This window comes from Astyanax mexicanus, chromosome 14 (genome assembly GCF_023375975.1).
Source record: "Astyanax mexicanus isolate ESR-SI-001 chromosome 14, AstMex3_surface, whole genome shotgun sequence".
Lineage (NCBI taxonomy): Eukaryota > Metazoa > Chordata > Actinopteri > Characiformes > Acestrorhamphidae > Astyanax > Astyanax mexicanus.
In genome coordinates, this window is record NC_064421.1 from 40,706,985 (window position 1) to 40,767,932 (window position 60,948).

At 38.6% G+C, this 60,948-nt stretch overlaps 1 protein-coding gene across 1 annotated transcript; it reads right to left on the reverse strand.

Moving 5' to 3' along the window:
* Positions 1-8,974: 8,974 nt before the first annotated feature.
* chst15 (carbohydrate (N-acetylgalactosamine 4-sulfate 6-O) sulfotransferase 15) lies at positions 8,975-58,656 on the reverse strand. The gene is made up of 8 exons (XM_007257556.4): positions 58,177-58,656; positions 21,952-22,759; positions 20,052-20,391; positions 17,142-17,282; positions 16,536-16,692; positions 14,893-15,049; positions 10,941-11,088; positions 8,975-10,218 (listed from the first exon to the last, which is right to left on the reverse strand). Exons 2-8 carry the CDS (start codon positions 22,381-22,383, stop codon positions 10,028-10,030), a joined length of 1,566 nt encoding a protein of 521 aa, XP_007257618.3. The 5' UTR covers positions 22,384-22,759; positions 58,177-58,656; the 3' UTR covers positions 8,975-10,027.
* Positions 58,657-60,948: the final 2,292 nt, after the last annotated feature.

Here is a 60,948-nt window from a genome sequence, read left to right on the forward strand (position 1 = left end):
GATGATGGATGGACTGTAAGAAATTAAAAGAGTGTGTTAATGTAGATGGATGGATGGATGGATGGATTAATGGATGAACTGTAAGAAATGAAAAGATTGTTAATATAGATGGATTGATGGATGGATATGTGAATAGATTGATAGAAATATTATGTTCTGTCTGAGAATTAATGAATTAATGAATGAATTAATGGATAGATGGATGGATAGATGATGGATGGACTGTAAGAAATTAAAAGAGTATGGTAATGTAGATGGATGGATGGATGTCTGGGAATGCAGAGATGGATGGATGGATGGATGGATGGATTGATGGATGAATTGTAAAAAATGAGAAGATTGTTAATATAGATGGATTGATGGATGCATATGTGAATAGATTGATTGAAATATTATGTGCTGTCTGGAAATGCATGGATGGATGAATAAATGGATGGATGAACTGTTAGAAGTGAAAGACTGTCTTAATTTAGACAGATGAATGGATAAAAATGTTTAGAACAGACAGACAGATATATAGATAGATAAATAGATAGATAGATAGTGAAGGTTCTCTCCTTTTCTGACTGATGCTCTGTAGAAGTATATAGCGGTGTGATAATTCACTGTGGAGTCTGTGGATTTCCCCCAGCCCCACACCGCCCACGCTCAGGGTTTAATTCAGGCCACAAGACATCCAATCCCAGAACACCCTGCACCCTCTCCTCCCTCTCTCACGCTCCGAGCTACAGCTGATTACTGCTGATCTCAGAACATCAGCAAGACACACTCCTGTCCTTCAGCCTGACTCTCCTCGCACACTGTGAATACTGAGAGATCTGGAGGAAAAAACAGAGAGAGAGAGGGATGAGCGCTTAGGGGCACAACATATGATATTATCATAATCTAACTTTATTTTACTTGCTAATGTAAAGTAGATGTATTTATATATTATATTTATAAATATCACTGCCAGAGAGTTAGGCAAGGTATGTGTATATATATATATATATATATATATATATATATATATTGTGTATATCATATTTATTTATTCTTTGTATGATAGTTCACTCATAAATGCGTTTAAGAGTGCTGCCTTTAATAAAACTCTGCTGACACCTAGTGGTGGAGGAGAATTGTCATTATTTAACCCTTGTGTGGTGTTCGGGTCGTTTTCAAACTCATTGGCATTGGCTAATTTTTTTGTGAAAAACATATATCAAAACACATTTTCAGTAAACACACACTGTACAACACCCCCCCCCCCCCCCCCTACACATTTAGATCAATACAGTATGTTTGGCCAAGTCAAGTCAAGTAGTTTTATTGTCAATACTGCATATGTACAGGACATACAGAGAATTGAAATTACGTTACTCTCCTTCCCAATTTTACAGCAAGTACAGATAATAGATATAATAAAGGAGAATGGGAGACACTATGTGTACAATACAGCAGGGACACAAATAGACATACATGAGACAAAAACAAGGTGCAGTGGTGTGGGGGAGGAATAGATATATAAATATAAGTAAATAAGTAAAAAATAGATATATAATTATAATATAAAAGAGTGGGAGACACTATATGTTCAATACAGCAAGACACAATAAACATACGTAAGACAATAGTGCAATATACACTATTGTGATCGAGATGGAATGACAGTAAAAATAGTAAATAACAGTAGTGCAAATACGGTATATGGTATATAGCTTAAGGCTGGTAAAGTGAATGGGTGCGTAAGTCCTTAAAGTTCACAGTTTAATTAAGTGGAATTAAAGTGTGTATAGACAGTGCAAGTATATCAGTAGTGCAGGTGTTGTGTAGTGCAAGTCCGTTTGGAAGGGACCAGTACTTTGTGCATTGTAGTGCAGAGTTTCAGTACTTTATTAGTGGGGGGGTCAGGATGCTGAGTGAGTGTGTGCTGGGGGCAGGATTGGGATGGGGGGTAGAGCAGGAAGAGAGTTCAGCATCCTCACAGCCTGATGGATGGGGCTGTCTCGCAGTCTGCTGGTCCTCGCCCCGAGACTCCGCAGTCTCCTCCCTGATGGCAGCAGGCTGAAGAAGCTGTGTAGTGGGTGAGAGGGATCTCCTGCCAGACGGAGGGCTTTCCGTGTGAGGCGGGAGCTGTACAAGTCCTGAAGGGAGGGGAGAGAGGTGCCAACAATCTTCTCAGCTGCTCTCACGATGCGCTGGAGGGTCCTGCGGCAGGATGCTGTGCAGGCCCAGTACCACACGGTGACACAGCTGGTCAGTATGCTCTCGATGGCCCCTCTGTAGAAGGTGGTCATGATGGGGGTGGGGGCTCCAGCTCTTCTCAGCTTGCGGAGAAAGTAGAGACGCTGATTTGCCTTCCTGGCCAGTGACGCTGAGTTGGTGCTCCAGGAGAGGTCCTCTGTGACGTGCACACCCAGGAACTTGGTGCTGCTCACCCTCTCCACAGCAGTTCTGTTGATGAACAGAGGGGTGTGCAGTGTGTGAGTTCTCCTGAAGTCCACAACAATCTCCTTGGTCTTCTCTGTGTTCAGAGAGAGATTGTTGTGTTTGCACCAGGAGGCCAGGCGGCTCACCTCGCTCCTGTAGTGTGACTCATCGTTGTTGCTGATGAGACCCACCACCGTCGTGTCATCCGCAAACTTGACGAAGAGGTTGGAGGTGTGTGCTGGTGTGCAATCGTGGGTCAGCAGAGTGAACAGAAGGGGGCTCAGCACACATCCTTGGGGAGCCCCTGTGTTCAGTGTGGTGATGCTGGATGTGCTGCTGCCAACCCGCACTGCCTGTGGTCTTCCAGTCAGGAAGTCTAACAGCCAGTTGCACAGTGAAGTGCTCAGCCCCAGACTGTCCAGTTTGTGGGCTAATAAACATTGCTTCATTTGTAAATTTGAAACTAAACAAATTTCCTACTCATATCTTGAGTTTAATTCATTTTCTTTTACATTTTATTAAAAAAAACTAATAAAAAAAAGAGTAGCACTTTTTGAGAGAAATGTAAAATAAGAAAGGTAAAGGGCAAATATTAACCATGTAAGCTGTTTACATTGCTTGCAATTTAGGTGAAGTGAGTATGTGTAAAGCATTTTAATGTAGAATTGCTCAATTTTGCTGAATTAAATACAAGTAACAAAGTAAACGAGTAACAAAAATATGAACACCACACGAGGGTTAAACAGAATGGGTTGCCTTTACCTGAGATTTCACTCCAGTGGCAGCATGTCAGTACTCTGCAGTATATCTGCAGAAATAGGGAGATTCAATTTATTTACAATTTAAGACTTTTTTTAGGTTTGATTCCTGCATTTCTGTATAGCAGTAGCTAACAGAGAGTGTTAATAATAAGGTTTAGCAATGTTTTAATGTTTGGTTCTAGGAAGGTTAGCCTGTTCCAACAACGATGTAAAAACAAGTAACCTAAAAACAGTTTTCATAACATTATCACAACTTTTCTCATGTAAATTTCCCAGCTAGACAAACACTAACACTATGAAAATGTTAAAAGCAGTGGTGTCAATTGATTAAAAATGTAATCAGATTAATCATAATATTCTGTGATTAACTAAAATTGTTAAATATATATAATTCTGAAATATTTTAGAAACAACAGTAAAGAACAAACACCCTGTACTATTCTGCCTCACTTTCAAGATATAGAAAAAAAGTAAAGACACAACCTGAAAATAATGTGACCTTTATTTAATAAAGTTTACAACTGTAAGAAAAACAATATATCCGCACCATCTTCCGCATCACACAGAGCAAACAGCAAAATATATATCTGCACTGTCTAAAATACGTTTTTTAAAGCATTTATTTAAATTATAAAAGTTGAAAGTGCATCCTGAATAGAGGTGTGCCATATCGTATCGTACGTAACAATATCGCCAACATTTTTTATATCGTAAGCGATGTTATACCCAGAAATATCGTGCCATATCACCCACCCCTAATTATCACATCAGGGTGCTACTTTTTTGCTTTTTTTTAGCAAAATAAAAATGCACACTGGTCTCATTTCCTATTATATATCTACTAAAGACAGATCGTATTTGTCCGGTATCTTTTTTTTTTTTAATACTGGATATATGGAGATATGTAGAGCGAATTATTAGTGCCATGACATTCTTGATTATTGACTTCTGTTACAAATCTGATAAATTTCTTAATTTTTTAATTTTTTTTAATTTTTTAATATCTCAGGTAGGGGTGTGCCTTTATCATATCATATGCAATAAGAAAATTTTATATTAATTTTGGTGCACAAGTTTACTCTTTATATCATTTTTTAAATTCAATATTTCGTCATATCGTCAAGAGTATCGCGATCATACCATGAAATATCGTGATATTATTTTAGGGCCATATCACCCACCCCTAATCCTGAACCAGTCTAAATTGAGTTTACAACCTGAGGCTGCATGCTGGTAGGGCTGACATAGATTATAGTAATCATCAGATCATCTACTGGTTATTTTATAATATATTTTATATATTATTTTAGAAAAAAAAATCCAAAATACTGTTATGATAATGTTACATCTTTTTAATTTGTAGATATAATGAGAGTAATAGTTAAGTTTGTACTGTGATGTTTTTTTTTTTTTCCTGTTTCCTGTCATTATAAAGCTATAAACTACAAACTGGGGCTGAGATTAGTTTGATTGGTCCAACCCTTAATATTTTAATAGGGCTCCATTAAATATCAAACTAGGCTACCAGCACAAGTTACATTCAGCTGGTGAAACTGTCTATACGGCTCTTCTACTGGGTTTTCTACCAAGTTAAAGTATTATAAAACAAATTGCCAACTTATCCTTCTAAATTAAATATTTGGCAACCTATATTATTTGGCAAAAAAAGGCAAAAAAAAAAAAAAACACTTCTAGTGTTTGGCAAAGACCAAATAATTTATACTGAACAAAGATGTATCTTTAAAAAGCAGAAAATTAAAAAATTAAGAATTATGAAAACCCTTGAATAACTGTGTTTCTTTATTCTCCATTCTGCTTAATGTTAAAAGTGCCATTTTGTTTGTTTTAACAAATTCTTACCCATCATTAACCTATTATTATTATAGGTACCACTTTAAAATAAGACTACCTTTATAAAGGGCTTATAAATCATTTACAATACGTTTATTAATAGTTACTATTTAGGTTATAAATGCCTTAAAAACATTAATTATCATTTATAACACATACGTAGAAAGGGCAACAGTGATGTGTTGTTTGCCAAATAGTGAACTATATTACACAGCCATCTATACTGTTGCCCGTTCTATGTATGTGTTATAACTGATTATTAATTAATTAATTTTTAAGGCATTTACAACCTAATTAGTAGCTATTAATAAACTAATTGTAAACCATTTATAACCCCTTTATAAAGGTAGTCTTATTTTAAAGTGTTACCTCATTATATTTATTCAGTTATTTATTTATAGTAATAATGACAGCCCTACACTGTTTTACAGTCTTAATTTGTATTTCTACTTCCCTTCAAAATGAATTCTCTCGCAAACACACACATCCTTCAGTTCCCCTTCTTCCATCGCCTGTACACGTTTGCTGAGGCGGATTTTGGCAGTTTGCTAATCAGATAACAGACTAGTCCCCGACGGCTCATACGATGTATGAGAGGCTGTTTTTCCTGAGAATTCAGCTCTGCTCTCTCATTTTCTTCATCCCTCAGGATTTTGCCACAACCCAGCTGCTCGCTGACTGAACCTTCCAAAGAACTGAACTCCCCAGTGATGACAGTGTCTCATCCTCATGTATTTTGTCACTTCTTGCACAGACATGAACATTCAGAGGGTAAAAGTGCAATACAATGTCACTCTCTGGACCAGCCAAGACACAATTCCAGAGGACCAAACATTTCTTGTTACAGAGAAAGAAAAACTATCCACCAGTGATGATTCTTCACACATTTGGCAGTTGCTGCCCAATCAGATCAGTCTAGGCAACAGTCTAATGTAGGCTAATAGCCACTGCTTTAATGTAGCTAATAGTTCTAAATGACTAGCAAGAATGACCGGTAACAAAGATGGCCGTGTAAGAGTCGTAAGAGTGTAATGTTTGGTGGCAGATTTAATTGAGTTTTGTGTTAAGCTCTGCTTCGTTGAGGAGCTAACTTAGCAATTAACATGTCAGCTAATTGCTAGCAGGTACACATAGAAAACTGAATTGAGCAGAATTATACTACTTAATTATCTATTTATACTAATAGATACTTACATACTGGCTACAGTACAGTGCAGTGCAGTGTATTGAGTTTTACTATAAAATGTTTCACATCTGCTGTGGTCATGGCAGTGGGTGATTTGTGATCCAGCTCCTCTTGGCTCAGAGGAAACTTGGTGATTAGCACAGTGGCTAATTCACATACGATAAACAGTAAAAAAACAGAAAATGTATAATGTGCTCACATTTTCTCTCTCTTTTTTTTATTTATGGCTGGTTTATACATCTGCATCGAGTCAACATATTGTCTACAGCAGGGGTGTCCAAACTACGGAGGTATTTTAGAAATAAAATGAAAGTTGGCCTGCTGTTATGCAAGTTTTTATAATGTGAGATTTAAAGTAGTATCGCTAGGTGTCAGAAACGGGCCAAACAATCTAAAAGCGGAGAGAGTGAAGTTGTAGCGCAGAAAAAGAGGCCAAAGGGTCTAAAAGCTGAGAAAGTGCGCAGTTGTAGCAGAGAAACGTGGGTCAAAGAGTCTAAAAGTGGAGAGGGTGCACAGTTGTAGCGCAGAAAAACGGGCCAAAGAGTCTAAAAGTGGAGAGGGTGCACAGTTGTAGCGCAGAAAAATGGGCCAAAGAGTCTAAAAGCGGAGAGGGTGAAGTTGTAGCACAGAAAAAACGGTCAAAGAGTCTAAAAGCAACGAGAGTGAAGTTGTAGCGCAGAAACACGGGCCAAAGAGTCTAAAAGCGGAGAGGGTGCGCAGTTGTAGCGCAGAAAAACAGGCCAAAGAGTCTAAAAGTTGCTGTAATTAAGGAGTTTAATATCAAGAGACATCATGAAATGAAACATCAATTTGAAAAATGGCCCGTGACTTCAAATATATTCTTCCTTCCCCAACAAAAAAGTTTGGACACCCCTGGTCTACAGCATAGCCTAGTGTTTATATCTCTGCGTCATTATGTAGTGTGGTCGGGACACGTCTGCGACACCTAGTTACATTTCTGGGGACCCAGCTTACACTTTTTGGTTAGTAGTGTCACACCTGTAGCCTGTGTCTGTCTTCTGCTCCTGTCCTCAGTTCTCTTGTTTTGTTTACCTCCTCATGTGCTCACTGAGCATTGCTTTGTTGTGTTATAGGTCCTGTTTGTAACGCCATGCCCCCTTGACTCCTGCCCCAGGTGTTCCTCACCCTCTTTGTGTGTATATACAGTGGGGAGAACAAGTATTTGATACACTGCTGATTTTTCAGGTTTTCCCACTTGCAAAGCATGTGGAAGACTGTAATTTTTATCATAGGTACTCTTCAACTGTGCGTGATGGAATCTAAAACAAAAATCCAGAAAAATACATTGTATGATTTTTCAATTATTAATTTCCATTTTATTGTGGGAAATAAGTATTTGATACACCAGAAAAAGAAACTTAATATTTGGTACAGAAACCTTTGTTTGCAATTACAGAGATGAGACGTTTCCTGTAGTTCTTGACAAGGTTTGCACACACTGCAGCAGGGATTTTGGCCCACTCCTCCATACAGATCTCCTCCAGAGCCTTCAGGTTTCGTGGCTGTCGCTGGGCCACACGGACTTTAAGCTCCCTCCAAAGATTTTCTATTGGATTCAGGTCTGGAGACTGGCTAGGCCACTCCAGGACCTTAAGATGTTTCCTACGGAGCCACTCTTTAGTTGCCCTGGCTGTGTGTTTTGGGTCGTTATCATGCTGGAAGACCCAGCCACGATCCATCTTCAGTGCTCTTACTGAGGGAAGGAGGTTGTTGGCCAAAATCTCACGATACATGGCCCCATCCATCCTTCCCACAATACGGTGCAGTCGTCCTGTCCCCTTTGCAGAAAAGCATCCCCAAAGAATGATGTTTCCACCGCCATGCTTCACGTTGGGATGGTGTTCTTGGGGTTGTACTCATCATTCTTCTTCCTCCAAACATGACGAGTGGAGTTTAAACCAAAAAGTTCTATTTTTGTCTTATCAGACCACATGACCTTCTCCCATTCCTCCTCTGGATCAATCAGATGGTCATTTGCAAACTTCAGACGGGCTTTGACATGCGTTGGCTTGAGGAAGGGCACCTTGCGTGCACTGCAGGATTTTAATCCTTGACGGCGTAGAGTGTTACTGATTGTTTTCTTTGAGACTGTGGTCCCAGCTCTATTCAGGTCATTGACCAGGTCCTGCCGTGTAATTCTGGGCTCATTCCTAACCTTCCTCAAGATCATTGATGCTCCACGAGGTGAGATCTTGCATGGCGCCCCAGACCGAGGGAGATTATCCGTTATTTTGCATTTCTTCCATTTTCTAATAATTGCACCAACAGTTGTTGCCTTCTCACCAAGCTGCTTGCCTATTGTCCTGTAGCCCATCCCAGCCTTGTGCAGGTCTACAATTTTATCCCTGATGTCCTTACACAGCTCTCTGGTCTTGGGCATTGTGGAGATGCTGGAGTCTGACTGATTGAGTGTGTGGACGGGTGTCTTTTATACAGGTAACGAGTTCAAACAGGTGCAGTTAATACAGGTAATGAGTGGAGAACAGGAGGGCTTCTCAAAGAAGAAGTAACATGTCTGTGAGAGCCAAAATTCTTACTGGTTGATAGATGATTAAATACTTATTTCCCACAATAAAGTGGAAATTATTTATTTAAAAATCATCAATGTATTTTTCTGGATTTTTGTTTTAGATTCCATCACTCACAGTTGAAGAGTACCTATGATAAAAATTACAGTCTTCCACATGCTTTGCAAGTGGGGAAAACCTGAAAAATCAGCAGTGTATCAAATACTTGTTCTCCCCACTGTATATGCTGTAGTGAGTGTTTCCTTGTCAAGTATTTTTTGTGTACCACTGAATCTCTGTGTTTCCTGCATCCAGGTCTGTTGTTTTGGGTGCTTAGTGTGAGTTTAGTCTTAGATCTCAGTGTTGTTCCTTATATATAGTTTCTTAGCTTAGTTTTCTTAGCTTAGTCTAGTCTTAGTTCATTTAGTTAATTTAGTATCCCAGTCTTGTTTCTTAGTTTTTGTGCTACCCGTGTTTGCTTTCAGTTTTGCTTTTGTATATCCTGTTTGTTTAAAAAAAATCTCAAATCTGCATATATCTTACATATATCCTACACATCCGTGACAAGTAGAATGTTTTCTGAACGATACAGTTAAGGTTCTTAGAATGTTTAATCTGTCAAGTTTTCTGGATGCTCTTGGAACTTTTATTTATTATTTTTATACATTCTAGTAAGGTTGTTGCGAGGTTTAAATTTTTAGTTTTGGGAATGTTACTTTTAATGGTTCCATTTCAATGCTAGTGTTCGCCTAGCTGGGAACGCTGTGTGAGAAACATTCTAGTAACGTTGTGATGCAAACCATTATTATGTTCCTAATAATTATTTCTGTAACATTACAGGCTGCTTCCTTAACTGCTTTCTTAAAACATTGCTAAACATTCTTATAACATTCAAGGTTATCTGGGAAGGTCCTCATTATTCTACAGTATAGGCTATGGCGTAGGTTTGACGAAAAGAAGTATAAATTGGCTTTTAGAATCAGTGTGGAGGAAATGGTTGCGCTTAGACATAGTTAACATTAGCATTTCCCTTTTTTTGGTTCTTCAGAACTGGGCTTCCACTTCAGTGGCCAGAGCCGCCATTTTAATCGCTCATGATGCACTTTATCAAAGACTAGTGCACAAGAAGCTTTGCCTGTTGCATAATCCTGCTGCTGGGGTGTCAATCTCTGGACCAGCCACAACACCGTCACACAGAAGAACATTTCCCCCTGATTTAGTCTGTCCACAGATGGACCAGACATAGTCCTAGAAAAGTAAAAAGTGGCTTTAAAAAAAAAAAGTGTTGACCGCTATGACTGTGTCCACAGAAAAGCTGTGTCACGAAGAACTTGTGCCAGTCTTTTGTTGAACGGTCTATAGAAACTCTGCAGAATGTCTTTGGTGATGGGCAGCATGGGCCCCAGATTCCGGTTGGCCGGTTTCCTGGTGTTGGACGCTGGACTTTTAGTGATGTCTGCTTCTTTCTGCTGAGTGAGTGGCCCTGTGGAGTCAAAGATAATAAATCATACCATTAGCTCATTAACCCAAAATACAATTAAACTCACCAAATTCTCGATTCTTTCGGTGTTGAGTACTGATTAGTGCTGACTTTTAATATTTATAGCAAACTCATAGAAATAGAATCACACAGTCTGGTCTGTCTGACTCCTGATAGTTACCCTGGCCTTGGGTCCTTTGTGTCTTCACTGACTAGCACATGCCTTGATCTTGAAGTGATCTATGTTGGTCGACCAACAAGAAACAACAATCTTGATTTACACAATCTGTCTGACTGTGGATTGGTGGATTTCAAACTCTTTTCCAGGTTACAAATGGAGAAGGGTTAACGTGGTGCTAGCAGGGAGTTCACCACATCAGTCAACTGTGGAGCTTCAAAAGTGGCAAGGAAAATTAGGAAACTGTGCAACTTGCACGTTTAAAAAGTGCCAGAAGGCAAAAAATAAATGAAACACTGATAATAGCAAGCAAAAAATAAATAAATAAGGTTTCTGAGACGGTTGGGAAAAAAAGTTAGTCTAAAGCTCTTTGACACTATTACATTTTTTTAATTACACTTCTGATTACACCCAATAGCTAATTTAAAGTCCCACATAGTCTGGATCACAAAAAACATAATATGCCAAACATATTGTTCCAATAACTGTGAATTTTAGATTTTAGATTACTGAATGGGCATTATCTAAAAAGGAATAAATAACAAACCTAAATGTAGGAAGTCGAAAACTCTGTGCATGGTGCGTTTCCTATTCGTGGCATGATCCTCCAGTCGCAGGACCAGGATCTGCTCTCGGCTAAACACACTGAGCCAGTCGAGCAGATAGACCACGTACAGCCCCACCTGCAGCCTCACCTGCACAGAAAACAGAGAGAGGACTGCAAACATTAGACATCCAGGAGTAAATGTGCTGGGATAGACTTGTTTAAAGTGTTTCGGGTTTTTCTGTCCCTTTATTGAGATGAGAAAACCTTTCTTTAGGAATATTATGCACAATATGTAATTCAAACATTCAAAGGAACATTAAGTCCTTATTCTGGTCTCAGATCCACATTTCACATTCATTCAGCTATGTCAACAAAAAATGATACAAAAAATATATGACTTGAGCTGAGAACATACAATATATTGCCAAACGTACTCTTGCCCAATCCAAATAATTAAATTCAAGTATTCTACTCCCTTTTATGGCCAGGGGTGTAAAAAGGGTGTCCATGGTCAAAAAGCTGCATCAAAGCCTCACATCACCAAATGCAATGCAATGTGCCAATTATAACGATTGGTGGAGGGGGAAGTATGGGTTGGGTTTGCTTTTCAGAAGTTGGGCTCGACCCCTTAGTTCCAGTAAAAGAACTTCTAATACTTCAGCAAACCAAGAGTTATTTGACAATTTTCCCAACTTTGCAGGAACAGTTTAAGGATGTCCCTTTCCTGCTTCAACATGAAGAAGGTCTTTAAAGACATGGAAGAGCAAGTTTGGTATGAAAGAACTTGACTGACCTCAACCTGGCAGAACACCTTACACCTTATCTTACACTTACTTTTTTTTTAAGTAAGTTTAATTTCAGATAAATTTAAGGAACTTCAACTCGGTTTAGGACTTAAATGTTACATCTAAACTTCAGTCAATCTTTTCTTTTAGTAAACTTTACTTCATTTCTGCATAAAATATTACCTGATTACAATTACTTAATTTATACAATATTAATGAATTATTTTATGATACATCATATATTATAATTCCTGAAATTTAAATATTTTTAGTTAAAATACACATATTACACTGTCTCAACACATGGATGGCATGTAATACTTTCTTTTTAGTATACTAAAAGCCATCCATGTGTTGAGACAGTTAGACTTGGTCTGTTTACAAAATAAATCTTTGAGATTATTAATTATGTAAATATTTACATAATTTCAGTTATATTGTATAAATTAAGTAATTGTAATTAGGTAATATTGTATGCAGACATTAAGTAAAGGTTACTGAAAGAAAGGATTGATTTAGCAAAAATAAATGAAGTAAAGTTTACTAAAAGAAAGGATTGACTGCAGTTCAGTTCACTTATTTACTCTATGTAACATTTAAGTCTTGAAACCGAGTTGAAGTTACTTACATTTATTTGAAATTAAATTTACTTTAAAAAAGCAAATGCAGAAAGTTTACACAGATTTTTTTTTTTTTTATCAAACATCATCAGTTAGTGTTTTACCTTACAAATACTTTACTGTAAGAATGGTTAAAACATTCGAAAAAAACACTTGTGAAAGCCTTGCCAGAAGGGATGAAGCTGTTATAGATGTAAAGGCTGGATCGACATCATATAAAACCTTGCTAATAAAGACTGGGATATCACTCAATGCCATCTGCATGTGAATGCAGATAAGCGCATACTTTTGCAGATATAGTGTGTACACATACAGCATATACATAAACAGCAGTATGCCTTATTATTTTAACAACACAATCATTTTTTTACTTGAGTACTTTCAGTGCACTGTCATTTAATGACATTCAGAAACCTCAGTTAATTAAATGACCAGTAGAGGGACCTGACCACTCGTGTATGAAAATGCACTTTACCCAGAAGTCTATCTGCTATGAGTGTGCTTTAAAGTGTTTAAGGAATATGGCTGTGGATCACTAGCCATTAGACTATAAATCTAAATCCAAAAAGGTCTCATATACCTCATTTTATAGTTTATCACACAAGATGGTTAGCTTGTGATAAAGCCCTTTTTCCCCACAAATGGAAAGTGAATAACAAACTCATTTAAACAAAAGTCAAGCATGACTAATCCTGGGTGTAGCCCTCAGCACTCGCAGCTGTTTCTCCCCAAGATAGAGGCTCCTGATCTGGAGAAAAACCCTCATCCACCCTGCAGAAATATCTAATCTACCATCCGGCACCTGGTAGCTCTGTATGTAGATACAGACACCTCGTGCCAGTCTGGCTTATGCTGAATAATACCAGGCTTCAGCATAAAAGTGGCTTTAACTATTGTGGTGATTATAGACTAGAATACCAAATGTCATAGGACAGAAACTAGTTTCGCGTCCCATGACTTTTGGAACATCAAATGGAAGTTAAGCACACTGTACTGACCTGTGGTATATCTTGTAGGTGGAGACAATGGGCTCTATTTTAGCAATCTGTAGGCAAGCACAGCTTTATTCATTTAGAGCATGTCAGTGAGTCTTTGCTATCGTAACAATGGGAAAAGTATGCCTTGTGCAGCTCGAAAGCAACATGTAGGATTGCTGGAACCTGGAACACCAGGTTTGCTATATGATGTTCACTGTGGGTGGTAATGTTTTTTTATTATGTGTGTTGATGGTACACACATGACACTGGGGATCATGAAATGTTAAATGCCTCCATAGCTTCAGAAATGGTATGTCTCATCCACTATCAAGCTTGGCTAAAACTCCAATAATTTACATGAACTTGCCATGACCATGCTGACTAGTGTTTAACCTTACTCACAAGATAACTAGGGCCAGGTATCGAAATTAAATACCAAAACGGAACCGGCCAAATGTTTCAGTACTACCGAGTACCGAAAGGTCTAAAAAAATTGGGTGCTGGTTTTCAATACTTTGCATAAAACCTGCATAAACACGCCAAACGCGAGGTTAAAACAACTCTCTATCTCTCTCTATCCTCTCTATCTAGTCTGCTAGACCTAAAGCAGACTACACTCTGCAATCTAATCTAATGCTGATAATGCTTAAAAAGAACCCTTAAATACAGTGTTGGAATCGATTTTTTTTAAATGATACCCAGCCCTAAAGATAACTTTCATTCCCAAGCCTTCTCCTTAAAGGTGCATTTTGTAAGACCTGAGAGCGAGTGTGTGAAATGGCTACAGCAGTCCAATCTCAAAACACCACAGAGAGTAGTCTGCTCCGCCCACCCCTCCCCAGTCTCGAAGGTTACTCGGGTTGCCAAATTCAGCAGGCTGAATCTACACAATCTACATAAAGTTAAGAGAAGGAGAGGCAGAGAACTTAGATAACGAGGAAGAGGAGAATTACAGCAATTCTAAACTCTTCTATCACCCGTGAGCCCCCCGAGGCCCCTGCTCGGCGAGTGAGCCCCGTGCCCGGTGAGTGAGCCCTGCACTCTGCGAGTTAGTGTTGGGGAACGAGCAGCAGGAGGAGTCAGAGGACAAAACTGACACAAAACTCCAGGACGCCTGCACACTTAAAATAGGAACGTACTGCTGAAGCCCTGCTGACAAGAGCTGCCAGTACTTTCACTCTTGATCTTAATTCACATACTGCGCTACCATGACTTATGTCATATCAGTGTATTATTATTCCAAACAGTCCAGTCAGAATGTTATGACACTCACTGTTTATCTTATCAGCTCCACTGAGCATATAGGACTCTTTGTAGTTCTATAACTACAGAGTCGTAGATGTAAAGTTACAGGCAGAAGAAAAAAATAGTATGTGTTGAAACAAGAAGGAATATATATTAAAATAAGGTTAAAATAAGGTTTTGAGCCAAAGTTATTTTGGTGTATATCAAATTGTGTCCTCATTGGACGTAAAATTCTGTTTTTTTAAGATTCACAGCACCCTTACCGACCAAAACACAAGTAAATGGATCCTTTCATTATGAAAGCACCTTGAAGTTGCTTACTCACAGGCATGGCGTTGTTGAGGGTGGTGTTGTAAACACAGGAACGCATGGACCTCTCAGCCAGGCAGACTTCAAAAAGCTGCAAGGACTCTGATACACGCTCATGAAAGTCCTCCACTGTCTTATTTGCCAAGCCGAAGTACAGATAGTCTGAATATAGCCTAAACACACACACATACGCAAATACAAAGAATAAAATATTTAATAGGCTCTTACAGGTATTTTATAGTCTGACACTACAAGCATTGAAGTTTCGGTAACACTTTCTATAAATGTCATCTCTATAAGACATAAACATACCCATAACATATTATAATGTATTTATAAGGCATTATAAACATGATTATACATATTTATGAAAAATAATATATAACCCTTCATAGCCTTGTTTATCATGCATTAATTATTGTGAACATAATGCATCTTTAGCTGTGTTTATAGCATGTTTATAGCATGTAAGTCAATACTAAGAAATTCAGTCCTAGCCTGCAGAATGCACTATGACTAAAAAAGCTGCCGACTTATAAACGCACTCTGAAAAATACTCTAATTTTTTTGAGATGATCATAAATTATCTGGAATATACCTTGTGTTGAATATAATATTAGTTGTAGTCACTTATAATGTATTATAACAGCTCCAAGTATTTGTGAGCTCCAAGTAAAGTCATCATTTCATTGTGGGACAAGATTATTAGTAATAGATATATACTATTTTAATATACATATTATAAGCACAGCTTTTATTATAATGTATTATGTGTTATAAGCCATGTTCATAATGCCTTGTGAATGCATTATAATATGTTATGAATGTGGTTATAGAGTCTAGTAAAGATGACATTCATAGAAAGTGTTACCAAAGTTTCTTGTCTGTTCTACAGTCAGATCTGAGCATACGGTTAGAAGAATTGTAAATGATAGGTGTAAGGCAGTGGTGTCCAAACTACGGCCCGCGGGCCATTTGCGGCCCGTTTCCTTTTTTGGAGCAGCCCGTGAGGTATTTTAGAAATAGAATGAAAGTTGGCCCGCTGTTAAGCAGGTTTTTATAATATGAGATTCAACGTTTGAACGGTAGGTGTCAGAAACGGGCCAAAGAGTCTAAAAGCGGAGCGGGTGTGCATTTCTAGTGCAGAAAATCGGGCCAAAGAGTCTAAAAGCGGAGAGAGTGTGCATTTCTAGCGCAGAAAAACGGGCCAAAGAGTCTAAAAGTTGTCGTAATTAAGGAGTTTAATATTAAGAGACATCATGAAATTAAACATCAATTTGAAAAATCTTAGTTTACACAACACTGTCAAAGATAAAGATAGTAAGTCAAGTAAAATGGTGTGTAAATGAAATAATCAGGAAAAAAGTATTATTTAAAGTGGTATATTTCATTATTTGTTTTATTACAGAGTCTGTGGCCCGTGACTTCAAATATATTTCTCCTTCTGGCCCCCATCAAAAAAAGTTTGGACACCCCTGGTATAAGGCATTTATTGTCAAATGCTTGGTTTGGGTTTCAGTACATTAAGCATATCACCAACTTAAGCTTCTAGCTGACTGCATGGTTTATAATAACACCTGCAGACCTATGTAATTCCAGATATTTATAATCTGTCATAATAAACAGAAGCACAGGATGAGTGAATGTTTCTTTTACTACCTTTCTACAGGATCTCGCAGCATCACTATGAACTTGGCTTGTGGTTGGACTGCATGGATAAAGTCCTGCACCAAAAAAGGAGGCTCCATTCCTGTTCCATTGTCATAGAAGTAAACCCACGCGTTGTTGTCCCACATAGTGGATGCACTGGCCTCTCCTGTCAATCAAACACATATACCAAGTTATGTAGCCAATGTTGAAACTTCTTTTAAGAGTCTTATCACTGCTACAAGCTTTGATTCCATTTGATTGAAACAGATATGGTAATTTGTTTGATGATCTTGAGCGTATGAAGTTGAGGACTACCACAGATTGTCTTTGAAAAGAGCTGTTCGATGCTCTTTTCATTTTCAAAGCGTCATTTAAACAAAATGGACTTTTTCTATGATGACTCATAGCAGGAATGACCGAAGGGTAAGAAAAATCTAATGAGCAAATGCTGACTTTCCTCTGACCAGAACATCCTTTGATTCTCCTAAAAGCTATAAAAGAAAGAAAAAACAGCAAAGTCTACAGAAATGTTCTCTAATGACTAGCTTTATTCCGCAGTGACAGACACTGACATGGCAAAAGTTCAATCAAGACCAAGTTGAGATATAACTTTACCAATTATAAGGTCCAGCTGGGTGTTTTCTCTGGAAAAGTTGCCCAGTAGGTCTTGTATCTCATAAGCAGCCAGATCGAATAGGTCCAGGTAGTCTTTCAGGGGATATGGGTTACGGAAACCTTCACTTAGCCTGATGATACCTACAAAAAGGAAACAGATAACTCAGAAGAATGCAAAATAATAAAATAGTAATTTTCATTTACTGGACTGCATTATCTTAGCAAAATCATAAAAATAAACTTTAATTTAATTTACTCCACAGTAGGGGTGGAACAATAAATCAATGTGTAATATATCATAGCGTATTGTTTCAATTGTATCTCACAAATATTGATACGGTCATTAAAACATAAGGATCAATATCCCCAATCTGACTTACTAAAGTTACTGCTTCATTACTCCACATGGTGGCGCTATAATCAAATTAATACGGTAAACCTGCGGTGAAGAATACTGGTTGTTAAATTCAGTAAAACAGACACCAGTTAATCTTTAATTCCTGGTATTTACCTTTTTAGGAGTATTTTATCCTCTTCAGTAACACAGATGCTTTGAGGTATTGTAGAGTATTGTCCTGTGATATATCACATATCTAATAATAATCGCATTGTGAGGTGTCCTGTGATTTACACCCCTACTCCACAGTGTCTCATATGTAGTGAGAATGTGTCACCAAAGTCTAATTTTTACACCCACAGTGGACAGTATTCCCTGAAATGGGGAAATGATGGTAACCGGTGGCATTTGGGCTAACAGGAGTCACAGGCAAGCGCTCACAGGAGACAGGAAACACTTAATGATGATGAAAATCAAGAGGAAGATGGATGATCACAACAATCAAACCAAGCAGAATTTAATTGAATTTTTGCACCAGGAGTGGCAAAAAGTTATCCAAAAGCAGTGTGTAAGACTGGGGGAGGAAAACATTACAATATGCATGAAAACTGTGATTAACAAACCAAATGGGTTATTCCACCAAATATTGATTTCTGAACTCTTAAAACTTTAAGAATATGAACGTGTTTTTCTTTTGTTTTTTTAGAAACATGTTCATTGTTCAGATTTTCTTGCATTTGTATTTTGTGTATTTAGACTTTGTATATTTTTTGTATATTTCTGCACACCTCTCTTTTGACCTGTGCTGCTGCAATTTGCACTGCAACAATTAATTAATTAAATCGATTCAAATCGATTATTAAAACAGTTGGCAAATAATTTTATAATGCATTAGTTGGGTCTACATTATTATACACATACGTACAGTTGCAACCCTTTAATTTGGGGGATTAAGCCAACAACAATTCGTGGCAATAAAGCATCATTTAGCTGGAACCATGCTGAAGCTAATGTTCCTAGAGCCTGCTAGAGTAGTTAAACATGATTCTCATTCTTAGTTAAGTTATATTTCAGTTATGTTTAGTGAACAATTCCTGTGCTTTTAGTAAGTTGTCCATTCCACCTTAAATGCTGCTGTTACTGTCTTTTTTAGGGTCTTTTGATTCTGAAGTTCTGCAGACGTGTTTGAGAATCTCAGCCGAGTCTATATTTACATTATATTTACTTTTGTTGTGTAATTAAATTATTATAATACTTAAATTAATGTAATTGCCGGGTTAATTATTTATGTAAACATTAATATATTTAATAATGGTAGCTTGTTTATTATACAATTAATGTCACACCTTACACCATGTCTGTCTTGTTAGTTAGTCATTAGTGTTCCCGCCCCCTTGTTACTGGTCCCAGGTGTTCCTTACCCTCATAGTGTATATCGTCGCTGTCCAATGAAAAACACTTATGTCCATTTTTGTCGATTTTTAGTTTACTACATCATTTGAACAGACAGACTGTCCCTTACACTGTGCCAAAATTTCTTTATAAACGGACCAATCAAAACTCTTCAAAATTAAAATTTGAGATAAGTGTTTTTCATTGGACAGCGACGATATAAGTCCTTTTGTTTCATTGTCCTGGTTGAGTCTTTTGTGTGCTCCGTGTCTGGTTTGTGGGCTTTGTATTTTTGTATGCTCTGTGTTTTGTGATTTCAAGTGTGGCAGTTTTTGTCTGTTCTTAATTGTTCTGTTTTGTTTTCTTAGTCATATACATTCAGTCTAGTTTTTATAGTCTTTTTTTTTGGTCTTGTATTTGTAGTTTAGTTTTCTTAGCCTTGTTTATTTGTTTTTACATTCCTTTACTCATGTTTGTGTTTGCTGTCTGTTTTGCTTTTGATTATCTTGTTTGTTTAATGAATAATTTATCTTGATTTATGTTCACAATCTTCTTCCTCCTCCAATGTGACAATTACAACATTAGTACATATAAGACATATAAGACTAAATAAAGTACATATAAGTTTTTTTATCAATTGATTAATTGCATAAAAATAATTCAACAGATTTATCAACTACCATAATAATAATTAGTTGCATACCTAGCTGTATTTTGACAATTAATAAAGCATTAATAAAAGATAAATATATTTCTACTTGTCAAGATATCAACTTGGAAAACTGAACATTCTCAGAACATTAACTGTAACGTCCAAAAAATGTTCTACTAACCAAAAATTGTCAGCGAGGCTAGAATTATCAACAAACATTGCACATAAGTTTACATTACATTACATTACATTACATTACATTACATTTGGCAGATGCTTTTGTCCAAAGCGACTTACAATAATCAAGTACAAAAGTAATAGAAATTAAGATAAACCATTTTTAGATAGGGCTTAAAGGAGGTCGAAGGGAAAAAAGGGATAGAGGAGTGCAGGAGGGGAAGAAGGAAATGAGGTTAGAAGTAGTTAGTTAGTTAGAGGTGTTAGGAGAGTAAGTGCTCTTTGAAGAGCTCTGTCTTCAGGAGTCTCTTAAAGATAGAAGTTCAAAGACTTCAAAGCTCACAAAACTCACCAAACCTCTTTCGTGTCCACCAGTGCGGCTCCTTCATGGTGGTGAACTGGACCTGCGGGTGCAGCCGAAGGCGATCGTAGAGATCTGTGGTGCCACACTTGGGCTGACCGATGATGTAGAAATAGGGCAGACAGCGGAGGCGGTAGCTTCTTCCCGCGTGATGGTGGAGGTGCTCCTGAAAAGCACTGCGCAGGTGATCATACACTGCCTGGAAGCGTTTGGAGTAAAGGGCATACGAGTTCCTCCTGTATGGGTCTACTGTGCTGTTCCCAGTGTGTTCCTCATACCAGCAGGGGTTTTTGAGGTAGGGAAGAAATTTACGAGGGATTACGGAGAAAATCTGCAAGGGAAGAAATAATTTCCATAAATCCTTTTAAAGAAGGTTTCAGCCCATAATCACACGTGAACATTTTCTCATTTCCCCAAACACAGCTCATTATCCCACAGATGCTTGGTTTATAAAATCTGTAGCTAAGAGGCCTTATGAAGCTGAAAACTAATATTGTGGTAACCTGTGGTAGTGTAAGTAATGGCAGTTTCATGTAAGCTAATACTTGTGTACTGACATGCCAAAATGAATGGGAAGCTGTATGTACAGTATCAGTCAAAAGTTTGGACACAACTTTTCATTCAATGTTTTTATTTTTTTTCAGACTATGAAGAAACACACAAGGAATCATGTATTAAGCATAACATGTGAAAAGAAATTTAGAAAAAAAAATACTTTGTGGAGCATCATCTGGGGTGCTGTTAACGTGTGGTTTCTGAGGCTGGTAACTCTGATGAACTTATCCTATGTAACAGAGGAAACTATTGGTCTTCTTTTTCTGGGGTGGTCCTGATAAGAGCCAGTTTCATCATATTGTTTTTGATGGTCTTTGCAACATCACTTGAGGACACTTTCAAAATTGACTAACCTTATTTCTTAGTAATTGTAATGAACAGTAATAAACAGTGCAACCTGCAGTGAGTGGTTATGATGAAAACTGGTTGCATCTGGCTAGAATTTTAATGAAGGAGACCCCACACACATATCCCACAAATCAGAGAAGCGTTATTTAGTTTGTATTGGACATGGAAAAATCCTCACTGCAGCAGAGATGTCTGTTAATGGCACCTAGTAGACGGCATAGTGGGCTCTGCTAACTAGTTAACTAGTGAATCCTGCAGTTTCACTGAATTGTCCAGACTTGGCCTGTGAGAAAATTCAGACTTTTCTTTAAAATAATTAAAAAATATATTTTAGCATCAATACACTGTGTATGCCATAGGTTTTAAAAAAGCAGAAGAAGCTTTCTTTATATGTACAGTCCCCTCCAAAAGTATTCTTCTTTTTAATCATGGTTTTATCTTCTGGTGAGGCCTCTGTACTTTTGTTTATGAAGTCTTCTGTGAACAGTAGATTGTGATACATTCACTCCTGCCCTCTGGAGATTGTTGCTGATGCCACTAACAGTTGTTTTAGGGTCTTTCTTTACACCACTCACAATGTTTTGCAAAGTGTTTTTCTTTGGTCTACCTGTTCGACATCTGTTACTTAGTACACCAGTGACGGCTTTCTACTTCAGGGCATTCTAAACGTAACATAAATGTAAACTGAACATAGACATTCAGCGCTATTTATTGTTTGAATAATCTATGTATAGTCAAAACATACCTGACAGTCACATGTTTCAATACTTTTGCACACAAGAAAAATGTCTTTCTTGAGTTCTTCTGAACTGTGCATCAAGTGTCCAGCTGTCAATACCAGGAAATAAAAGCTGAAATGTTGATCTTTTGTAACTCAAATATTTTCAGTCTACAGCAGAAATAAAATAATTGGCCTCACTGTTCCAATACTTTTGGAGGAGACTGAATGTTATGTTTTTTTTACCCAAACACTGAAGAAAAGACTTACATGAGGTTCTCTCTCCCTCAGCTCCATTAGGCCAGGCACTTTTCTTTGCTGGAACTCCACTTTGGCTACAATATTCCTGACCACCTCCTTTACTCCAGCATTGTCTTTTCCTGAGGACAGGTTTATGGGCTGAGACGTTACCCTGAACTGGGACGGGGACGGTGTAAGTAATAGTCCGTTCTGGTCTCTTGTCAGGATATAGGAAGCCATGATGAGGAACGTGGCTAGAAGACCAAACACGAAGCTGAAGACCTTGACTTTGCGTACGGATCCAAGACCCCAGGGACCCCATGACTGGCATTGAGCCCTGCTCTCATCCACTGGGGTCAAAAAGGCAGACCATCCATCTCCCAAGCTCAGCAGCACAGGCCGTCTTTTGTAGTCCCCCATTTCATCCACAGTGCCAGTAAGGAGGCCATATTTGTAGTCCATTGCGGTCTCTCCTTATGGCTAACATATGCTATTTGATTGTCAAGAAGGTTCCATTGAGATATTAAATTATGGAAACAGGATTAATCCAACACCGGGAGCTCCTGGAAAAAGCAGCAGTAAATTACAGTCTCGTGATATTAACGTTGCTCTTTCAGCAGGGGCTGTCCCTGCGGCTCTGAGCCATTGTTTGTGATGGGATGCCTGTGGGCTGTGGAGACGCTTTGAGAAATGAGTGGGCAGGTTGGTGAGGGCAAAATCACCTCAGACTTCAGTCAGATCCCAATCTTTGAAGCATTTGAGCATTTCTCCACACACACAGCAGATATTGTTGTTGAGGTCACACTTATGGCAGCTCAGATGACAGTGGGGTGTGTTCCTGTAATACAGAGAGAGAGCATTACTGTAAACCGAGCTATAAATACATCAAGTAGGCTTTTAACACACGATTATTGATTTGACCAAAGTCTCGTCTGGGTTTCTCAGTCAATAGAGCATCACTATTGCTCAGATTCCTGTCTCTGTCTCATTTGAAGGATATGGAGACACTGGTTTAATGGTTGTTTAAATAGTAGATATTACCACCACAGTAGAGAGTTAAGGATAACATTAGTGTCAGCATCAAAGTGTTATAAATAACACTTCCACTGTTGGTACTCTGCAAGGGCTGAACAATACTCATTTTAATTGATGTTAAAATTTTATTATTTGGCAAATTTTAAAATGTCATTAATTAATAATTATTATGAAATAAGTATAATCAAGTTGCATATCCAGTATGTTATATTCAACAAATAAACTAAATTTGTTCTCATTATGAAACTTTATGAAACTTTTTTCAAATTAGTCAATATTAGGGCTGTGTATTGGTGGCAATGATTGAGCGACATGTATAAAAGTATCACGATACAAGGGTTGCAGTTCATTATATTAATTGGCCTTGCTCTCTCTGGGTGGATACTGAATAGATGGCGCTCTTTCTCTCCAAAGGGTGATGTCACTCAGCATAAGGCGTCTGTGAGCTGATATATCATAACCAAGTCGCTGCGCTTTCCTCCGAGTGCGCTGTGATGCTACTCGGCAATGCTGCATCAGCAGCAGTTCGAAAAGAGGCGGTGGCAGAGTAGGAATGTGCTAGTGATGCCACAACCCTCCTTGTGTTTTGGCATTACTAGTGACGTGGAATATAAAGCTAACAAGCTGCTGAATGGGTGGGACAATCGGCCTAGGTAAATTTGGGGATTTTCTTTTTTTCTAGTTGTATGACTAATTAATACTTTTAAAGTAAAGTATCTGTAATGGATCTAGGTTTTATTACTGTATAGTATCTGTAATGTTTCTTGGATTGATGATGATGAGTCTAGGATTAATGGTATTAGGGTAATATTAACACCAGCTACAAGGAAACCAGAAATAAAAAGGTTTTATAAAATTTTATAAATGAATGTTATGGCATTTTCAATGATTGTTTAATGAGAACATTATAATGTGTTGAGTTACTGAGTTTAACGGGGAGATTTAATGGAGGAAATAAACTAAATAAAGTATAGCTGCATAGTCTATTCTACCTTAGCCGAACATAAGATTTAAAAGGCATTTAAGTGTCTGGATGTTGTTAAAATGTGTGAAGTACTGATATTTAGTGAGTAAATATGTAATCTGTTGTGTTTGGGCACTTTTGGAGACACAGACTAAGTTGAATGCAAATTGTGTGAGTGAGTCATTTACCCGTCTTCCATTGTGCTTCTGTCCCAAGCACTAAATGACGATTGGTCGACAATGCAATTTGTAGTAGACAAATTTAATTAACTGACATTGTCGATTATACTGATTAATTATTGCAGCCCTAGCATGTGAGTATGTGTGTATGTGAGAGGCAGAGAGAGAGAGAGAGAGAACCTTAGAGTCTTTAGCACAGCGGCACTGTTTTGACAGTTTCGAGGAAAATGAAGCAAAGAAAGTAGTGGATGCCTTAATAGGTTATATTAATAGTCATATTAAGCCTATGGTTTGTGTTTTTTTTCTCCTAATTCTCTTGTAATTTAACCATAGCCATAACCAGTCATATTAAGACTATGCTTGAAGTGCAAACAGAGACAGAACATTTTTTAAATACAGTACAGAGCTATGGGATTAGTACAACTGCCTATGAAACAGTCACGTGTAGGATTTACTTACAGTATTTATATATGGTTTGTGTCTTGTTGGTCACTCTGTTACCGTTTATTGTTTCTACTGTATACCTGTAAGCAGGTGTGAATAGAATTTTGACATTTGGGAATAAAGTCAAAATTGTCTAGATTCGAAAAAAGATGCATCTAAGAATAAACATTTTCTCCACCTCTTGTTCACAATCTAGTAATTACATTAAATATCATATGTTCTTTATGATGCACTGCACTTAAATGCACAACAGTTTCACATCAGTCAAGCCAGGCTACACTTTGACAGAAGCAGTGAATATTGTGTGTGTGTCTGCATGCATGGGGCATGTGTGTGTTTGTGTGCGTGCGTGCGTGTGTGTGTATTAAGGGCCGATAACATAATCTGTAAGATACGACACCCTGAGGATACACATAATTAAGAACAGAGGAGAGCAGCTGCTAGATACCAGATACTCTTAGCTTCATCACTCCAGCTCTCTGCCAGTCTTTCCAATTATCTTTCACTGACAGTTATCCACACACACCATTAGACCGAGATAGGGTAAGGAGTGTATGACATGACAATATATTATTGCAATAAATTACATTATTAAAGTTCCTATAAGGTTAGATTTCAGGCTGAGTCTGAGACGAATTTTCAGGTAAACAATGTAGTGGATTTTTTACTTTCTGAATATCCGGTTAGTTTATATTAGATGGTTTATGGTTGTATCGTATTTAAAGTAAATGAGAGAGCTTATGTCTTAAGTATTACAATATTACGTTTCTGCCATACTGTCCATCTGGGCATATTACAATCCAATAAGAAATTCATCCTAAAATCTGTATCTAATAATAAGTGAAATTGTGTACAAGAAAGCAGGCATACATAGAGAAAAAGGACATAGAAAGAGATATATTTGCCTCTGAAAGGTCAGTAACTCCTTAATCATTCATGCAAAAACCACTTCCAGAGCTACAAGGTAAAAATGCAAACATCTGTCTCTGGTTCTGGTTCAAAACAGACATTTCCAGATGACAAAAAAAGAAACCACAAACAGAAACTCATGTGACCAGCTTTGCTGTGGCAGCTGTGCCCATCTGCATGATCTGAATCAGGAAAGAGGAAACATCTTAAGTACGGGCATCTACTTAGTCTGGTCGGTTATACCAAGAGAATTTCCAATGAAAATGTAGACATTTCTTACATCTTCACCACAACTTGATCTAGAGCAGAATAATCTGGTTTGTTTTATGGCAAGACTGAACAAAAGTCATTATCTATAATAAACGATGATAAATGATAGCAGACTAGATCTCCTGCTAAGGCCAAGTCTGATGTTCTGGTATTTGCATTTTTAATCATTTTAATAAAACAGCAAATCTATACTTTTAAGATTAGAAGGTTTTTTGGGATCATGATAATGATGACTCTAAATCCCACATGGATGACCTGAAGAGAAACAAACAAACTTTTGAAATAGGGCTCTGCGATGTAACCAAAATACATATCCAAATATAGGCCACTTTACATCTTAATAACAATATATATAAATATATATTTTGCCTTTTTTGAAACAGCACTTATCCAGACTTCTAACATGCAGTTCATTGAAGCAACACACACACACACACACACACACACACACTACTAAGTAGGAGAGTAAAAACTAAGGTTGTGCCATATTGTATCATATGCATAATAAAATATTGCCAAAATTAGACATTATCCTTATCGCAAAATGTTCTGAAATGATGTGATATTATTTTAGGGCATTATATGTCTATTATAATTTATTTTACTTCAATCCTGTACCAAAGTAGTGCATTATAAGTATCATTACATGTTGGATCATTGACTCTGAATGTTACAATTTGGCGAAAAGCTCAATTAGAGCTGTGTCATATCATATCGTTTTCACACCTTAGCCCATGTCTGTCTTGTTTTTTTCCCTTATTTGGTCCCTTGTACTCCTGTAATGTGTTCCCAGCCATGTGCTATTGTTTTGTTATTGTTCTGTCTCCGCCTTAGCCCCGCCCTGTCATCTGTAATCCCTCCTGTCTCATTTGTAACCCCACCCCCTTGTTATTTCCACAGGTGTCCCTTGTGTGTGCCTGTGTATAAATACCCCATGTGCTCCTTTGTTCTGTGTCGTGCTTTTTGTTTGACCTCGTCCTGTCACTCTGTTTGAATCTTGTTTAGTTGTGTTTGTTGAGCCTTTGACCAGCCGTGTTTTTGTCTACAGTGTTCTGGTTTGTTTTCTTTAGTTTGTTTCTTTGTTTGATTATTTTGCTTGTTTGTTTAAGTCTTTTAGTTTATCCTTTGTTTTTATAGTGTTTGTTTAAGTAACCTTATTCTTTTTAGTTTGTCCCTAGTGTTTTGTTCTTTGTTTATTTTCTTTATGGAAAATAAAAGTGACTTGCGTTTGCATTCTGTCTCTTCTTCCGTGTTACAATCGTGTGTAATATTATAATAAATATTTATTTCTATGCTTTGTCATATTGCCAAGAATATAATCATCATAAAAATACCCTGAAATATTGTGATTGTGATATTGTTTTAGAGCCATATCGCCCGGCCCTAGTGAACACACGCACATGCATAGAGCAAAGCATCTGTACCCAGACATCAGCATATCTTACCCAAGTTGAACATGACCAAAAGAATAACAAAGAATTAACAGCTTTCTGTGAAGAAGAATAGCGACAAATCGTACAACAAGAACTGAAAAAAATTAAGCAAGCTATTAAATGTGTTTACAAGCTGTGTTTTCTGCCAAAAGGAGTGTTACCAAGTCTCAGAGACTAAGGCATAGACACTGCGTTTTGATTTTCTTTCTTCTATGTAGTAAATTACAGTAATGGTGCATTAAGATTATTTAAACATATTGCTTTGTTTTATGCTAATACATTTCCTTCCTTTAACATAATATGGCTGAATTTTCATCTCTTTTCTTTGCCTTCTTGAACTAATAGATCCAGGAGGAGCTGGGTAATAAGGATCACTCACTCACAGCTGTATCTGACCACAGGAGGCCTGTTATTCATTGGCTAACTGTGGTCAAACAGCTTAAGGAGAATATTAAAAGACAATTGATTCTACAAGAAGCTAAACAAACAGAGCACAAGCCAACCCCAATGGCATGGCAAAACCACCACTATAAAATTAACACTTAGGCTTGTGTTAAGTCTGCCTTTAGCACATGCTGTCAGCATTAATTTAGCTGCGGTAATGTTTTTACTCAGCGGATGCATGTAGTACTAATGTCTTTATTTATTAAAGTGAGTGCTGGGAAAAGTATTATTCATTAAATGCCTTCACAGAGAGAGACGGAGAAGAAGTCAAAAGAGGTCATCTCAGTTCCCATGGAGATGAAGGCAGGTAAGTCGATCTGGGATGTGTTCAAGACGTTGCCAAGGGAAATAGATTTGAGCTTTTGTTGTGTTGACCACAATGACATTACAGAAGCACTGCAAATAATTGAAAACATCTTCTATCCTTTATGTATCATTTCTTGTTTCATAAGCGACCTATGGTTCTACAGTGCCTATAAAAACCATTGACCCCCTTGGATGTTTGAAGTGGGAGAGACCAAAATACTCTGAAACTCTGAACCTGAATGTCTAATTACCATTTTAGAAACATATTTTACATCACTGATAAAATCTGACAAAACGGAATACAGAAGGAATACAGACATTCGCAGATACAGATAAAATGGATGCTTATTACAGGCTTGGATGGTACAGGGGTAGTCGTAAAAAGAACCAGTAGAGCACCGGAAAACAGTAGCCACAAAGAGTTCATACACAAGAAAGCCAGCATCAGAGATAATCCAAAAATCGAAAACGTTAAACAGTCCAGGTCAAACACAGTAAATCCACGATCAGAGGTACAGGCAGAAATCGACATCGAAAAAACAAAGAGCAAGGTCATTCACGGAAATAACAATCACAGAGATAATAACGCTTTGTAAAGTGGATAAACCAAACAGTACTCGGCACAGGTGTGTGCATGGAGTGTCCTTATATACAGCAGGTAATCAGTATTCAGGGCTTCCTGGAGGAAGCAGGTGAGGTGTCACGTGATCGTGTGTGTGTGTGTGTGTGTGTGATGTCAGCGGGTGGTGCGTTCTGGGTAATGTAGTTGTCTAACTGAAAACCTCCGTTAGAGCTGTGTGTGGGAAAAACAGAAGCGCCTACAGCACCAGACGTGAAAGACTTGGTATGGCTACTGCACTTGCACAGATCTCCTCATCGATGGAAGGGCCTTCCCCACTAGCAAGCTGACCCCCTTCACTAACAGCATACGCAGCAAGCTGAATACACTAGATTGGACTTTACGAGAAGTCCTGTTCCAGTCAGTAGTTGGTCTCCTCATTAATAACGTCTCTGATCTTAGGCTACTGTGCAGCAGCTCAAGAGTTCCAATCTATTGGTTATGCTGTTTTACAGAAAGTAGACAAGCTGTGTACACATTTAAACACTTGTGTCAGCAAAGGGTCACCTTAATGCAGCTAAATTTACTGATAAAGTATAAGTTAAGAGATGGCCCTCGCGATCAGCTATAAACTTTATGCATTTAATCTAGTCATTGATCCAAACGGTTAATGACAGCGTAGGGAGTTACACCAGCAACTAATATCCCTTCAATTGTAGCTTTAAATGACTAAACTTTACAGCACAGGGGCTCACACAGTGCATAAGAGATTCCTCATTAGCAGCTGATGCTGAGGCAGTGCGCAGACACTCAAGCTGAGAGTGTTATCCCAGTAGGAAGCCAAACGGAATCCGTTGAGTAAATACAAAACATCAGCTTACTAAACTGAGAGCCTTTCTGCCACTCATGGGTCATATACACACCCTCAAATGTTTGGGGACACCTAGCTTTTTTAAATGCTGAATATAAGTAAGAATATGTTAGTTGTCAGTTTGCAAGAACATATTAAAGATCAAGCTGGTTCATTCAGAGGGGAATAAAATCAAATGTAAATATCTGTGACATTGTTTGTGACAGTCCTACCTTTAACCGTCGCGATAATTACATTCTAATACATTATATTGTACGATAAAATAACATGACGTTGATCATTTTTGCCGCACTAGATATTGCTGTCATATTTTTCTGTTCTCTACTCTTCTGTTCTTGTCTCTTTTAATTTGTTCCCTATACCAAACAGACACACACACTAGGACTGTCACGATTCTCTAAATTCTCGATTTGATTTTATTTCCGATTTTAGGGTCACGATTCGATTCTCGTTTTTCTTTTTTCTCTTCTTTTTTTTTTACAGCAGAGAGGCCTATGCCAGTTTTAGATTAGTCTATGGTCATTCATTGGTTCGATTAATCAAATTTACAATATCTTATTTCAAAAGGTGGGCTTGATATAAGTGTTTCAAAGTGATACATGTGATCTGTAATACACCACATTAAGCACAATGGTCAAATTTAAATACTTTAATTAAGATATATATGTAATGCCATCTAGTGGCTTTTTTTTTGGTAGCAGCAGTGTGCACTATTAAAACAGCAATGTGCAACATAAAATAAATAATAAAAAAATACAGTCTTGTACAAAATAATAGAACACTTAGAGCCTTAACAAACTGAACTCTATCCTACTATAACAGTTAAACATGAAAAATAAGACTCCGTCCCTGAGAATAAATAATAAATATTATTAACTTTATCTGAGAGAAAGATGCTCCTTAAGGTACCAAAACTATTATCATATTTGAGGCTAGACAAAACAACTGTTATTTTTATATTTTCAAGTTTTTCTTTAAGAAGATGAGAATGTCCACATTCTCTGGAGAAAGGGCTGCTCTTTCAGCAGTCACAATGTCCGCAGCGTCGGCTATAGTGTGCTGCGCCATTTGTGCAGAGCCGCTCTGTCCGACCCGCTCTGTCCGAGCCTGACCTGGCCCGTAAAGTGTCAGTATGATCCCGCAACAAAGATGTGTTAGCTTTCGCAACATATCAAGTATAAATCAATGCGGACGAGTGAAGAAGCTGCGCACTGTGCAGCCATTGCTACATGATTAAAACATTCTAACTTTTTTATGATCACAGTGTGATTTGTTACTTTGCTATATTGTGATTATTATGCCATAGCTTTATATAAAATAAAAAATAGCATTAAAAAACCATAGGGGTAGACAATCTAAACTGTACAATTGTTCTGCTTTAATTAATCAATACACAGAGACCTCTAAATTCTAATTCAACACAAGACAAATACGCTTTCACTTTGTGTGTGTGGCTTTCCTTATAAGGAAGCAAAATGTTAATAAGAGGTTAATGCTGTATCTTTGTGTTATGCTATGTGGGGCGAACTGCTAGGTAATATCACCCTGGTTTACTGAAACATTTAGGGTTCCTCTGTGTAGCGCTGTCAGGCGGCATATAACCGTGGCAAGTCCTAGCGGTTAGCTGCTAATGCTATTGCACTGCTGTATATCTGTATTGGGATCTTGAAGTGTTGTCCCAATTCTTAGGGGGATGATTTCACCCCTCCTCTTATAACTCTTTTCCAATAGAAAGGGGTTATCCTCAAAAAATTGGGGTAGGGGTACACAGGAGAAATGGAATTGGGCCTAAATACTGCAAATCAAAACAGCGCTATGACAAACCACGAGGCAACATACTCTCTCTGACAATATACTCTAAAGATAGGATCAGGCAGTTGGCCTGCTGCCCTGGGCTTGGATCGTGCCCATGGCTGCACACTAAGGCTGGTGTGTCGGATTGAGGCGGTGCCATTAGAGGCTGGAGGGGAATGCCAACGATCTGGAGCACGGGTCACAGTTAACATCAGGGCAGCCCAGACAAACAACACCCTCCAGATGGACTACATAAATAGACTGCGCTGAGCAAATACTACACGTATGGAAAGATCTGTGTGTGTGTGTGAGAGAGAGAGAGAAAGAGAGAGAGACAGAGAAAGAGATGGAAAGAAAGTAAGACTGTGTATGCACTAGGGGTGTGCCATATTATATCGGCAAAAATGTTGAATATCGTGGACGATATTACACCCTGAAATATTGTGTCCTATCACATCACATTATCACATCAGAGTACTACTTTTTTTGCTGTTTTTAGCAAATTAAAAATTCACACTGTTCTAATTTCCCATTATAGATCTACTACAGACAGACTATCTCTGTCCAGTATCATTTATTTCACTTTAATCCTGGATATATGGAGATATTTGCAGTGCATTATTAGTATCACGACATTGTGGACTATTGACTTCTTTTAAAAATCTGATAAAATGATTTTTTCAGTTATTCATATCATATTGCATGCAATAATACAATTCTAAATATTTTTTTTTAAATGCAGTGTTGTGTCTTATCGCCAAAAGTATCGTTATCGTAAAAATACCATGATATATCGTGATATTATTTTAGAGCCATATCGCCCACCCCTGGTATGCACATCCAAAAATGTATGAAAAGTATGTTACAACAATTGGCAATTTGCAACATAGGATATTTATAATTTATGTCAATGTTATTTAAGTTAAACAGTAAGAAACAGTTAAAACAGCAAAAAAAATACAATACTAAATACTTAAATTACTGGGAAAACAATTGTTTTGTCGTAGTTTCAGCAATCTCCAGATCCATGCCAATGCATGCCAGCAATCAGCTCAATCAATGCCAATAATTTGACCCCTCTGAAAGAGATTTACATATTTTCCACATATATATATATATATATATATATATATATATATATATATATATATATATATATATATATTTGGTGTATTGCAAATTGTTATCACAAAAGAAGACATTATGCAAACAAAGCTTTACCAGTTGAAATCATAACAACCAATCAACAAGTGCAACAAGTGAATCTGCATATTCCATCCTACACAGCAATCAGATTTCTGTCTGACCTACAGTCTAACAGTCAGCCCAGTGTAAATGCATGTGGTTAAAAGCTTATGAGGATACAGACCAGATACTCATGACATAAAGTTACCAGGTGTGATTTGGGTCATTGTTTACATTGCAAATCATATTAAAATATATATTTCCACTTACAAACAAATCGCTCTCTCTCCCCAGGCCACACAGTCTGTGTATGGAGGGAAATTTTGATAATGTTTTTTTGTTAACTAAGACATTAGAAAAGATCGTGTACATCTTTTGGACTTGGAAGAAACCATATAATGCAATAAAATTGCAATCAGTGAGCTACGAATGAGATGAATAATATAAAAATGTATATAATATGAGACAACCACTTATTGCAGCTATTTGTTTTTTAATTCGCCTACAACAACTACAACAGAATTGCCGTGTCATCTCCAAACAGACACACACAACACACTGGACACTCTCCTTTACTGGCCAGACCAGAAACTCTCAGCCACACGAGAAAATGTGCTTAAAGAGCTGTTTGTAACCGTTTAAATGGAATGTACTGTGCGGAAATTCTGATTTTGAGCCAAACGTTTCACAACCAAAACATACTGCCAGGACTGAGGGACGTTCTGTCCTGCACTTATCTTATGTTTCCATTAGCTAATCTATTTTCATGTCCAACATACTTAAATGTTAAGGAAATAAGATTTTTTTTTTCTGGTTAACCTACTTAATGCTAGCTCTATTAATACAGGGCACAGAGGAATTTCCCCTCACCAAAATCTAAATGCAAGAAACTATCCATATGAAGTGTCCATAAAACATGTATAACTGCTGTTTCCCCCTCTTACTTGGAAAAATATGTCACCCAAGGTCACTGATCTGAATAACAAATCAGCAACTGAATAAGTACAGCATAAATAAATACTTTACATATAAAAAAAACATTTTGATCTATTCATGCTATTATATTAATGCTTATAGAATCAATGTGTGAGAGAAACCAGTCTGTTAAGTGTGGGTTATATGATTTTGTCAAATAAAACTCTAGTTTTCAAGCCATTTTTCATTTTTGACGTCCATCCATCCATCCATCCATCCATCCATTTTCCTCCGCTTATCCAGGGTCGGGTCGCGGGGGCAGCAGCCTAAGCAGGGAAACCCAGACTTCCCTCTCCCCAGCCACTTGGGCCAGCTCGTCCGGGGGAATTCCAAGGCGTTCCCAGGCCAACCGAGAGACATAGTCCCTCCAGCGTGTCCTGGGTCTTCCCCTGGGCCTCCTCCCGGTGGGACGTGCCCGAAACACCTCACCAGGGAGGCGTCCAGGAGGCATCCTAATCAGATGCCCAAGCCACCTCAACTGGCTCCTCTCGATGTGGAGAAGCAGCGGCTCTACTCTGAGTCCCTCCCGGATGACTGAGCTCCTCACCCTATCTCTAAGGGAGAGCCCAGACACCCTGCGGAGGAAACTCATTTCGGCCGCTTGTATCCGTGATCTCGTTCTTTCGGTCATGACCCAAAGCTCATGACCATAGATGAGGGTAGGAACGTATATCGACTGGTAAACCGAGAGCTTTGCTTTTTGGCTCAGCTCTCTCTTCACCACGACGGACCCGTACTGCGCCCGCATGACTGCTGACGCAGCACCGATCCGTCTGTCGATCTCCCGCTCCATCATGTTTTTGACGTTTTCTTTAAAATTTTATTTTTAAATCTTGTCTCGTCTCGTTCTCGTGAACCCAGTATCGTGTCTTGTCTCGTGATATTAGTGTCACGTCACACCCCTAATTTTTACTTCTATTCCTTATATTTTCACACAATTACCTTTACCGTATTTTTAAATACTATAAAGCGCACTTAAAATTCTTTAATTTTCCCAAAAATCATCAGTGCATCTTAAAATCAGGTGCGCCTTATGTATGAATTTTTTTATCTCAATTTTTATCTTAAAAATTATGTTTTAAGAAAGCAAGCACACCACCCAAGAAATGGGTGTGGCCAAATAGCAAGCCCTTTCTTCAGCGAGTTCGAGTTTATTCTCAGTGATAAGCCCAGACACTAGAACTCCTTGATAACTCTTGTAATTCTAGATTTGGTTAAAAAATATGGGACTTTTCCTGCTGTGTGAATGCACCCATTGTGCCCTGTTCACACTTGTTCTTATCATTACATCACCTGAGATATACATCATATATATTCCAGGTGTGAACAGAATCTTTAAAAAGCTCAATCACTTTTACCACCTAGAACTCCTAGTTTAGGTTTGGATTAAAATTCTAATGAATATCAAAAATAAACATCAGCTACTTCTTCTGGATCCTTAAGTAAGGCCGACATGATATGTTGACATACCTAGTCCTTAAACAGAACACCAGTAAATAACATTACTTTGCTGTATATTTGAGTTTGTAACTTAAATCTTTATATGTGTGCAGCGTAGTTTGAGGCAGACTGGGCAGATTGAGGCCAGTCATTTTAATTGGTCATATCCCCTCTGACAGGAGCAGAAGGAATGAGGCGATGTGGACTGACACTAGCAGCACAGAAAGCCTCCAGAGTGACATTTCAATTAAGAGCAGTCACACTCTGTGACTCTGTAATCACGCCTGCTCTCAGTGTACTCTCAGACTACATTAACATGGGGAAAACGCCTCTGCAGGGAGACAGAAAGCATTAGACTTTTTTTTGCTGTTAATGAAGACGAAATTAAAGGTCTTATTTAATCTGACAGCTCTTTAGCTGATGTGATGGTCTGCTTATGGGACCATCAGCCTGTTTTATATAGAACGAAGCATTTATATATAGTAATCTTTTCTAAGTACATCAACTAAAATATTGTAAATTGCATTTTGCAATTAAATCAATACCAAATAAAAAGGATCTATATATTTATCTATCTATATCATCTGACATTCCGAACTGACAAATTGAGTTTGGCATTATCTTGTCAGCTACTGATATAAGCATTTTATAATGCAGTGTATAAACATTTTGCTTACTGTAACACTGCACATAACGCTACTGTCATGGTCAGAACAGAATAGCAGACAAGCGCAGATACTGATAAAAACAAAGTATGTTTATTATGATAATAAACAGATGAAATCAGGGTCGATACAAAAACAAGGGTGATCACCAGTAGACAGAGCAATGAAGACAAAACCATACCATAAACGAGAGACAGTCCAGAGTTCATACACAAGCAATCCAGTATCAGAGGTAATCCAAGAGGCAGTAGTGAAAGCACAGTCCAGGTCATACACAAACAATCCAATATCAAAGGCAGAGGCAAGAATCGGCGTCGAGTAAACAAAAGCAAGGTCATACACAAGGTAACTGAGACAAGAGATAAGTAACGCTTTGTACGAGGATAACCTACAATACGCGGCGATGAAGTCTGTTTGGCGTGCACCTTTATAGTGCCAGTAATCAGTATTCGGGGCTTCCTGGTGGAAGCAGGTGAGGTGTCATGTGATCAGGTGAGTGCATGATGTCAGCGGGTGGTGCATTCTGGGTAGTGTAGTTGTTAACCTGAGAACCTCCGTTAGAGCTGGGTGTGGAAGGGACAGAGGAGCTAACAGCACCAGACGTGACAGTACCTCCCCCCAAGGGAGTCGGAACGGAGCCGGAACGGGGACGACCACGACGACGTCCACCCGACGGGCAGGGAGTACCGGCGGGAGGACCAGGCGTAGCCTCAGAGGTGACGGGCAGGCGGGGGTTGCGAGACTGGGAACCCCTACGCACCGGAGCCGAAGAAGAGAGTGAGCGCTTGGGACGCCCACGGGGTCTAGGAGCAGGCTTACCAGGGTGACGGGCATGAAATTCGGCCAGTAGAGCAGGATCCAGCACGTCACCGGCGGCAACCCAGCAACGCTCCTCAGGGCCGTAACCCTCCCAGTCTATGAGGTACTGGAGCACACCGCCACGCCTGCGTGAATCCAACACCTCTCGAACCGCATAGGTAGATGAATCCTCCCCCTCCACTGCCGCGGGCGGCACGTCATCTGGAACACCCTCAGCAAGCGGACCTGGGACAAGAGGCTTGAGCAGAGAAACATGGAAAGAGTTATGCACCCTGTACTGAGCAGGCAACTCAATCTTATAAGTCACCTCGTTAACCTGAGACAACACCTTAAATGGGCCAATATACTTAGGCAGCAGTTTCCTACAGGCCCCCTCAAACCTCAAGTCCCGGGTCGACAACCACACCCTGTCTCCGGGTTGGTATTGGGGGGTGGTGCCACGGTGTCTGTCGGACTGCTCCTTATATTTCCGTAAGACCTCCGAGATCTGCTGATGCGTCTCCTCCCACACCTGCTCACTCCGCTTCATCCAATCGTCAACAGCGGGAATCTCAGTGGACGACGCTGTCCACGGAGCTAACGGAGGCTGATAACCCAGAATGCACTGAAAGGGAGTGAGACCAGACGTGGAGTTAGTTAAGGAGTTTTGGGCTATTTCAGCCCAAATTAGATATTGTGACCACTCAGACGCATGCTTGAAACAATATAACCTTAGAAACTTTCCTAACTCTTGGTTGACTCTCTCACACTGACCATTACTAGTGGGGTGAAACCCAGAAGTGAGACTTACGTGTACACCCAAATGTTCAAAAAATGATTTCCATACCCGAGAAGTAAATTGAGGACCTCTGTCTGACAAAATGTCCTCCGGAACCCCATAATGTCTGAAAATGTGTGTGTATATAGCTTGGGCGGTCTGAAGAGCAGTAGGAAGTGCAGGAAAAGGGATAAACTTAACTCCCCTAGAAAATCTGTCAACAACAGTAAGGACAGTTGTGTAACCTTCAGATTCAGGCAAATCAGTAACAAAGTCTACAGCAATATGTGACCATGGACGTTCAGGCACAGGCAGAGGACATAACTTACCGGCTGGAAGGGTTTTTGGTGTTTTGCATTGTGCGCAGACAGAACATGAAACTACGAACGTTTGAACATCAGCTCGCATGGTTTCCCACCAATACCGAGCTGAGATGAGTTGCAATGTACGTGTAACGCCTGGATGACCGGAAGTAAGAGCAGCATGTGCCCAGCCAATAAGTTGATCACGAAATTGTTCAGGTACATAAGTCTTGTGAGGAGGGCAACCCTCCGGAGGTCGTGTGTTAACCAGACTCCGCTGGATAAGATCATCTAGTTCCCATCTAATGGCAGCTACTTTAACTGTGGGTGGCAGAATGTGTTCGGGTTCAGAAACGTGGCATGTGTCATCTGGGGAACTGAAAACACGGGATAAGGCATCAGCTTTAGTATTACGGTTGCCTGGACGAAACGAGATTGAGAAGTTGAAACGTGAGAAAAACAATGACCAACGAGCTTGACGGGGGTTTAAACGTTTAGCTGTACGGAGATACTCTAAGTTCTTGTGATCAGTTAGAACGGTGAATGGATGTGCAGCACCTTCCAGCCAGTGACGCCACTCCTCAAGAGCTAATTTGACAGCCAGCAGCTCTCTATCCCCAATCCCATAATTACGCTCCGCAGGCGACATTTTCTTTGAGAAAAAGGCTACGGGATGAAGCTTAGGCGGTGAACCGCTGCGTTGGGAGAGAACAGCTCCGACGCCGGTATTAGAAGCATCGACCTCTACAACAAAAGGTAAATCTGGATTAGGATGCGTCAGGATGGGGGCAGAGACAAAGGCGGCTTTTAATTTCTTAAAAGCTTGGTCAGCTTCAGGGGACCACTTCAGAATTTTGGTGGCATTTTTAGTGAGCGCCGTAAGGGGGGCAGCTATGCTACTAAAATTACGTATGAAACGTCTGTAAAAGTTTGCGAATCCTAAGAAACGCTGAAGATCTTTGATAGACTGGGGAACAGGCCAGCTAGTTACGGCATCTACTTTAGAGTCATCCATAAGAACTCCCTGGGAGCTGATGACATAGCCGAGAAATGCGACTCTTTGAAGGTGGAACTCGCACTTCTCGGCTTTCGCATAAAGGTTGTTCTCTAAAAGCCTCTGGAGAACAGAGCGCACATGCTGCACGTGGGAATCTAGGTCTGAGGAATAGATCAAAATGTCGTCAATAAAAAGTGTCACATACTTGCCAATCATATCTCTAAATACGTCGTTCATAAACGACTGAAATACTGCGGGGGCATTAGCGAGACCATAACTCATGACTAGGTACTCGTAGTGACCATTAGTAGTGGTAAACGCGGTTTTCCACTCGTCCCCCTCCCTAATGCGGATCAAATTGTAAGCACTGCGCAAATCGAGTTTAGTGAAATAGGTAGCTGTACGCAGTTGCTCAAGGGCACATGGAATGAGGGGCAATGGGTAAGCAAATTTTCTCGTAATGGCGTTCAAACCTCTATAATCAATACATGGTCTCAGTCCCCCGTCCTTTTTCTTAACAAAGAAGAATCCAGAACCGACGGGGGACTTTGACGGCCGAATGAAACCTTGCGCCAAAGCTTCATTAACATAATCACGCATAGCCTTTTCCTCATCGAGCGTAAGGGGGTAGACTCTAGTTTTGGGTAGGGTGGCACCCTCCACTAAGTCAATAGCACAGTCATAGGGACGATGCGGAGGCAATTTAGTAGCGTTATCTTTGCTAAATACTTCCAAAAAATCTGAATACTCAGCGGGTACAACCATCTGATCAGAAACGTCAGGACTCTCTACTGAAGTAGACTGAATGATTAAACTATCCAAAGCAAGACAATGTTTATGACAATGAGCAGACCAAACCGTGATATCCCCATCGCGCCAGGAGACAGTGGGATCGTGAGTCTTCAGCCATGGCATGCCCAGGATAACTGGATGCTCGGTGCAGGGAAGCACGAAAAGTGGTAGTTCCTCAAAATGAAGAGCGCTGGCTTGTAGAGTGATGGGCAGAGTCTGCAGGGTAACCGGCTTGGAGCGGACAGTCTTTCCATCAACAGCATGGATGGCTAATGGACGTAGAAGTTCTCTGGTGGGCACTCCATGCTCCTTAACTAGGTCCTGGCTGATGAAGTTCCCCTCCGACCCGGAATCTACAAGCGCTGGGACAGAGAGCATACCAGTAGGTAACATAATATTTACAGTCAAAGAAAAACATTTAGAGCGAAGGATTGTGTTGTGCTTACGTACCACGTTAGCGCGTGGAGAGCACTCCACGTGCTGTCCCAGGGCTGGAGCTTTCACAGGTCGGGTCAGGAGACCACACTCAGCCTTGAAATGCCCGGCCTCTCCACAATAAAGGCATAGGCGAAGCTGGATTCGTCGCTGCCGCTCCTCAGGAGTTAGCCGGGTTTTCTGGATATCCATGGGCTCTGGGGCAGGCAGCGCAGCTTTCTCTGGAGTGGGAGCGCGGGGCAGAGACACAGAAGTGTGTTGAGTGCGAGGACTGATCTTGGGTCGTCGCGAGAGAAGTTGATCCAACCGGATCGACAGTGAAATGAGCTGATCCAGGGTCAGGGAATCATCTCTGCAGGCTAATTCCCTCTGTATATCTGGATTAAGTCCGCATCTAAACACGTTGATCAACGCAGCGTTATTCCACCCACTACCAGCCGCGAGAGTGCGAAACTCCAGAGCGTAGGAAGCCACCGGCTTCTGACCTTGCTTAAGAGCCAGCAAAAGTTCTCCATTAGACTGTCCATAACGCGAATGATCAAAAACTGAGCGGAAAGTAGCCAAAAAGTCAGTGTAACTAGCCCCAGAAAGGTCTTCCCAAATAGCTGTAGCCCACTCGAGTGCCTTACCAGAAAGCCGTGAGATAATAAAACCGATCTTAGCTTTATCGGTTGTAGGCGGTGAATTACTGAAAAACACGGAGCATTGTAAAAGAAAACCGCTGCATTTTTCCGGATCCCCATCAAACAACTCCGGTTTAGAGACAGAAAATCCAGGTACAGAAGAGTTAGCGTTGGGCATACTGGGGGCAGCTAACGGGCTAGGGCTAGGCTCAGTTACGCCTCTGAGGTGAGCTAGCAGCTCAGCTAGTTGTTGCTGCTGCGTGGTTTGCTGGCGGGCTAGCTCAGAAACAGCTTGGGTCACACCAGCGAGCGTTTGCTGGTGCTGACCGAGTAGCCTCCCCTGGTTGGCTAAACCAGATCTAATAGCCTCAGTATCTGCTATCTGATTTAGTTCGGCCGCGTATTCTGTCATGGTCAGAACAGAATAGCAGACAAGCGCAGATACTGATAAAAACAAAGTATGTTTATTATGATAATAAACAGATGAAATCAGGGTCGATACAAAAACAAGGGTGATCACCAGTAGACAGAGCAATGAAGACAAAACCATACCATAAACGAGAGACAGTCCAGAGTTCATACACAAGCAATCCAGTATCAGAGGTAATCCAAGAGGCAGTAGTGAAAGCACAGTCCAGGTCATACACAAACAATCCAATATCAAAGGCAGAGGCAAGAATCGGCGTCGAGTAAACAAAAGCAAGGTCATACACAAGGTAACTGAGACAAGAGATAAGTAACGCTTTGTACGAGGATAACCTACAATACGCGGCGATGAAGTCTGTTTGGCGTGCACCTTTATAGTGCCAGTAATCAGTATTCGGGGCTTCCTGGTGGAAGCAGGTGAGGTGTCACGTGATCAGGTGAGTGCGTGATGTCAGCGGGTGGTGCATTCTGGGTAGTGTAGTTGTTAACCTGAGAACCTCCGTTAGAGCTGGGTGTGGAAGGGACAGAGGAGCTAACAGCACCAGACGTGACAGCTACAGTGTTCCCACTCTCCAAACTACTGATTGTTTTCACCTCTCAGTTTGCCTTACTCGTCGCTGAGAATTGAATCCAGTTTTCCTAGCTCTTCTATGACACGTTCTTTGTATTTGCCTTTTTGTTTGTTGCTGACCTGTTTTTGCCTTGTCCTTTGTTGTGCTGGATCTATCATGAATGATCCCTGTTTGCCTGCCTTGCCTGTTTACTCTCCCTGGTATGTTGTTTATATTTGCTGCCATTTTGTTACTGACCCTGCCTGCCTCTCACTACTCTTGTAAGCCTAGTCCCTTTATTAGTAAACTTTGTAATTCATATCTGCGAGTGTCTGTCCTGTGTCTGGCCAGTGTGACATTCTCTGTGCATAAAACTGCATAAAGAAGAGAAAGAAACAGAAAGCAAATAAATGAAATCCCCTTACCACATTTATTATAAGTAACAGGCTAAAAACTTTCGGCCTGAACAAGGTAAGTAATTTAGTGTCAAAACCAGGACAACCAAACTGCTGAGCCCGAAACCATGAAGGCATACAAAAAGTTATTGTTAAAAAAAGCTTATAACATGACAAGTTGATGAGTTCTCAGGGAAAGGGGAATTATGAGAATTTTAGTTGTTCTGATCCACAGGAGTAGAAGGGACTCCAGACAGCATGACAGAATTACTTTTTTTGGACCTGTCTGCTCTTAATTAGTTGGTGAACAAAAAGTGACAGGAAGTTAGTGCAGCAACATGCTACAACTAGGCATGTCTTGATAATTGCATTCTTGAATTATTATAATATAAATGAACATGACGTCTATAACACCTGATTCACTCTAGCAAACAGGTCTATTAACACAAAAGACCATTGGTCTATCTTAAATATTATAATCTTTGACTACAAAAACAGCATCTTGAGAAATACAACAATCTGACAACTCTGAGTGTTGTGTAGCATGAACATAGCATAACTTGTACTACTTGGAAAGGTCAAAGATGGGGTAACTGTCTAATTCATAAACAGCAATATGACCAAATAAGACCAAATTATGACTATTCTGACCTATAAAAATCACAACTCTAATCCATTTCTTAAAGAATGCAAGCAGAGGGGTTCAAATTGTTTGTCAAGATAACTGACAAATATTAAGAATATTTTTTTGCCCTATTTGGCCCAGTGCTATTTCAGCAGTCTGAGAAAATCCCATTTACAGATCAATCGCCTCTTTTTAACAACAACGTCTGACAGGCAGCTACACACCAGTGGGTTTTAGTTACACTAATTCATTCACAAAACGCCATCTGCCAGGCAGATGTGTCAGTGCGAGCCACTCAGCTAACCTCAGACTCTCTTCATAGCTTACTATTTTTCCACTGGCATTCAACTAAATAAAGAAACATCACGGGTCTGGTTCTGTGCCTGATCCATTACCTCTAAAAAAATGCAGATTCAAGCCAATTAATGTGATAGTTCAACAAAAATATACATAATTCTCAGTTTAGGTATACTGGTAATGCTTTCAACATGTAATATAGGCTTTTAGAGATATAAATCAGCATTTCGCAAACTGCATAAATCAGATCCATCCATCTTTTTAAATGCTTATTCATAGTCATGGTTACAGTGGGATTAGGGTTGTCACGATACCAAAATTTTGACTTCGATACCGATACCAACTGTAGTATCACGATTCTCGATACCAAAACGATACTTGGAAGAAAAAAAAACAATAAAAATATCTGAACATAAAATGTTTATTTTTGACTGAACTGGATTGAACACTGAACAATCGGTGCAAACGTTTTTATTCTAAAATGAAACATTTGTACAAAAAACAAGTTTCGTTATTATAACCTTAACTATAACATAATTATCTAAACACTTCCTAAAAACTAAAACTAAAACCAGAGGTAATGGTAGCCTGACTATGTCAGCCTGACGGGCGGAAAGTTCTGAATAAGGAAAATAAAGAGACAGAAGAACATTACAATGTTATGTTCATTTTAACACTCACTGCTCCGTTTTATTAATCAACCGTTTACCGTTTTTAATAAGCCCATGTTCAGTGTAACGAGCAAGCAGGCTACGTGCCTGACCACAGATTTGCGATGGAAACGCGAAAACGTGAACATCTTGAGTTCATGTTTCACAGCCAATGGGATAATGGAGAAATAGAGAAAACCACGGGTCCAAAACAAAACTCCTGCACACTCCTCTCCGTGTTAACGTGATTTACTAGCAGTCGCTAGTAAATCTTAGTAAAGCTACAGACAGAGTGTATCTTGACTAACTCCACTAACCTGTCGACTTCTCAGCTCTTTGTAGAGATCAGGGTGCTTGTCTGCTAAATGAGCGAAATATGATCAGCATTATGTTAAATAACACTGTAACATAGAAGCATAGAACTATTATTTAATTAAAATGATTTTTAAGAACAGCTAAACACAGTGCTGCAGGTCAAACGCGGAGGCGTTCACGTGCGAGAGAGAGACACAGAGAAAGAGTGAGAGAGTGAGAGAGCGAGAGTGAGAGAGATTTGCGTGTTCTGATGTGAGCTACTCACAGGTAAAGGTTCTCTTTGATCTCCTCGTGCTCATATTCTAGTCCCATACATAATTCTGCAGCTCCCTCAGTGTTTTCTGTCGTATTTTGCGGCTAGCGCGAGCGCTTACAACTAACACCGCGGAGCGCGAGGTGCCGCCGCCCTTGTGCCGAATCCGCTACTGAATCCGACTCCCGCTTCGCGGACAGAATCGGCACAACACCCCCCGCTGTACAACTGCGGGAGTGAAAACAGCGCTAATAAAGTAGTTTAGTTTCACTTTCAGTTTTCGTTATTTTATTTAAAAATAAAAATATCAATAAAAAACAGATGCCTACATCTCAGACTATTTTCCCACACTTCACTCCTCGCGCCCGTTTTGTCCACAAGTCGCGGACGAGAGACATCTGTTATTTTAGCCGTCGCCATTCTACACTCGCTGCTGCTCTGCTGGCTTGCGCGTGAATCGATTCATTTGTTCAGAACACTAAGTTTATCTGAATCCTGCCACACCGACTGCTGCGGTGTGAATCAGTTTTCTTATGAACTGAATCAAATCGCGCCTACTAATTTGACTCATTTGAAGCTAGTGACTGGGCTATATACAGTATCGAAAGCATCGAACGCTAAAGAACCGAATCGTTTGTGATGACGTAGTATCGAAAAAGAATCGAACCTTCGGTACACCGTGCAACTCTAAGTGGGATTAGCAGGTTTTAGAAATCAGGAAAATCATGTGATTGGGAAAATCGTATGATTGGTAAAACCTTTCCTCAGCTCTGTATGTTCTTAAATATGGAAAGTAAGCTGAGAAGCTGCATCAGAGACACTTCTTACGAAGATGTTTTTTTGAATAGCAATCAAATGCAAGAAAACACAGCATCCAGATTTGTACACTGCACATTGGATGAAACTAAAAAACTAAGAAAGTGCACATGAAACAGTAAACATATAACAACACTATTCATAAACACAGTGCTGTGCGTGAACGAGTTCAAAAGAACGCGTTCATTGTACACGCTCATTTTTCATTGTGAACTTTGACCTGAACGCAACACATTTTTAATAAAGAACTTGAACGTGAATTAGTTCACAGTATGTGTCATGAACAGCAGACATCCCTGTAAACGAACGTTGGATAGAAAGCGCGGCGCGCGAGGGCGAGAGAGAGAGAGAGAGAGAGAGAGACAGACACAGACCAATGACGAGAGTGAGAGAAAGCGCTGCCATTAAAAAAATTGTTAGTGGAAGTGATGCACGGAGACAGACACCAATTCTCCTTATGAACATTTTCATCACCTGGTAAGAAACCCACAATTGCAGTGTCATGAGCAAATGTCTACAATGAGCAGTTTCAAAGAACGTATAGTGATTTCTAGCTTGTATTGTAAAAAAAAAGTTTTTAATTGAATATCACACAATAAAAGTAAAATGAACTGAACTTTGAACTAGTTCAGAATTAAAATTGTTAACTTTGAACGTGAACTGTTCACTTTGAGCATGTATGAACTGAACTTGAACTAGTTCTGAAAAGCTGTGATCTGGCACAACACTGCATAAACATATGCTTGTTTACAGTATTTGGAAGTAAGCAAAATGGTCTTGTTTTGCAGAATTTACATATGTAACTAGTCTCTTTCTAAAATATGTGAGGACAACAAAATGTCATTAACATTAATCATTTTATAATCTGTGTGTTTTTACGAGAATGATTCCAGCACACAGCTTGCTATATGTGAATGACAAAAGTTGATGTCAAAGGCAGATGATTGCCTGCTTTAACTTCCTGTAGAGGTTTGAACCATATAGCAGATGAACCAAACTATTTCTTAAGTAAATCAGACCAAGATCACCTTTTTATTCCTTTGGGCTTTTTTGGTCCACCTTTCACACATTCAGTTTTGTTCTATACGAAACTAAAAACAAAAAAAGTACTAAAAGATCTGGACCAAACAAGGTTGGTGTAAAAGAGTCCTCATTCCAGACTGTTTTAAATAAAATATCTGCAACTAAAAAAATAATAAAGCACATTTAGGTTTTTTATTTAATATTTGCCAAGGGTTATAAGAGCTATACACTATTTACAGCAGCTGTCACTGACTCGTGTTAGTTACAGTAAGCTGCTGTCAATTTACTGCTTTCAAGCCAAACAGAAAGTGCAGAACTCTATAGGCTTCAGTACCCTGGCAACTTTAGTGTCTGATGATGTTATGTACACCACAAGTAGAGCCATTTATTTAGTTGTTCATATTGATATAGGAATTATATCTTTTGACAGAAATTAACAAAAATATATTGTGATATACATGTTGGTCATATCACTCAGCAGTAGTGCTAGGCTCTTCTACACTTTTATACATCCAGTGATTTGGATTGATTTGGATCTGTCTTAATCAAAATGCAGTTCTAAATCTTTGTTTTATCTAGTGCTTGCACTATTTGGTTTCCTCTAGATGGAACTCCTTAACAACCGTCACCACTAAGTAAAGTTCTCAGGAAATAAAGAGTTTTACAGTGGGAGATAAAAACATGTTAAGTTGAATTTACTTAAAACATTTGAGGAAACCAGTTGCCTTAAAAAAGTTAAGTAATGGGTAAAGAAAACTTAAGTTAGCTCAACTTAAAACAACAAGTTATTCCAACTAAAGAGGAAGTTGATTAAACTTGTTTTATTGTTGTTATACTGTAAGATCAGATAAGTTGAGTTTACTTAACTTTTTAAAGGCAGCCAGTTTACTCAAATTTTATTTAGTAATTTTATTAAGTAATGGGGAATGAAAACTTGACGTAGCATAAATTAAAACATCAATTTATTACAACTAAAGGGGAATTAGATTTATTTCTAAGGTAGCCCAGGGGGAATCACTACACACTGATGGTGAGTGTCAGAAACTTTTGGACACACCCATTATGCAAACAGATTGTGACAGAAGCCAATAGAAAAGAAGCTGCCAATGGCAACAGACTAAACTCAGTTATTATAAGTTGGCTCAACTCAAAGATCTCCGTTTGAATGTATTTATGTGCCCACAAATGTTCAACTAACTCAAAATATTTGAGTATTTGTTTACAGTGCAGTACTATTTGAGTTTACTACAGAAACACATCTTTATTTAAACAGTGTGGTTGTATTATTTATACAAACACAAGGATTAGATTGGTATCAACTTACAATTAGTATTAAGAAGCCCAGTTCAGATATAGGGGCAAAAGAACCTGATCAGAAACCCCTCAACGAATGAAAAGATCTAGTTTTAGTGCCACAGCAAGGCTTTCAAGTAATAGCTAGGAAGCCCCAATCTGTAGGTCTAAATTTACTATGATCTTCATTAGAAAACAATAAGCTAATTCTAGAGAAGAAGCGTGAGGGATGCTGGAGCTTCTATTTGGAAAACAGCCGGACTTAAATCTCGAAAAGCTGGGATGGTGAGATTTTTAAGCAGGACAGGTCTGTTCCTGAGGGAGATGCAATCTGGTCCTGATGTTTCTGCAGCACGAACATATAGTGCGAAGAACATCTGGCCATAAAGCGTTACGTAAACACAGTGTGCATGTATGCGTGCTGTTAAACTCACAAGTCATTATGACAAATGATCATAAGCAGAATAGGGTCATTGTTTTTAAAATCTCAATGTCTCTCTCACACATGCACATATAGGCCTTTCATGATAAGATTTTTTTTATATAATTGTGCAAGAATAACTGCAATAAACAATACTACTGCCATCTTAAGTAAAAAAAAATCACTGATATATTGATGATATAATAGCAGATTAATGCAGTTGTACCTTTTTAAAAAGCAATAACCTTTTCATCAGGGATATGTTGTGTGGTATGTATCATTATTATATGAACAAACATAAAAGTAAACACAACAGGCAATACTGAGGTCAGCTAAATGATCAAAGTCATGCTCATGTTGTGAGCAAAGCTGTGAGCTGCTCTAACATTACTTAAAACACTGTATAACATCAAGATGCAGGTTTAATGTAAAAGATTTTTTTATTTTTGCTGAAAAATCTCCCTAAACTCTGCATTGTTAAACTTATATATCATATTTTCAGAATGTGTCAAACAAAATTTCCTTGAACACAGCAGAGCTAAAAGCATCACTAACCACATAATACAGCAAATGGTACACACCATATTTACTAACAACAATAAGTACTGCAGCAACAGTCAAAAAAATGTAGGAATCGCTAGTTTCTAGCACTGGATAAGCAGATATTTTCAGTCATGTTTCTACTCTCCACAGTGTGTTTCTGTATGAGAAATTACAGCTCTCCCAGCTGGACCTCAGAGCTCCACATCATTTTAAATGCGGTGGATTTTAAAAAGAAGCATATATTTAATCTTGAGAGACCAATCATAGAACATTACAGAAGCCCTGCATGATGATGCATAACCAAATTTGTATTAAAAGGTTAATGTGCCTTCTTTCTTTAAATGGTATCATTTAAAGAGACTTGAACAGTCTGTCCTATCGTGTCTGGTATCGTGTACTAGCTGGAAATACAAAGTTCTGCTAATGATCAGAGCTGTACCTCCACATACACACGCAGTCTTACAGCCACTCTCGAAGCAGCACTTTGCCTCTAGCACAGGGGATTTGACAGTGACAGGCTTTGCTGACAAGAGAACTGTGATTTGGAGTGCTTTTGCGTATCATGTCAAAAGGAACTTGTTTGCGTTTCATGCCACCAGGCACAGTTCTCTTTCAATTACACAAAGTGACCTTTTTCACTCATGGATCAAAAGCAATCAAGAACCCTGTCCTGAAATAACATGCACAGACGCAAATTGAAATCCTTCTGAAAGACTTTAGGAAGACATGAAAGCACCACTACAATCCACTCTATTTTTTACTGTAACCTAACAAAGCTTTCTCCCACTGAAAGTCACGATAATGACTTTCTTCAACTAACCATCCCACCCACACATCACACACTATTTTTGGTTATTCTTCAGACTTAAATCCCTTATATCAGTACACTGAATCCACCAGCAAGAAATTCATATTGGCTGAATTAACTCTTGGAACTTATGGTTCATGTGAAGTTCATGTAAGATCACTGTTGGCTCTGAAGAGATAAATTAAGTTATGCATCATTTTCACAAGGTCATGTTCCAACTTTCTCAATTTCCAAAGATTAAAGAGGCTGTTTATGTTATTGTGCCTTTAAGACTGTAAATACCCTGCATTCTAAGAGGCTTCCTGGTGTTGTGCCTCATTCAAAAAGCATTATAGGCTAAAATGAAGAGAAAAATATTATTCAGGCTGTGGTCTTTAGGAACCTTTCTTTTAAATGTCTATATTTATAAAAATAAAATCGAATGAACATGCACTTAAAAATCCATTAATCAGTATGATTACAGCATTATAGGCTTATTCATGTATTTATATAATTAGCATACTCTTACCAGCTGCATGCAAACAATAAAATAAAAGGTGTCCTCTGACAAATCTGTTTTATATACTTTTTCATTTTATTTCATTTTTTTTTAGTTTAACATTTATTTAGCTAACTGGTCCTTGCATAGACTAGTCACAGCTTTAAATTAGCAGGTTAAATAAAACAATATATCTAGTGAAACTAATAAATATCCCAATGATTGGAGAAAAAAAAGCAGTTGGCCGATACCAGTAAAATTCCGATAGCATTGTGCAGCCCTGGTCCAAACACTTTTGCTCCCAGTCCTGCAGAACCAAATATATATATTTTTAAAAACTTTAAAACTTTTCTTTTTTTCTTTGCTATAACAGCTTGTGCTGCTTACGTGAGTAAACACTGTGCTGCTAATGGTGCTAATACTAGAACTTATTTTTAGCTTCCTAATGCAACTGCTATAACCTTAAAAAAACAAGCATCCTTTAACCTCTTGAGACCCTGCGTCCAAATACGGGTACATTATATCTACATTTCTCTACACCATGATACTTAATTTTTTTAAACATTAACACTTTAGCCCAGAGACTGTAAAAAAAGATGGACGCCAAGTTGCCGTTTCCATTCATTCAATGAAAATGAAGCCAAAATCTTCCACTATGTTGGCGATCCTGATACCCGAGTCTGCGCAGTAGAGACCAGAGGAGGGAGAAAGACTGTGGAGAGACAGCCTACTCATTTAAATACCCCGCCCCTGAGGGCTGCCTTGCGGTTACAGGCTGCAGAGCGGAGATGAAGGTCTGTTATTGGTCCCGCCCATAACCAGCCCTTTTACAATAACCACAACTTTTTGAATAGAGCTGAATTCTGTGTGGGGATATAAAAATGTAACAATATAAGCAGAGGTTACACTAGCTGTTGTATTTAAATAATGGTGGTAGAATTACAGTATATTAGAAAAAAACGTGATTGAAAGTTGTCTGTTTTGCCATTGAAACCTATGGGGATGGGTGGGGTTACACAGCTTTCTGAAACCGAACAGCAGGGGGCGCCCGACCTGTGGTGGCTTCACTTTTGAGAGACGATGCTCTGTCCAGCTAAACACAGTCTAGGCTTTAGCCTAATATGGAGACACTGAACGTATCATCAAGTGGTCACATGACAACATTACATTAAATTGAATGAAACAAGATGACGGAAATCCCAGTCAAACGTTTCTACAGCCAGTCTAGACAGAAACATGGGCCAGTAAAACATTCTCATCCAATTTTATGTTTGAAACTAGTTATTTATCTACTGTATAAAAAGCTTAAACTTTGTTTTTGACTAATTGGATCCTTTTGATCCCAAATGACGAGGATAATTTTTAAATGTTAAAATAAACTACTGTCCTGATACTGTATAAGACCTTTCTGTACAAAGACAAATTTAATTAATCCCAAATAGCTAGGAGAAATTACAAATGCACACCAAGAAAAAGTTAGGGGGCAAAATATCTAATAATTTACCAAAAGGATCACAAAGTTACGTTTTGCAATGCTGTATTGATTTAAAATAACAATTTACATGCAGGTATTGATGGTTTATTGCATAAGAAAGTGCATAGTGCGTATGCATATGACAACATTTTTGACACTATGGGAGTTCAAAAAATCTGATTTAAAAAATGCAATATAACGTCTTGCTTATAAAAAACGTATTGCAAAAAACTGCAATACGTTGAATCATATCCCCTATAATTTTTTGCCAACATACAGCCCTATCATCCGTACATTTACCTTTCTTGCCAACATACAGCCCTAATCAAGGGTGAGACAAAATATTGATATCGTGATATATTGCATTGCTTGTGATACATTACCGATGCATGGCATCAAACCTCAGCATTTTTATAGAAACAGAGAAGCTCTAAACTCTCCGAGACTGAGCCCCAATTTGACTAACGTCATCCCTACATTTTTGATGATGTGGGCCATTTAACATCTGAACCATGCAACCACATAAACAAAAAGGCTTTCAGCAAAAACAATCAGCGATACAATCTCTGCTCTTTATCTTAGAAAACACAAGCATGAGCTAAGCATAAAGTGACGTACTTTATTTTCCCCAACAAATCCATATCTGTGACAGATTCCTGAAGAACTGTAGAGTGAGAGTGAGTGAATAATAGTGTAAAAATAAAGTAGATCCAGCCCCTCACACACACACACACACACTGAGGCCCTGCCGTGTTGTACACTGTGGCAGACAAGGCAGAGGTTAATCTAAAGGGCATCTGTCTCCCTGCCTGTGGAGAGCGTCACTGGCTCCTAGAGGGGAAGTAAAGCAAATGTCAATACAGCAGCTCAGCCCCTTACAGGAGCATGACCAGTTCTCACTGACATCACAACCCCCTCACACCAGCACATAACATGGGTCTAAAATGGGTATGAGGTGTTTCATTGTACCACAGCAGTGATATCATGATATTATTACATTATATTACATTACAGTACATTACATTTGGTAGACGCTTTTGTCCAAAACAACCCACAATAGTGAAGTACAAAAGAAATAGAAGTTAAAGGTAAAAACATCTTTAGATAGGGCCTAAAGGAGGTCAAAGGGAAATAATAGGATAGAGGAGTGAAGGAGGGGAAGAAGAAATGAGGTTAGTTAGTGTGTTAGAGGTGTAAATGTGTAGAGGAGAGTAAGTGCTCTTTGAAGAGCTCTGTCTTCAGGATTTTATTAAAGATAGTGAGAGATTCTCCTGATCTGGTAGTAGAAGGTAGTTAGTTAGAGGTGTTAGGAGAGTAAGTGCTCTTTGAAGAGCTCTGTCTTCAGGAGTTTATTAAAGATAGTGAGAGATTCTCCTGATCTGGTAGTGGAAGGTAGTTAGTTAGAGGTGTTGTGAGAGTAAGTGCTCTTTGAAGAGCTCTGTCTTCAGGAGTTTATTAAAGATAGTGAGAGATTCTCCTGATCTGGTAGTGGAAGGTAGTTAGTTAGAGGTGTTAGGAGAGTAAGTGCTCTTTGAAGAGCTCTGTCTTCAGGAGTTTATTAAAGATAGTGAGAGATTCTCCTGATCTGGTAGTAGAAGGTAGTTTGTTCCACCATTGGGGAACTCTGTATGAGAACAGTCTGGTTTGCTTTGTGTGAATGTTTGTTTGGAAAAGCGAGGCAACAATCATTGGAGGAGCGCAGCGGCCGGGAGGTAGCGTAAGTCTTCAGGAGTGATCAGTGCAGGTAGGAAGGAGCTGTTCTGTCATCACCTTGTAGACGATTGTAAGAGCTTTGAATTTAATACGAGCAGCAACTGGTAGCCAATTGAGCTCAATGAGCAGTGTGGTGACATGTGCCCGTTTTGGCTGGTTGAAGACCAGATGTGCTGCTGCATTCTGGATCATTTGGAGTGCACATTTGGAGGGCACACCAATACTAAGAATAAAAGTCAACTAATGTAAACTGAACCATAATTCATTAAAACTTAAAGAGACTGGAGTATGGGAAATATACTTTTATGTTTACTAGTATGTAACAATCTATAGAATCTAAAACAATCTATACATGTTCACATACAAACATTAAAATACCACATACATGTGCCAAACTGTTTGAGTGGCTTTTATCAGACACATTAGCTCTTGTCAACATCTCTAAACTAACAAGACTCCAAGTAACTCTAACACTTTGCTCTAATTAAATGTTTAATTAAGGTAATTAACAGAAGGGTTTACATACTTTTTCCACAAGCCATATGAGGTTTTTATTATTGTTCTCAATGAAGACTTAAATGACCATAATGTTTCTTGTGTAATAATGTTAGACACATTATATCTGTCACTACCCTTGGCTTGGATGAAGATCAAATCATATTTTATGGCAAATTTATGCATAAAACCTGGAAATTCCAAAGGGCTCACATACTTGTTCTTGCCACTGAATATATACAGACCGGACTAAGCAGTAACAGTCAATTTTGAATTATTTTATTTTGGAATGCTTACTAAATAAAGTATGATGCATTCCATCCAGAACAGAATTCATTTACATACATACGTCTTAAAGTACTGTACCAAAAGCAGCCTGCTTAAATGGAAAATGATCATGTAAAAATGCTGATTTTGGAACATAAAACCACACAAATGTTATAAGTGGACATTTAGGGGAATGAATGAAATATAAAAATGTCAGATATGAAGCATTTAACCAAAACCCACTAAGTAATGAGCTTAAAATCCTTTTATCTGTAAATGCATTTATAGTTAAAAGCAAGATGTCCAACACACATTACCCATAAATCAATAAATTCCCCCCAGGAAGTCTAAACATTCTGAAGAGGAGGAATGGAATGTGCGTGTTGCTCTCTCTCTCTGTTTCTCATTCCTAAGGAAGCTTCTCCAAATGCAGTCAACTAAAAGTCAGGGTTCATACACCTTTCACAAGGTAAAATTCAAGCACTTTCAAGTTTTCAAGTTTTTCCAGCACCTTTCAGCTGTGGTAAATTAATAATAATGGTGATATCTCAAAACTGTGATTCAGCGATATTCAATATATCGCAAAACTATTCTCCACACTGTACAGTGACTATACTACAGAGGAAAAAAAATATTTCTAGGTAAGTAAATAGCAGGAATTAAGGATTTATTGGTGTCAGTTTCACACAATTTAAATACCAATGTTCTTTATCGTATGTTTACCCTATTCATTTATTTGAGCAGTCATTGTAGTATGTCAAATTTGGGGAGGAGTTAAGAACATTTATACGTACATATACTCAAAATGATTGATTTGCTTTTTGTCACACTGTTTGGTGTGTTTGGTGTTTGGTAACAGCAGAAGGAGAAGAAATTAAATCAAAAGTTTTTTTTCTTCAAGTGAACTTATTTAGTCAGATATTTGGTCTAATGTAAATGCAGTTACAATTTCAAGCTTTTTTAAGCACTTTCTCCAAAATTCCAGCACTTTCCAGGCCTGGAAAACAGAACGTCAAAATTCAAGCATTTTCCAGGATTTCAAGCACCCGTACGAACCCTGAAAAGTAGATAGTGATGCTGGATATGGTTTCAAAACTTCGAGGATGTCAGAAAGTTTGTATCGTGTCGTAATGTATATGGTAAAAGCTAAACACTGTCTGTTTTATATGTGCATATATTTGTGTCATAGACTTCTAAAGATGATGACCTGTGAGAAAAAGAAGCTAAATAAAAACTGATTTAAATAAGTGTGACAGTTGGTGTGTGTGTATGTGTGTGTGTGAGAGAAGGGCCTGGTTGTCAGTGTGCCCTGAATGTTGACTCAGCTCTAGTCTCTATTTTCCACAGCTGCTCAAATCTCAGGCAGGACTCATACATGTCTTTCTAAGGAAAAGTCGCTGGCAGACAGTCTCCTGTTCACACTGTCTTCTGCCAGCACTTACTCATCCATTACAGCCCTAAAGATCCATCACAACAGTTAGAACCACAACAGTCCGTCTGCTCAGAGCAGCATGAACTTTCCTGAAAAACATGGCAAGTGTTCACTTAAGGGCTTGTAATATAACAAAACAAAACATAACACAATTTTTACATTTTTTATTACTTTAAAGGTTTAAATGTTTTATTTAACGGTTTCAAATGTATGCTTAGGCTTTATCCCTCAATACATTAGTGTTGTCACAATACTGGAATGTCCAACTTTAATAAGTTTAGCCCTTATAAGATCATTTTCGATACGACATAAAAGAGAAAGAGAGGGAAACTATCCAGTAACAGCCAGTTTCATGCCAAATTTAACAGTAACTGAAGGGGACCCCTGACTAGGTCAGTTATCAAACTTTAAGGTTTGCTGACTAGAAGACTAAACAACAGTTTAATACCCAGTGTTTCCACACCAACCCACAGAAATGAGTCCCAGAGGGCATAAGTGGCAATCCCCCTCCCCTTATTCAATAGCACAATACTAACCAGCCAACAACAGATTTTAAACAAAAAACAGAGATTCAGGCCAGTAAATGATAAGTGACTTTTTCAGCTTTATAAACAGAGAAGGAGCAATCAGTGTTTTGGGACCAATCACCAGTTAAGGATTGGACAGAATGCTATATTAAACTTTCTAGGCAAATTAGGTAATTTTGCATAATTTTGGCCAACTCTACACAGGAAATTTGGCAGTGTTAAATTAACACTGAGAGTTTAAAGTGTAACCCTAATAAGTGTTGATTTAACACTAACAGTGTTGATTCAACACTGCCAAATTTCCTGTGCAATAAACACTGGAAATTTAAGATGGCTGATAATAAATGAAAGGGCTTTATTCACTCAAATAAATGTTTTTTAGTAGAGATGTATGTATAGTCTACAAAACTTATTTGACTCATTGCAAAGTAATTGTTTTTTAAAAATCAATTTTTTTGTTTACTTAGAGGTCAATACTGCAAAAACAGCTGAAACTCCATCTGAGAAAGTCTGTGAATCGGTGCTCATAAAATCATCTCCTGTATCTGCTCATAAAATCGCCTACCGTACTACTCAATATGCGTGTTTATCATTGTAGCAGTTGTAGTTTCTCGAATCTGCTGTCACACCTGAGGTCCTAACAATGCACATTGCAAATGCAACGAGAGAGATAGCATTTGTAGCTGTAGTTATTATCCAGGCAAAACACAGGGTTAAACTACACCTGCAGAATGCAGCTTAGCTCAAACTTGTACAGTAAATCTCATAGTTGGGTAAGATCAAGGTCAGACTGCATTCTCACCACAAAGGAGTTTGTTTGGGAGCAGGCCGAGTCAACCTCCTCTTAAGAAAGGTCTTGTTGCAGATGTTTTGGTCTGCAACTATGCATGATTACTGTTTTCAGAGTCTAATTTAACCCGATTAAAAAGTACAGATGTGAAAACTCCCCTAGTTCGGGCTATTTTTTGGGTAGAATACTTATAGTCTTCAGTCTTATAGGCACACTAACAATAATAATAATCTTGTAAACTGGAGGAATGAGGAGAGGTTGAAAAATTGTCATGCAAAATTGAACTGCAACAATTTGGAACATTAACCAGTACAAATGTCAGGTAGACATTATTAAAAATAGCAAATGCATTTAATATGCGGGATGCGGGCCAAATACAAATATGTAGTGTGTTTTATCTTCTTGCATGTCATAGTCAGTTCCAAGCTGCTCTGCATTTCAGCATTCCTTCTGTCAGGGTAAAATTGATAAGCAACAAAAAAAAACATTAGGCTACTTACTCCTGTAGCAAATAGAAAATAGAAAAACTAACTTTATTGTCAATTCTGTTTGATTAGATTCACTACGCAGCATAAAAAATATACCAAACATCCATTCTAAATAAGTGAATTCAACTTCTTCATTGTTTACACACAGCTAAGGTTGTTTCTATAAAGAAGCGTGTTTTGTGGCAACTGAGGTCACCATGCCTAGTGCCAAGTATTAGAAAGAGATGTAGCAAAAAAAAACAAAAAAAAAATCTAAATTTCAAAGAAACAACATGTACTAAATGATAGCAAATGTCTAAAATGGCTACAGCAGTCCAATTTCAAATCACAAGACACAAGAAAAGAGTTGTCTGCCCCACACCTGCTCCCCAAACACAAAGCGCACACATGTTGCCAGGTTGAGAACTCATGCGCATGACGAGTTACGGAATGTTTGCAATCTCAATCTATAATATTTTTTTAGCTGAATTGAATTAATATAGACTCAAACTTTTGATTAATTTTTTGATGATTTTTTTTTTTGTCATGATGGTTGATGCCAAGATAGTTATGAACGCAAACACACAGATTGAAAACCAACCAGGTCATCGTCTATCTTTAGTCTTTCTGGGCTTTGTGCTGTTTCCATCTATTATACACGATGCCAATATTTGCTAGCATTTTACACAGTCTCTGCTAATGGAGCGCAGGGTTTCCCGCAGCACTTTAGAGTTAAGGCGACCACTATGTCAACCAATATGACCTTGACTACGCCCTCCCTAAAAAAATTTACTGCATCCACACATGCATAGACAGTAAATATGGAAGTGTAATCTGAAGCCTGTTCAGCAGCTGTTAAATTAAAATGTTGACATATTTGTTTGTGTTGTCAATCAGCATTAAACGCAGCTAAAATAAAAAATAAATTAATTTAGCGATCTCCCAAGTTTTTTTTTATGATGCAAATTACAACTACTTGTTTGAACAACTAGTAGGCTAGTAAAAAATACTAGTCGTGCAACCCCTATCGCCCCTAAGTTAACATAATTTCTTTATATATGCTAATTATCCTGCAAATGGATAGCATACAACAACCTGCCGCTGTTGTGGGAAGGACATGAGGAGGTAAGATAAACATTTTTCAGTCTCACAGCCTGTGTTACAAGACAATCTGTATAGTCTTACAGCGTGTATAGTTCCATATCTGGCAGCCCTGGATGAGAAAATAGCACTGGAAGTTATCACTGCCCAAGTTGCATTTCAACACTAGAGAATGCATTAAGGTAGAATGATTAAAGTTCTGCGAAGAAGAAGAAACTCTGCAGGAGTTTTTTGTGTTTTTTTTGCTTTGCCCTAAGAACACCATAAATTGACTGGTGTGTTGCCTTTAAGGACAAATAAAAACAAACAGACTTTTTTGTGAATTCTGCACTAAGAAGATGGCAGAAGATGCTGGTCAGAACCACAGTTTTCACGTATGTCAGTTGTATTTTACCTATATAGATATGCATAACTGTGTAAGAAAGCATCCATATCGTATTGTAATGCAATATTCTGCTTTGCAATATGTATCAATAGGTGAACATTGGTGTCAGACAGTGAATCATTTTGTGTTATGTTTAAACCCCATCCACTAGATTACATCCCACTATTCTGACTGGAAAAAAGTAACTTAAATTTATTCAGATTGTATTAATATAATATTGTTTTTTATTTTATTACGACAGTTTTCATAAAAAAATCTAATTGTGGCATTATAAACTTGATAAACTGAGTCATGAAGCAGAGCCAGTAAGTTAATTTGCCACAAAGCATCCACCTAAGCGCTAAATAAAAAATTCTAATAACTAGCCACAATGCTAACAGCCTCACCGTCTAAAATTGGCTATTATCAATAAATTAACCACTGAATATTAGTCCAACCTTACATAGCTGGTTGATGGTGATGGCTGGCACATTACACATTTGTTTTTTAGCTTAAAATAATCAAAATTTTACCTCAGAAACTTGATATATCTCCGTGTGTCCTTAAAGCCTCGGAAACCGCTGAGAGTAAATCTCCGCGCGCAGCTCAAACTTTCCAACGGACACTCCGATTCTGACAGCGAGTCCCCCGTTCACTGAGTACACCTCTCTCTCTCTCTCTCTCTCTCTTTCTCTCGCTCTCTCTCTCCCCCTTTAACTAAGTACACCTCTCTCTCTCTCTCTCTCTCTCTCTCTCTCTCTTACTCTCTCTCTCTGTTCACTGAGTACACCTCTCCCTCACCCCTATTCAGTGAGTACACCCCTCTCTCTCTCTCTCTCTCTCCCTCTCTCTCTTTTCACTGAGTACACCTCTCTGTCTTTCTCTCTCTCTCACTCTCTCTCTCTATTCACTGAGTACACCTCTCTCTCACTCCTATTTAGTGAGTACACCTCTCTCTCTCCGTTTCTCTCCCTCTCCCTGTCTCCCTTTTTCTCTCTATCACGCTCTCTCTCTCTCTCTCCCCCTCTCTCTCTCTTCCTCTGTTCTCAGTGTAACCCCCCCCCCCCCCCCTCTCTCTTATTCTCTCTCTCGCTCCCCCCTCTCTTTCTCTCCTCCTCTGGTCTCAGTGTAAACATCTCTCTCTTCCCCTCATTATCTCTCTCTCTCTCTCCTTCTCTGTTCTCAGTGTAAACCTCTCTCTCTCTCTCCTTCTGTTCTCAGTGTAAACCTCTCTCTCTCTCTCTCTCTCTCTCTCTTTCTCTCAGTAGGGGGTGTTAGTGAGAGTGGGTGGATGCAGGCTCCAGCTCTTTCTCTATCACAGAGAGCACACTATGATATTAATGTGAAATTAACTATATCATATTATCCACCATAAATCACGTCCACATTCAGTGCAGGAGACCCCCGCCCATATCCCACAGATCAGTGCCACAGTCTTTAACTTCCCTGGGTTTTGCAGGTAGCTACAAGGAGACACTCCACTTCCACTTCCACAAAATTACATAAATTACAGAAGCAGCCAATAATCTTTCATTCCCAGATAAAATAAAATAAATCCACAAAGCTCCACTGTGCTGCAAAGTGATTTATTATATCATAATACATTTACTGTGAACCTTTGGTCTACCACAAATCCAATAGAGATATTGTGCAGGTTTGGTCAACCACAGATTCAGACTTCCAGTGGAACCTTCAGAAGAATATCCAAGATTTCCTCACAGCCAATCCGTTTTCCCAATTATGACAAAATAAGTCATAGATGGAGATTAAGGAGAAAATAATGGTGCGTAATGTGGCGAGGGCAGCAGTCACTCGACATTTATCATTAGCAGAGCCATAATTAGAGGACTGCTAATGTTGCCAAATGCTAACGTGGCCAGATTTGGATGGAAGTTAATGTGTGCCGGATGGGATGGTGTAATTTGCATAATGCTAAATAGCCTAGTCTTTAATTTATTAACAGCACTGTTAGCATCTTTGGATGGAAATACGCAGTATCATTATCATCTATTCTGGGCATGTAGTCTAAAAAATCTCATCATCTTTGAACCAAGAATAATAAAATGAAATTTAAATGGTTTGTGGGGTTTTGTACTGTTTTGTCTTAAGTTTCTGTTCATTTAGTCTTCTTATCATTTTTTCTATCTGGAAACAATAGCCACAAAGCAAAAACACAGCATTGACACAATTAAAAAAAAGAATTCAAAAAGAATTCTGGTTCAAAAATATCAAGGTATCATAATTTCACTATTTATTATGCTGTTTTTTGTACTAACTGAAAATATGTCAGGTAGATATTAAAGAAACATCTTGACAGCATAGGCTGTTTATGTTTTAACCACTGATCCTGCACATTGCTCATTCCCCAGTCCTATTGCCACACTCCGGGTTGCCAGGTATAGAACACAGTAGCAGTCAAAAATAGTATGTTGTAAGCTTAGAATCATTTTAATATTGGCAAATATTTGATAAATGGAGACAGCTTAGAGTCCAGAAGGACTACAAGACGGATGCTAAACTGGCTAATTTTTACCTAAACTGTTTATGACTGAGCCTTTGCTAACCACTAGCAGAGAGTAATTTTAAGTAGTTTCAGCATTTGTGCTTGCATTCTTATTCAGTTGTTTAGGTGCAGCTGGGTGATCAAAACAGTACTTGAGATAAGTAAAGTGATCCAGACTAGTATTTTATAAAGCCACCATGCTACAACATGCTAATGGAGGAGCAGACAGGCCACTAAATCTATTATCATCAATCAATTTATTTTATTTTTAATAAAATACTAATAAAGTTCATAATAAATGTTCATTTATTATTAAAAAAGTATTATTAAAATACAATTTTATCAATAGTTGTATTTGTGTATATTTAATTGTATATTATAATAATTATTGAGTAATGAGTACTTCCTCAACTGAAACTTTTAACTGGTACTGTACATACTCCTTTTAAATGTTGTACAATAAACTCATCTTTTTTTACTTTACTATTGTATTCACCTAGAAATATTGTATTGTCATTACATTCACACATATAAAGCTTAATTTCATTGAAATCTCAATGAATATTCGGTGCCCAATACGGACTGATACTGACCCAGCTATGTGACAGTTACTGAATCAGAAAGACTGTTGCATAATATGCTTTAGTCCTTGGTTGAATAGTCAGTTCTTGGCTAAACACAAGAAGAGTTTATTATAAAATATAGACGTAGGAGGATTTCTGAGAAGAGCATTGAAATATTTGTCCTTGAAACGGGTCAGCGGAAGTGAAAACGTCTGAGAGCATCCAGGCTGTCAGAGGCC

What these genes read in the sequence shown, in the direction of transcription:
- chst15 (XM_007257556.4), bottom strand. Translation starts at nt 22,383, where the DNA reads ATGGACTACAAATATGGCCTCCTTACTGGCACTGTGGATGAAATGGGG. An exon ending in CCCTCAACAACGCCATGCCT is followed by an intron (nt 11,089 to 14,892) that starts GTGAGTAAGCAA and finishes TTTTCTGTGCAG; the next exon opens with GTGAGGCTGCAGGTGGGGCT. An exon ending in TTTCGACTTCCTACATTTAG is followed by an intron (nt 10,219 to 10,940) that starts GTTTGTTATTTA and finishes TTGACTCCACAG; the next exon opens with GGCCACTCACTCAGCAGAAA.